Source organism: Rana temporaria, chromosome 2 (assembly GCF_905171775.1).
Source record: "Rana temporaria chromosome 2, aRanTem1.1, whole genome shotgun sequence".
In the NCBI taxonomy this organism is placed as follows: domain Eukaryota; kingdom Metazoa; phylum Chordata; class Amphibia; order Anura; family Ranidae; genus Rana; species Rana temporaria.
The window spans coordinates 14,369,381-14,441,469 of NC_053490.1; the positions used below are offsets into that span (position 1 = coordinate 14,369,381).

General features: G+C 45.5%; 2 protein-coding genes across 2 annotated transcripts; both read right to left on the reverse strand.

The window, feature by feature from the left end:
* Window positions 1–18,159: 18,159 nt before the first annotated feature.
* LOC120928179 (olfactory receptor 1G1-like) lies at window positions 18,160–19,074 on the reverse strand. Its single transcript, XM_040339289.1, has one exon. The coding sequence runs from the start codon at window positions 19,072–19,074 to the stop codon at window positions 18,160–18,162; it is 915 nt and encodes a 304-aa protein (XP_040195223.1).
* Window positions 19,075–42,063: 22,989 nt separating this feature from the next.
* On the reverse strand, window positions 42,064–43,303 carry LOC120928180 (olfactory receptor 1G1-like). The gene has a single exon (XM_040339290.1). The coding sequence runs from the start codon at window positions 43,301–43,303 to the stop codon at window positions 42,371–42,373; it is 933 nt and encodes a 310-aa protein (XP_040195224.1). The 3' UTR covers window positions 42,064–42,370.
* Between the last annotated feature and the right edge of the window lie 28,786 nt (window positions 43,304–72,089).

Below are 72,089 nucleotides of genomic sequence, written 5' to 3' on the forward strand. Positions count from 1 at the left end.
AACTAATTGGCCTCAAGCCGATGCATGCTCAGAGACAACTGGTGACCGCAGGGCCCCGAACCGATGTTTTTGAGATAGACTCCTTTCTCTGGAACTCCCACTATCCGGACCCCTCTCACCGACAGGTCCTAACTTCCGTCCCGAAGTTACCAATCCTCACCCGCAGAGACCAAACACCCGCTGCCACGACAACTCTCCATAGACTCCTGTGCAGTAAAACAAAGCAGACACGCACTACACAGAAGACAAACGCACACATACACAAAACATAAAGTAGAAACAAAAACATAAACATAGGGGAGGGTGGGCGGGGACTTCTCCTCTCCGTGTGGTCACGAGGGCGGGCTCCTCCCCCCTTTTATGACCTCCCATATCTCCCCCCACCTCTCTCAGCCAATCCTGCTGTTAATAACAAAACAGCTCTGCCAGACCCGGGAAAGATTCCTCCTCTCCTGCTGCCTGTACCATGCAGCATGATCCCAACCAAGTAAACACAGTTACAGTTAACCCTGTCATGCCCGCCCTTCACTCATTACACTTCGTTCCATAGCTACGGGCTTTTCTTGACCAGGGTATAACCGATACCTCCTTTTTACCCCCCAACCCCCTTCCATAACCAATACACCCCCTGATCACCCCACCTTTAGATATTAGTAACTGAGACCACACCAATGTGTTGGGGAAAATATATCGGCCGTAGCAGCCTTACTTTTATTATTTACAATTCTTACATTAACATAACATAACCGCTGAACTCTGTTGCCTCTTCCACTTCGTGTTGATCTCTGCAGGCCCTCTACCATATCTCTAACAACTAAGCATTGCCCTGCGGTCTCTAACTCAAACTAATTGGCCTCAAGCCGATGCATGCTCAGAGACAACTGGTGACCGCAGGGCCCCGAACCGATGTTTTTGAGATAGACTCCTTTCTCTGGAACTCCCACTATCCGGACCCCTCTCACCGACAGGTCCTAACTTCCGTCCCGAAGTTACCAATCCTCACCCGCAGAGACCAAACACCCGCCACCAGCGCACAAGGATAAAACCTTAACCTTGTGTGCTCCTCCACACTCTAAGGGCCCTCTCGATGCCGTCCTGTAGCCCCAAAAACCATAAATCGATCCCGATCGCATTAAGGTGCACCCCGTCCCCCCGCAGGAAACGCCATGTTTCCTCCTCCAACTCCAAGTGCCGCGCTACCAATCCCCCGTTCTTCGCCATGAACCTGCCCACATCACGGTTCACTTTTCTCCTGGCCCTGTTCACACCCTCTACCGACCTGGCAAGTCGCCATGAGGTCCGCGCAATCATGTCAGACCACACTATGACTGTGCCAGGAAAGGCCATCCGGAGCCGAAGGACATCGAATTTAATGTCCCTCGTCACGTCTAGCATGGACCTAACCCCCATGTCATTACCGCCAACATGCAGAACTAACACGTCAGGCGGACGGTCCAGACGTGCAAACCGGTGCACCTCCGGTACCACCCTGCCCCACATCATCCCTTGCACCCCTAGCCACCTAATACACGCCTCTGCCCGGGCAAAGCCTAATTGACGACCCTCCCGTCTAACCTCTGCCCGTTTTGCCCCCCAATGCACATAAGAATGGCCCAGGATCCATACCAGGGCCTGTACTGCATCTGAAAGAAATAAAAACAGGCATACCACCGTAACCACAGCAACCATAAACCAGAAAAACACACGCCCCCATAACCACTTACCATGCACACACATACCGCTCACAGACCTACCACCAGCTGAGGACGAACATAACTACGGAACCTGTTGGATTCCCACCGCCCTATGCGCTTAACCGCCTCCACAGGCAGCCCGGATCGGGCTGCCTCCGTAGCCGCCCCTATCCTAAAGGAATGGGAAGAGAAACAACTACCCTCCAAACCCAGTGCACACAAACCCTTCCGGAAAACCGCTATGAACTGAAATTTTGAAAGAGGGGACCCATCTGCGTGTACCAAAAAGGGGCCCCCCACCCCCGGGCGCCGGCCTAGGTATTCCCCCACGGCCCTAATCGGACACAACGGGGATCCCGGGAGCGCAAAGATCTGGATTTCTTTGCCCCTTCCAGCTTGGTCCGTTTTAGACCGTCTGAGCCATACCGAGACCCTGTCTTCCCTGAAGGCAACATCCTGACACCCCAGGCCACCCTGTACCTTCTTGGACGGACTAACAAGCTCGCTTATCCTGAACGCCCCAAAAAATGCTAACGAAAAAGCCGCCTTGAACAGGAATGTCTCGAACTCCGTGGAGCACACTGCCGGCAAGTGTGCCAGCAGGCCTCCCAGGACTTCAAATGACACCGGGCGCCTAGAGTCCTTGGTCTTGTTGGACCGCCTGTAACCTCTGAGCGCTTGTCGGACCCAGAAAACTTTAGTGAGGTCCTCGCCCCCCCGCAATTTAAACCAAAATGCCAACGCCGCCATCTTCTTGTTCAGTGCGGACACCGACACCCCCTCCTCCATGTTCCTGGATACGAAGTACAGCACCGCCCAACTCACCTCGCTGCCATCCGCGTCCCCCCCTACCGCTGCCAATAAAGCCTCCCATTCCTGCCATACCTTGTTGTACGCCTCCCACGTAGGCCCACTCACCGACCTCTTGATCCAACTGGAGATCACGCCAAAGCAATCCTCCACAGCCATTCTGGACACTCCACCCCATGTCGCTCTGCTTCCGGAGCCAACACTCGGAACCTGTCCCACTGAAAGCGAGACAAAGCGTCAGCAATGACGTTCTCCACGCCAGGCAGATGCACCGCATAAATGAACACATTCAGCTGCAGACATCTCAACACCAAATGCTGCAGCAAACGAACCACTGGGGGAGACGAAGCCGACACCCGGTTGATGACCTGAACCACCCCCAGGTTATCCCCGTGAAAGCGAACCTTCCGATCCCGGAAGGCCTCGCCCCACAGTTCCACCGCCAGAACCACTGGAAACAGTTCCAACAGAACCAGGTTCTTGGTAAGACCCGCTTCCACCCAGCACTGTGGCCACGGCCCGGCACTCCACCGCCCTTGAAAGAATGCACCAAAACCCGTGGACCCGGCCGCGTCTGTGTACAATTCCATGTCGAAATTGCTGACCGGACCAGCCATCCACAATGCCCTCCCATTGAACGATTCGAGGAATGAGTGCCATACCCTCAGATCTTCCCTATGCACCCTACCCAGGCTGACAAAGTGCCTGGGTGACTGCACCCCCGCCGTGCTAGCCGACAGCCGTCGACAAAAAACCCGTCCCATCGGCAGAATGCGGCATGCAAAGTTCAACTTGCCCAGCAAAGATTGCAGGGTCCGCAGTTGAATCTTACGCCGGCCCAGTACCTCCCTGATTTCCGACTTCAACGCCTCCAGCTTGTCCTCCGGCAGTCTGCATTCCATGGCCTCCGAATCCAATGTGATGCCCAGGAAAGTAATGACCGTGCGCGGCCCCTCTGTCTTTTCCGGAGCCAACGGAACCCCAAAGCAGTCCGCCATATGTTCCAGCGTAGCCAGAAGCACCGCACATGTCCTAGACGCAGCCGGTCCCACACACAGGAAGTCATCCAGATAGTGGATAACCGAGTTCACCCCTGACACGTCCCGCACCACCCACTCCAAGAACGAGCTGAACCGCTCAAACAGCGCGCACGAGATGGAGCACCCCATCGGCAGACACCGGTCTACGTAGAACTCGCCCTGCCAATGACACCCCAACAGCCTGAAGCTATCCGGGTGCACCGGCAACAGCCTGAAGGCCGACTCGATGTCGGACTTGGCCATCAGGGCCCCACGCCCATACCGTCTCACCCAGCTCACCGCGGCATCAAACGACGTATAGCTGACCGAGCATGCCCCGGGATCAATGGCGTCATTCACCGAACCCCCCTTTGGAAAGGAGAGATGGTGAATGAGCCTGAATTTGTTAGGCTCCTTTTTGGGGACCACCCCCAGTGGCGACACTACCAGGTCTTCCCACGGCGCCACCGAAAATGGACCCGCCATGCGTCCCAGCGATACCTCCTTCCGCAGTTTCTCCGAAACTACTTCAGGGTGTAGCAATGCTGATCTCAAATTCCGGGACACTGGAGGGACTTCCCCCAGGTTACACGGAATCTGGAAACCCACCGAAAACCCCAGCTCCAGAACCTGTGCCGCCTCCCTGTCAGGATACCTACCTAGAAATGGCCGCATCCTTTCCACCCTCACTGGCGTCGTCCCTCTTCGCAGCAAGCTCTCCGGCACGACCCTTGGACTGCTTAAAACACCTGGACAAGGCGTGGGATCCCCCACACCCGGAACATTCGTGCTTGAAGCGACAGGAATTTCCGAACCGACAGGTCCCGGAATTGAACTGCCAGCACACCCCTTTTGCCCTACCGGCCGGTTGACTCTGGGAAGACTGTCCACCGGCCCCCCCCTGAAAAAACTGACTTGGAGCCCGCGCCGCCGTCATCAATCTCAGCCAAAGACTCATATCTTTGTGGTTCCAGCGGAGGTCCGGACGCACCGCCATCCGTTGCCTGAACTCCTCATCATAGCGTAGCCAAGCCGTACCCCCATATACCCTATGCGCCTCTCCAATCGCATTCTGATAAACAAAGAGGTCGGAACAATATTCCGGCTTCTTTTCTCCCACTACGCACGCCAAAATCTCAAATGCCTGTAGCCAATTGGAAAATGTACGCGGGATAAGGCGATACCTACGCTTTTCCTCCTCATCCTTCTTGGACTCGTCCGGTTTGACCCTGTCCAGATTGAACTTCTGCAGGGGGAGAAGGGAAAAGATCTCCACATACTCACCCTTCACGATCTTCTCCCTGACTTCCGTCTTCAAATGAGCCCCCAACGGCCCCTCATAGCAAATGTACACCTCACATTTTGCCGCATCACCTATGCGAACCACATCCCGCTTCACCGCCCCATCCCCCGTTGCCGTAGCCTTATCGTGGACTGCCAGTGCCGTGGCGTCGGAAACCGGCGCCACCGGCAGGGGAGCACCCACCTGGACCACCTCTGGTTGCGCCACCACCGGCTGGGCCACCACAGGCGGGACCGCGACGGGCTGCACCACCAATTGCGGGGGGGTGGCGACCGCTGCCGCCAATCCCCCCCCCACAACCCCCCCAGCAGGGGGGGCCCAGGCCGCCGCCGGGCCGGGAATAGCCCCGCCAGCCTGTTCAAACCTTCCTACCAGCTCCTTAATACCTGCCAAAAAACCCGCAAAACCCCCCTCAACAGCCCCTGCCTGCGCACCCGACACAACACCAGTCACACCATCAACATTTCCTAACACACTGCCCCCATCAGTATTCAAAGGTAAAGTGGAAAATGACTTACCGGGCTGCCTAGGCAAGGACCCACCAGCCGACCGTCCAGTCTCCACCGCCGCCCCACTCCTCCTGGGGATCTCCTCCTCTTCCGACAGCTCCCCCTCGGAACGAGCCTCCCCGCTTTCCTCCTCCATCAGAGAGTGCCCACCCGGGGAAGGATCCCTGGCGGCCGAGGATCTGGCCTCCGAACGTCCCCTGCCAGACCCGCTCGCGGATTTCCTCGTCGACTTTCCCGGCCCCGGTGAACCATCTCCGACCCTGTCGCTGGTCTCCTCACTCCTCGTCCCTCCGGATGAAGTAGCCTCCGGCCTGACAAGGCCCTCGGCTGTACCACGCTGAGGCCTGGCTACCGCGTCCCTGGTTCTCCCCCGCTGAGGCACCGACCCCCCTGCGACCGCCGGGGGGGCGGGGCCCGCCTGCTCCGACTCCATACGCTGTGCGGGACGAGTGGCCACCCCAGGGCTAACTGACCGGCCTCCCGCAGAGCCCCGTCCGCGTTGGGGATTCCTCCTGGTTCCCCCCCCGGTGTTGGGACAGCTGCGCGCTTTGCGGGTGGGCCCGGAGGGGCCCGCGAGTGGGGACTCCCTGTCTGACGCTGGGCTCTAGAAGGGGGCTCCGGAGAGAAGCGCTCCGGCGGCCTAGATCGCCGAGCTCGCCCGGATTCCCTACCCCCCCCGCTCGTGGACGCAGCTGAAGCTGGCAGCAGAGACCCCAGTTGCTGTTCGAGCCAATCTGGGCCCCGAGTGGCAGCTTCCTCCCTTAGCTGCGCCATCAGCGTGTCTACCCTGGACATAACTAAGTGGTGCACTGTACCTCTCTAGGGGACTTCTCCTCTCCGTGTGGTCACGAGGGCGGGCTCCTCCCCCCTTTTATGACCTCCCATATCTCCCCCCACCTCTCTCAGCCAATCCTGCTGTTAATAACAAAACAGCTCTGCCAGACCCGGGAAAGATTCCTCCTCTCCTGCTGCCTGTACCATGCAGCATGATCCCAACCAAGTAAACACAGTTACAGTTAACCCTGTCATGCCCGCCCTTCACTCATTACACTTCGTTCCATAGCTACGGGCTTTTCTTGCCTATTGTTGTTTCGATCTTCCAATACATGGAGCTTGTATGTATGTGGCGCCTCCCCTCCTCCGTTAGTGGAAAAGGCCAATCCACCTGGCCAAGCCCTGTAAATTCATTACCTTGCCAAATCCTGGTGCTAAAGAGTTACTGTTGTCCCAATCTGTGGTGATTATGATAAGGGAACTTGGGCCCAGATTCACAAAAGGGATACGACGGCGTATCTCCTGATACGCCGTCGTATCTCTGTTTCTATCTATGCGACTGATTCATAGAACCAGTTACGCATAGATATCCCTAAGATCCGACAGGTGTAATTGTTTTACACTGTCGGATCTTAGGATGCAGTACCGCGGCCGCCGCTGGGGGGAAGTTCGCGTCGTAAACAAGCGTCGGGTATGCAAATTAGGAGTTACGGCGATCCACGACGGATTTTCGCGTTCGCTACGTCGCCGCTAGTCTAGTTTCCCGTCGCAAAGTTAGTCGTCGTTTTGGGTGCCCTAACTTTAGTCAGCAATCGTATTGCATAACACGTCGTTTGCATAACACGTCCGGGAATACGGAAGTACGCTACGCGCGTCGCCGTTCGAAAAAATGACGTCACGGAGCGCAAACCACGACGGGAATTGCGAAACTGAGCATGCGCAGTAGGTCCGGCGCGGGAGCGCACCTAATTTAAATGGCACACGCCCATTTGAATTGGCCCGCCTAGCGCCGGAGGCCGCCGGCGTAGTTTTCATCGCAAGTGCTTTGTGAATCAGGCACTTGCGATGAAAACTTGCGGCGGTGTAACGTATCTAGGATACGTTACGCCGCCGCGATTCTACGTGAATCTGGCCCTTGGAGCCCAGCGATATATAACCTGCATGTCTCGTTACTGCTTCTCTTTAGCTTTACCTGCTATCAGCCAGTTTTGCATTGATGTTCATCAAATATTTCATGACCGTCTCTGCAGGCCTGCAAGCTGTAGAATACAAACCATTTACATAAGCCTTTCTAGATTTCTGCTCTAAGCTAGACATGTGCGATTCCGTTCGTAACAAATGGATTTTCGTACAAATTTTTTAGTATTCGTACATTCGGATCAATTCGAAATTTTAGTAGCTGAAAGTACTAAAATACGAAAATTACGGAATTATAAATAAGCAAAATAACGAACAAGCGAAAATACAAACGTACGATTGGACAAACTTACTATAATACGAAACACCGAAACAGCAAAAGAACGAAAATGACATCTATAACGAACGATTTGCATTCCGTATTTTTAAATCCTTTGTCTGTTCGTAATTTTGTATATTCGTATTTTAATTCGTATGTTCGTATTTTCATTTGTGTGTTTTGTAAATTCGTTTCTTTGTCTGTTTGTAAATTTGTGTACTCAGATCGTTCTTTCGAATGGGCACTGGGCAGTGTAGTTAGTGAGTGATGTATCTTACTTAATATTTTAGCCAATCAGCTAAAGCCTCATACACACGGTCGGACTTCAAACAAACTTTTCTGTGGCTTTTTGTCCAAAGGGGGTTGGCCGGGCACACCCATAGCGTACACACAGCAGGACTTTTCTGCAAACTTTCCTAAAACTTTCCCAACATCACATGTTTTTTCTGCTCTTTTCTGCTCTTTACCGCCACCCTTTGGTCAACATCTGCTATTGTTGGTTGATTTTAACCACTTAAGCCCCGGACCTTTAGGCAGCTAAATGCCCAGGCCAGGTTTTGCGATTCGGCACTGCGTCGCTTTAACAGACAATTGCGCGGTCGTACGACGTGGCTCCCAAACAAAATTGGCATCCTTTTTTCCCCCCCACAAATAGAGCTTTCTTTTGGTGGTATTTGATCACCTCTGCGGTTTTTATTTTTTGCGCTATAAACAAAAATAGAGCGACAATTTTGAAAAAAATGCAATATTTTTTACTTTTTGCTATAATAAATATCCCCCAAAAACATATATATATATATATATATATAAAAAAAAAATCCTCAGTTTAGGCCGATATGTATTCTTCTACCTATTTTTGGTAAAAAAAAAATCGCAATAAGCGTTTATCGATTGGTTTGCGAAAAATTTATAGCGTTTACAAAATAGGGGATAGTTTTATTGCATTTTTATATATTTTTTTTTTTTACTACTAATGGCGGCGATCAGCGATTTTTTTCGTGACTGCGACATTATGGCGGACACTTCGGCCAATTTTGACACATTTTTGGGACCATTGTCATTTTCACAGCAAAAAATGCATTTAAATTGCATTGTTTATTGTGAAAATGACAGTTGCAGTTTGGGAGTTAACCACAGGGGGCGCTGTAGGATTTAGTGTTCACCTAGTGTGTGTTTACAACTGTAGGGGGGTGTGGCTGTAGGTCTGACGTCATCGATCGTGTCTCTCTATAAAAGGGATCACACGATCGATGCGCCGCCACAGTGAATAACGGGGAAGCTGTGTTTACATACGACTCTCCCCGTTCTTCAGCTCCTGGGAGCGATCTCGACGGAGCGGCTATAAACGAATAGCCGCGCCGTCGTCCCGGATCGCTCCCCGAGGGAATCCGACTGCCGCATGTAGCGGGGGGGGGGGGTCCTGATCAGACCCCCGACCCGCGGAAAGGCAGGGACGTACAGGTACGCCAATGTGCCTGTCCGTGCCATTCTGCCGACGTATATCTACATGCGGCGGTCAGGAAGCGGTTAATATTTTAGCCAATCAGCTAAAGCCTCATACACACGGTCGGACTTCAAACAAACTTTTCTGTGGATTTTAGTCCAAAGGGATTTGTCCGGTCACACCCATAGCATACACACAGCAGGACATTTCTGCAAACTTTCCTAAAACTTTCCCAACATCACGTGTTTTTTCTGCTCTTTTCTGCTCTTTACCGCCACCCTTTGGTCAACATCTGCTATTGTTGGTTGATTTTAACATTGGTTCTGGGCATGCGTATTTGCACTTCGGACAAAAGTCCGATGGATTTCTGGACACACGATAGGACTTTGCACCATAGGACTTTTGTTGCCGAAAAGTTTGTCCATTTGCAGAGCGAACTTTTGTCCGATGAAAACCAAAAAAGTTTGTCCGATGGAGCGCGCACACACGGTCTGTTTTTTTGTAAAACTTGCTCATTTTGAAGTTTGTTGGCAAAAAGTCCGACCGTGTGGACGGGGCTTGGCCGCGTGTTGAAAATGAAAACTAAAATACGAGATTGCGATTGACCGTGCCGCGATGTATTTACGAAAGTACAAAATTACGAATCCATTAAACAAAAATTATTATCTAACAAAATTACGAATTTCGAATCAACGAAAATAAATTAGACAGAATTACGAATCATTCGGTATCAACGAAAATAAAACTGTTACGAAAATACGAACGGGTCTGAATAGGAAAACTTGCGTCTTACGAAATTAGGAATCGTTACAAATCTATGGAACGAGACGAAACGAAACAAAAAAAATAAAAATGTTGTTGTGCACATGTCTACTCTAAGCTAACGCTACTTTGCGTTGCAATGCCTTTCTATCAGGGCTGATTTGGGCCAGTATATTTCGATTTATAAGAGCAGTCACTAAGATTATTCAGGATATAAGAAAAGCTGAGATATCTGCTTACTTATATTTTTATATTCCAGCACTTTAGGAGAATATCCTGATGAATCTACTGGCAATATTAATTTGGTAGTGTGCCTAAGCTACTAATTTCCTGCCCAGAATTTGTTTTTAACCACTTGAGACCCGCGCTATAGTCAAAAGACGTCCACAGCGCGGCTTTCAAGTGCCGAGTGGACGTCTTTAGACGTCCTTTTATGTGCATTACCCGCGCGCGCCACTGGGGGGCACGCAGCGGGTAAACACTGTCCCGGCGCATCGCCGAAGAGCCGATGCATGTACCTGGCGGCCGCGATGTTCGCCGGGTACACGCGATCGTCGGTAACACAGCAGGGACATGGAGCTCTGTGTGTAATGATGGGGTGTAAACAGAGAGCTCCACGTGCTGTCAGAGGAGAGGAGACCGATCTGTGTCCCTTGTAAATAGGGACACAGCATCGGTCACCTCCCCCAGTCACCCCCCTCCCCCCACACAGTTAGAACACACCCAGGATACACATTTAACCCCTCCCTCACCCCCTAGTGTTAACTCCTTCCCTGCCAGTCACATTTATACAGTAATTAGTGCATTTTTATAGCAGTGATCGCTGTATAAATGTGAATGGTCCCAAATTTGTGTCAAAAGTGTCCGATACGTCCGCCGTAATATCGCAGTCTCAATAAAAATCACAGATTGCCGCAATTACTAGTAAAAAAAAATAATAAAAAAAATCATAATTCTGTTCCCCATTTTGTAGGCGCTATAACTATTGCGCAAACCAGTCGCTTATTGCGATTTTTTTTTTTTTTTTACAAAAATACGTCGAAAAATACGTATCGGCCTTAACTGAGAAAAAAAATAGTTATTTTTTTAAAAAATTGGGATATTTATTATAGCAACAAGTAAAAAAAATATATATATTTTTTAAATTGTCGCTCTTTTTTTGTTTATAGCGCAAAAAATAAAAACCGCAGAGGTGATCAAATACCACCAAAATAAAGCTCTATTTGTGGGGAAAAAAGGACGCCAATTTTGTTTGGGAGCCACGTCGCACGACCGCGAAAATGTCAGTTAAAGCGACGCAGTGCCGGAAGCTGAAATTTCGTCTGGGCACGAAGGGGGTTTATGTGCCCAGTAAGCAAGTGGTTAAGATTGACAACGTTGTCACTTTTGATGAAGGGTGGAGGTATTATATGTGGTTCTGGATATATAATAATTGCATTTATCATAGTTTTGTAACTTTTCATTTTTTTATTATGAATTAATAATGAGAGTATATAGTCACACTAATTTGTATCTTAGGGAGTACCTACTTTTTCCAAGAGTTCTATTCTTGGGTATATTTCCTAACACGTGAAAGGGTCCCACTGCGGGACTGTAACAATGGGCCCCGAGACGGGAGTAAAGGGCACAGGGATCCGTGGGAATATCCCCAGGCCTGCAGGGAAGGATCCCAAATTTCGGAAGGAAATTTATCCAAATCATGCTTTTTTAAAGGGGGTGGGGAGGGGGCGTCATATTTTCTTGCACCAGGGTTCTGAAGGTTCTAGTTATGCTTCTGACTTGTACTGTCCTGGCATATAAAGGATCTCAAGAGATGAAATAGGCAGTCAGTACATCAGGATTAATCAATTTTCAAATATAAATATACACTATGGGGCAGATTCACAAAGGTTAGCGGATCTTTAGATCCGTGTAACCTATGTGTTTTAAGATCCGCCCTCGCAAGTTTGTGAGGAAAGTGTCAAATTCACAACACACTTACCTCCAAACTTGCGACGGCGGATCCTAACTCCCCCGGCGGAATTCTAATTCCGCGGCTGGGGGAGTGTACTATTTAAATCAGGCGCGCTCCCGCGCCGATTTAAATACGCATGCGCCGTCCGGGGAATTTCCCGGCGTGCATTGCTCCCACTGACGTCAATAGGACGTCAGTGGTTGCGACGTGAGCGGGACTTGCGACGCGCGTGTTCGTGAATCGGCGTACGCAAACGACGTAGGAAATTTCAAATTCGACGCGGGAACGACGGCCATACTTAACAATACTTACCCCTGCTTTTAGCAGGGTTAAGTATACGACGGGTACCGCGCTACGGAAACGACGTAAGAACACAGCGTCGGGTCCGCGTACGTTAGTGAATTTCGCGTATCTCGCTGATTTACATATTATTCAGTGTAAATCAGCGGGAACGCCCCCGGCACCATTTTTAAATCCAAAAAAAAATCCGACAGTGTAACACAGTGTGACACTGTCGGATCTCAGCCCTATCTATGCGTAACTGGTTCTATGAATCAGGCGCATAGATAGGACCAGTAAAAATCAGAGATACGTTGGTGTATCTGTAGATAATACACCGTCGTATCTCTTTGTGAATCTGGCCCTATACTGTCAAAAGTATTGGGACACCTGCCTTTACACGCACACAAAATTTAATGGAATCCCAGTCTTGGTCCGGAGGGTTTACTATTGAGTTGGCCCACCCTTTACAGCTATAACAGCTTCAACTCTGCTGAGAAGGCTGGGATATTGAAAACAATGGTACTGGACTTTATAGGCACTGAGATACAAGGTATTTAAAAAGATTAAGGGTGTTAAGACACATTATCACGGCGGCGAAGTGCTTGATAGCGCTAAACTGGAAGAAACCTATGCCCCCATCCCAAGAGGCCCTCTACGTTAGGGTCAAGGACGTAGAACTCATGGAAAAAATGACGGCTAGGATCCGGGACAAACTGGAGGATCATGACCTTGTCTGGGAGAGGTGGCATGTGAGGGAGGATCCGCCGTGAGCCGACGACAGACCACCGAGGTATACTACAACACCCACCCCTCTTGCCTGCTTCCCCCCCTCCTCTCTCCCTTTTTCTATCCTCTCCTTTTTCTTTTTCTCTTCTCCTTTTCTCTCCCTCTCCACTTGCCTCTCCCACTCACCCATCCCCCCCTTCCCGCCCCACCTCCTCTTTCCTTTCTCTCTTTTATTTGAATCCTGTTATTATACAAGCTACTGATAGTACAAATAACTATGAAACCACTGTGTAAGCACATTAAGCTGGAATTGTGTACCTCTTCTTTTCTCTTACACCAGATATGTTGCCATATTTTGTACTGTCCTTTTTTTCGAAAATAAAAAAACTGTTATTGGAAAAAAAAAAAAAGATTAAGGGCCAGATCCTCAAAGATCTGCCTATCTTTATGCAGGCGTATCGTACACTACGCCGCCGTAACTTATGTTCTTTTTTTTTAATCCACAAAGAATTCGCGCCGTAAGTTATGGCGGCGTAGTGTATCTTTGGCGGCGTAAGGGAGCGGAAATCAAATGGATGTGATGGGGGCGTGTTTTATGTAAATACGTTGTGACCCGACGTAAACAACGTTTTTTTTTGAACAGCGCATGCACCGTCCGTGGGGGTATCCCAGTGCGCATGCTCGAAAAATAAACCGGAACAAGCCAATGTTTACCACAGTGACGTCAATCTACGCAAATCCCTATTCGTGAACGACTTACGCAAACAACGTAAAAAATTCAAAAGGCGACGCGGGAACGACGGCCATACTTAACATTGGTACGCCTCATAATAGCAGGGGTAACTATACGCCGGAAAAAGCCGAACGCAAACGACGTAAAAAAATGCGCCGGCCGGACGTAAGTTCATGGATCGTCGTAACTAGCTAATTTGCATACTCAACGCGGAATTCGACGGAAACGCCACCTAGCGGCCGCCGAAAAAATGCACCCAAGATCCGACAGCGTACTAAGACTGTCGGATCGATCCCAGATGCCGTTGTATCTTGTTTTGTGGATACAAAACAAAGATAGAACGTGGGAACTTTGAAATTACGCAGCGTATCAATAGATACGCCGGCGTAATTTCTTTGTGGATCTGCCCCTAAATGTTTTATTAACAATTGATTACAGAAAACAACCAGACAAACAGTATTTATTAAAAGGCTTTGCAAAGTATAAAATTGCCTAATATACTATATCAGCACAAACCCATATACCAACAATAATTCATGAAAGGATCATAGTGATGTCCTTGTGAGACAACCAATCTAGTCCTGACCTCAACCAGATAGAACACCTTTGGGATTAATTAGAGCGGGAACAGAAAGCCAGGCCTTCTCATTCAACATCAGTGCCTGACCCAGGGTTGCCAACCGTCATTAAATTTACAAACAGTTTGTAAAATCCGTAATTTTTGCATCTGTCCATAAATGTCTATTACGGACATACAGACTACACGTCCATAATGGACATTTATGGACAGATGCAAAAATTACAGATTTTTCAAACTGTTTGTAAATTTACTGAAAGTTGGCAACCCTGACCCGACCTCACAAATGCTCTTCTGGAAGAATGGTCAAACATTCCCATAGACACTCTCCTAAACCTTGTGGACGGCCTTCCCAGAAGAGTCAAAGCTGTTATAGTTGCAAAGTCCAACTCAATATTAAACCCTACTGACTAAAGCCCCATACACACGGTCACACTTTTTGCCAACCAACTTCAAAATCTGCAAGTTTTCTAATTTGTCTGACCGTGTGTACGCTCCATCGGACCAACTTTTTCGGGTTTCATCCGACAAAAAGTTGAGTCTGCAAACGGACCAACTTTTCGGCAACAGAAGTCCGATGGTGCCTTGTCTGACTGTGTGTACAGCAAGCCAACCAACTTTTGTACAAAGTGCAAATGCGCATGCTCGGAACAAATGTTAAAATCAACCAACAATAGCAGAAGTAAACCAAAGGGTGGCGGTAAAGAGCAGAAAGACCATGTGATGTTGGGTAATTTTTAGAAAAGTTTGCAGAAAAGTCTGACCGTGTGTATGCTATGAGTGTGACCGGACAAATCAATTAAGACAAAAATCCAAGGGAAAGTTTGTTGGATGTGTGACCGTGTGTATGAGCCTTAAGACTGGGATGCCATTAAAGTTCATGTGTGTGTAAAGGCAGGTGTCCCAATACTTTTGACAATATAGTGTATATAGCATTGTTTGTAGATGCTATAACTTTCACACAAACCAATTAATATACACTTGTTGGGATTTATTTTTGTAGCAGTATAAATTTTGGCCTAAATGTATGAAGAAATTTGATATGTTTTATAACAGAAAGTAGAAACAAATAATTTTTCACAATTGTTGTTCTTTTTTTATTTAGGTAGCAAAAAATAAAAATCCCAGTGGTGATCAAATACCACCAGAAGAAAGCTCTATAAAATTATATCAATTTAATTTGGGTACAGTGTTGCATGTCCGAGCAATCGCTACTTAAACTAGCAAATAATTGCCTGGTCATGAAGTGGGTAAAATATTCCAGAGGTCAAGTAGTTAAGTAGGCAGGAAAGGTTTTGCCTGAGACTACGGGAGACATAAAAAAGGAACACAGTTAAAAAAAAAAAAAAATCTACTTAGGGCCCTTAAATTTCCTCTAATGCCGCGTACACACGCTCGGAATTTCTTTTCTTTTTTTTTTGCCTTTCAAATTTTATATTTTGATTTCTCAGAAATAAATACTAGTTAATTAAATTGTTTATTTGAGCTTCTTCTTGGGACGCAGGTTGTTTGTGTTTCCACACTTCTTCTTGCGACAGTTTACAGCACGAGGATGAAGCCTAGTATAGCCTTAGGGAAGGCTCAATGATACCACCACGAAGACGCAACACCAAATGCAAGGTGGACTCCTTATGGATATTGTAGTCATAGGACCGGATTCACGTAGAATCGCGTATCTTTGTGCGGGCGTAACATATCCTATTTACGTTACGCCTCCGCAACTTTTACAGGCAAGTGCCATATTCTCAAACCAAAGTTCTGGCAGCGTAGCGTAAATAGCCCGGCTTAAGCCCGCCTAATTCAAATGTGGTAGATGTGGGCGTGTGTTATTTAAATTTAATGTGACCCCAAGTAAATGACGCTTTTTATGAACGGCGCATGTGCCGTCCGTAAAAGTATCCCAGTGCGCATGCTCCAAATTAACACGCAAGAAGCCAATGCTTTCGACGTGAACGTAAATGACGCCCAGCCCTATTCGCGAACGACTTACGCAAACGACGTAAAATTTTTAAATTTTCGACGCGGGAACAATGTCCATACTTAACATTGGTACGCCGCATCTATGCCTCATATAGCAGGGGTAACTTTACGCCGGGAAAAGCCTAACGTAAACGGCGTATCTGTACTGCGTCGGCCGGGCGTACGTTCGTGAATTCGCGTATCTAGCTGATTTACATATTTCTAGGCGTAAATCAGCGTACACGCCCCTAGCGGCCAGCGTAAATATGCAGTTAAGATCCGACGGTGTAAGAGACTTACGCCGGTTGGATCTAATACAAATCTATGCGTAACTGATTCTAAGAATCAGGCGCATAGATACGACGGCTCGGACTCAGAGTTGTGACGGCGTATCTGGAGATACACCGGCGTAACTCGTACGAGAATCCAGGCCTGAGAGTGTACGTCCATCTTCAAGCTGTTTGCCAGCAAAGATCAGACACTGCTGGTCAGGAGGAATACCTTCCTTGTCCTGGATTTTGGCCTTAACATTTTCAATAGTGTCACTGGGTTCAACCTCTAGTGTGATCGTTTTCCCAGTAAGGGTTTTTACGAAGATCTGCATGTTGGGCCTTCTTGCTTTCCCGAGTAAAAGAGGAAAGGCCACGCTCGGAATTTATGACAACAAATGTTTGATGGGAGCTTATTGTCGGAAATTCCAACCGTGTTTAGGCCCCATCAGACATTTTCTGTCGAAATTTCCAACAACAAAAATTTGAGAGCTGGTTCTCAAATTTTCCGATATCAAAATCCTTTTTTGTAAATTCTGAGCGTTTGTAGACAATTCCAACGCACAAACTTCCACGCATGCTCTGAATCAAGTACGAGATGGAAGTGATCAGTCTGGTAAAACTAGAGTTCGTAATAGAGATAGCACACTCATCAACTGAAGAGCAGTAACGGACTGAAAAGCACGAAGCTGAAAAACACGAATCGTCTCTCACCAAACTTCTACTAAGACGAGATTAGCAGAAGGAGCCCAAAGGGTGGCGCACTTGGTATGGAACTTCCTTTTTATTGTGCCATCGTACGTGCTGTACGTGACCGCATTCTTGATGTTCGCAATTTCCGACAACATTTGTGTATGCAACACGTGTGTATGCAAGTTTGAGCCAACATCTGTCTGAAAATGATTTACGGTTTTGTTATCGGAATGTCCGATCGTCTGTACGCAGCATTAGTATCGCAAAACATGAGCAGGGCTATTAAATAAACTATGAAATACATTGCATTGCATTGCATGAAGTCCGCGAAATATGTAGGGTCCATGCGATTTCCTTTTCCAGTTGCATCTGCATTTTCAACTAGACATGTGCATTCGTTTTCGTTAGAATGCATTTTCGTCCGAAAATCAGTTTTTTTCGTTATCGTTTTAACAAACGATAATGAAAGTGCAAGAAACGAAAAACGAAAGATCCGACATAAAAAATGCTTTATTTTCGTTTTTGTTGCGGTAAAAATTTGATATAGAGAGATTCGACATTATAGGTAAAAGATTCGACATCATAGAGAAAAGATTTGACATTATAGAGAAAAGATTCGACACTATAGAAATAATAGATCGACATTACAGAGAATAGATTTCGATTTATGAGAAAATAGATTTGACATTATAGAGAATAGATTCGTAATTATTACTAGTCATACAACATTAGAATTCTTGTAGGCGGAATATTCGAACGGAAATGTACGATTCGACGTAAAGATTCGACGTTCCGTCGAATATTCTTTTGACCATTCGACAGAAACCGAGTATTATTTGATTTTCGGACGAAAGATATTCCCCAACGAAAAACGAAATAAATCAAAACGATTTTCGGGAGTAACTAAATAAATTTATTTTCCAAACGAAAACGAAAAAACAAAACAAAATATTCCAGTCTGCACATGTCTATTTTCAACTGACTGATGCGTTGTTATCCACTGAATCCAATCAACAAACTGGTTGTCCACTTTCTTTTAAATTATCGTATTGTATTTTTTGGATCTTTTTGTATTTATGAATAAAATATTTTTGTATATTTTGTAACAAAGAATTTGTGCTTTCTCATTACAATCAATCTGTTAAAATACGCACCGTAAATTATCCCCTCTCCTTTCCTATTGGAAAAAACGTTATCATTGCACGAAGAGTTTCTTCAGAGCCTGTTTGACACCTTGGTTCCTTAGGCTGTATATGAAAGGATTCAGCATAGGTGTGATGATGGTGTAAGCCATGCTAACAATGCGATCATACTGGGAGGAGTAGTCTGAGGGGCGGAAGTAAATGAAAATGTCAGTACCATAGAACAGACAAATGACCATAAGATGAGAAGAACAGGAGGAAAAGGCTTTGCTCCGGCTGCTCCTAGTTTCCATTTTCATTATAGCCCATCCAATGAGCACATAGGAGATGAGTATGAAAAGTAACGGAATAATGACAACCGTAGAACCTTCAGTGAATATTAGGAGCTCAGCTAGTGAAGTACTGGAGCAGGACAGTTTGATGAGGGGGGTCACGTCACAGAAGAAGTGGTGGATCAGTCTGTCCTCACAGTACGTTAAATGTGATAGATTATAAGTGTGCAATAATGAATGTAGAGAAGCTGCCACCCAGCTGGTACTAACCAGAATGACCATTACCTTATCATTCATTAACAGTATGTAGTTTAAGGGAATACAAATAGCCAAATATCGATCAAATGCCATGGCTGACAGAAGAAAAATCTCAGTGGTGCCAAGAAACACGAAGAAGTACATCTGTAGGAAACAGCCAAGGAAGGAGATGGAAGTTGCTCCATGAAGAATGCAGGAGAGAAGCTTGGGAACCGTCACTGTGGAGAAAGTGATGTCCACTACTGACAGGTTCCCTAAGAAAAAGTACATTGGCGTGTGCAACTGCTGAGAAAGTTTAATAGAACTTAGTAAAAGAAAGTTAGCAGCCCAGGTCAGTGTGTATATAGCTAGAATGGCGGAGAAGAGGACAGCATGGTTGTATTGAAAGTCTGAGAAGCCAAGGAGGATAAAACCGGAGGTTAGATTGACTTTTTCCATTGAAACGTATCTAGGAGTCAATAAGGCCAAGGGAAAGAAAAATAGAGACCGCCAAACTACTACAAGAAACATGGATGTCTACTTTACTGCAGGACATCCGACCTCCACATAGGCAGCTTCCTACATTGTGCTATTGCTCACAATAATTAACAGAAACCCAAAGTACCTTCAATATACTACAACGTAACATTTATACATGTGATGTCCAAGCTTCAGGGGAATTCCAGTTGTCCAACCTAACACCATAGCTGAAATAGAGTAGTGAAGGAAAAGAGGTAGCCGCGCTAAATTAAACCAAAAAGAAAATATATAATATAAATATGAATATGAGTGAGTGATAATAAACTTACTAATAAGAACAATCAAGAGTTAAATATCACCATAAAACAATATTGATATTGTAAAATCTGGAAATCAATTAGAGCCGGTTCACACTGGGGCGACTCGTCAGGCGGCTGAGCCGCCTGACGAGTCGCGTCCCATTCGATGCAATGGAACCGTTCTAATAGGAGCGACGCAAGTCGCTCCGACTTAGAAAAAGGTTCCTGCACGACTTCAGGGGCGACCTGCATTGACTTCTATACAGAAGTCGTTTTGCTGGTCGCTTCTGAAGTCGTCTTGCAGAGTCGCCCCCGAAGTCGTGCCGCGGGAGTGTGAACCGGCTCTTAAGATATCAAAATATAGAAAAAACATCCAATAGGCAGTGCAAATAAGCTTGAAAGTATATAGTCCATATTTCACACAGGTAAACTAGAAGAATAATAAGTGTGTATTCCACCACTACCACCAGTTGTGCACCGAAACACCAGATAAAATGCACACTTACCAAAAGACAAGCTAAATGAGCTTGGGGCTTAACCCAGCCTGGGCCTTTTTCCAGAGGATTCCTAGGGCAGCTCCAAGATGGTCACAATTTGGAGAGGGAGATGTAGAGCAAATGGCTGAGTAGGCTCAATCATGCAGTGGTCATAGGTAATGCTCGGATGTCACCCAAAAAATCAAAGAGAGCTTTCCATAGTGTAAATCGGATAGAAAGGCATTTATTTGAGTATTAAAAAACACACTTACAATACGAAAAAAATAAAAACAGCAGAAACAGCCGGCCGGCTTGCGAATGCCTGTTTGCTCAGAAACACAAACAACGCAATGACGTCAGCACGTCCAGTCCACCCGATGCACGTTTCGTCAGATAATTACATTGTCCTGGGGCAAATAGAGTAGTGCATTCCTCATCTGGCTTTGGGAATCTAATAGATCTAAATAAATGTAACCTAGAAGGCAATACAAATGTGCAAATAACCAGTACCAGAAAGGTGGGGAGGAGAACAGTGAAGATCAAAGAACCTAAGAAGAACAAAGTTGGAGGTTAGATGGACTTTTTTCTTTAAAATGAGCTACAACCTAATACCTCATTTCATTTATATACAGTTTCCTGATAATAGGATGCTAGGAAGTATTTTAAATAACTGTTAACATTTTTAAACAATTGAGAAGCAGTTTCTATAGAAGACCATTCCACATTTTTGCTGCTTAATATTTTATGCATTTTCCAGCCACAAGGGGAGCCAGTGGGCTTGTGCTACCTAAACCGTAGAGTGCAAAATCTGGTGCAGCTCTACAGAGAAACCAATCAGCTTCCAGGTTTTAGTGTCAAAGCTTAATTGAACAACCTGAAATTAAAAGTTGATTGGGGGACTGAGGGGGCTGCTGCACACAGAGGTTTTTTTTTAATCTTAATGCATATGCATTAAGAAAAAAAAAACCCTTCTGATTTTATAACGACTTTAAGCTTCAGAAATAAAACTAGAAGCTGGTTTCTTTGCAGAGCTACACCAGATTTTGCACTCACTCTCATTGTGTGCTCTGTATATACAAAGCTATAGAAGACATTTATTAAATTGACCTTTTTCTCATTCTTGGTAACCGATTCAGTGCTGTGTTTTAGAGACTCTAAAGCAGTGGTTCTCAACCTTTCTAGTGCCGTAACCCCTTGATAAAATTTCCCAAGTTGTGGGGACCCCTAACAGTAGAATTTTTGTAGCGTGGCTTTTCAGCACCTAAGGCCAGACAAGTCATTTGCGCCCCTAACCCACGGACATTTAGGGATCCCCAAGTCCCTTACACTCGTACAGGATTAAAACCCTTCTGGTACATTTTAGGATGTACCGCTCTCTCTATGTTCTTCTTTCTTTCACTTTTATCTATCTATCTTAATTTCTTGTCCCCCCATCCCTCTCTCTAGTCATCTTTCCTGTTCTCTTATTCTTTCTCTCCATTTTTTTCTTTGTTCCTCCCCCTCTTTTCCTCTCCCTTCCATGTATTCTCTACTTTTTTTCCTTTTCTTACTCCTTGGGGGGCGGGGGGGGGGTTCTGATCAGCCAGGTTAGATGCTCTTGATCAAGATCATCTGCTGATCTGAGAACTGTAATGGGGACTTTAAATGGCAACTATAATCACAGGTAGTGTTTCTCAATGTGTCTCTCCAGCTCTGTGGTGTCTCGCAGCAGTGACACCTATGCCGAAATCAGGAGATAGGGTCTCCTCCAGCCCTTCCCACTTCACATTTCTCACAGTCAGCTGACCTCTAGTCTCTGCCCCACAGCCATGCTGTGAACTTAAAGTGGAGGTTTACCCAAAAAATAAATTTTTAACATTACATTCAGCCGAGTTGTCCTAATGACAATCGGCTGTTTGATTTTTTTCCCGTACAGACCAACTTTCACCGCCGCTTCCGGGTATGTCTTGTGCGGAACTGGGCATTCCTATCTGATTGACAGGCTTCCCGACCGTCGCATACAGCGCGTCACGAGTTGCCGAAAGAAGCCGAACGTCGGTGCGCAGGCGCCGTATAGAGCCGCACCGACGTTCGGCTTCGTTCGGCAACCCGTGACGGGCTGTATGCGACGGTCGGAAGTCTGTCAATCAGATAGGAACGCCCAGTCCTGAAGAAGACATACCCGGAAGCGGCGGTGAAAGTCAGTATGTACGGAAAAAAAAAAACAGCTGGAGCTGGGCGGCCACAAGCTCCAGGGACAGCCCTGCTGGATGGCTGTGAAAAGGCTGAGAGTGCTGCAGGCTTCAGGAACAGTCCAGGATTTGGTGACCCCTGGCAAATTGTCATTAGACCCCCAGGTTGAGAACCACTTCTCTAGAAGGTCAGACTTTATTATTTCGTTAAATTGTCTTACTCAATTTAAAACGGAACTTTTTAAAGGACTTGTGTTTCAGTCTAGTTAGTCCTGAGATACTCACATCCCGCCAGGCCAGACAACAAAGCTGATGATCTCACTTTCTTCTATTACAGCCAAAGCAATGGACATCTCCAGGCCCACAGACCATGAATGGACAAAGAGGCAGCAGCAGACTGATCAGGCCGTTGTTCTGTTCGCTACTTCTGAGACCAAGCTCCTTATCAGTATATGTGCTTGGAACAGAGTCTGATTGGTTCAGTGTTGTTCCTACCCACTTCTGCTAGTCCAGCTGCTGCTGGAGTTAAGCCCGTTCACACATTATACAGTTTTCTTGTACAATTTTCTTTTTGATTTACCAAAACCATATAATATGAGGTCAAACCTAAACACTTTAAATTTCAATGCAATCAGGCAGGCCCTTACACTACAAAGTTGTAGGTAAATCTAAAGGAAATTGAACAAGAAAATTGTAAAATTTGGCCAGCTATGAACTGCAATAAATGTTTTTTGTCTGACATTCTTTTTTTTTTCTATCAGCACCTTATTGCATTTTTACGTTTCAAACAATAGAATTGCCTAGTTTGACCTTTTTGTTCCAAAATATCCTTGTATTTATCATTACGTATTTCTTTTTCTGTATTACTGTTGTAGCGCCTGGTTACTTCTAAGTACCGGTGCTAAGTTACATTTAGAGGGGGTCAGAGAGTTAATTAGCTCTGACCCAGCTGATTTGTTCAAATTTGGGTCTCTGTGTCAGCTTGGCTGGCTGTGGGCTCATTCTGTCGCTTCTGGGGTGCTGTTCCCACCCCAGGACGCAGTGGAGTCGAGGTTTGGGTGCTCTTCCCCGGCAGCCTATCAAGAGGGGTTTTCCTCACTGTGCATGCTGAGGGAGGGTATTTATGAGACAGACGCCATTGGTCTGGGTTCTTCTTCGAGTGCGGCACCCACCTTCAGGGTGACTGCATCACATCGCCCCGGCGAAATGGCCTTCCAGGCCAGGGTGTGCGTGCCACGCGCAGTTCCTGGTTCCGGGACCACGTTGGTCCGGAACATTTAAAGCTGTGGCTGGGCCCCAGTAATCGACTGGGTCCCCAATCCTGAGAAGATGCCAAGCGTGTTCCCAGTGAGAGGAAGCAGTTCGGTGAGGAGTCCATCTGAGGAGAGCCAAGAGAGGCTGGCGATCCAATCCGGTCTCGACAAACCACCAGGGATCAAGGTAACCGGGTACTGAGAGGTTGGACGTTGGTCAGCTATCAGTCGGTAACCTGCAAATAACCTGAAGGAGATCCAGGCCAAAGTCTTTTAAGGAGAGTTATCTCCTCTATTTCAATCCTAAGGAGGGTCTGTGGCAGAGACTTGTCTCTCTAAGTTCTGAGTGATACTCTGGCTGCCAGGTCAGTGAGAGAGGCCTGTCCAGGTACGCTATACCCACTCTGGCTGGAGTGGCAAAGAAGATAAGTGTCGTTGGAAGCAGGACTGTTTCACTACTATTACACCTGAATCTGCTATTTCTCCTTCTGCTTCACCTCTTCTCTTCACCACAAGTTTTATTGTTTTTACCCGGCTGGGTAATAAAGAGCACAGAAAAAGACACCTGTCATGGACATTCCATTACTGCTATATGCACCATTCACCCTAGGATGGCGAAGGAGCCATGAAGTAATATGCCACCCAAAACAAACCAGCAGCTCCTTCGGGGGTAGTGCTACACTGTGCTTTTTTTTTTTATCTTTAGAACCACATCTTTCATTTTTTATATTTTTAGTCTATGGTTTGTTGCCCATAGAAATTTGTATGTTTTTATTAATATGTTTTTAACAATATCTCCCCCTATCTATGAGCAGCCTTCAACATAAGGAAACATAGGTTTTGGATAAGGTAGGAAGGTTTTGTTACCATTTTTCACATTTTAGAGAAGACAATCACTTAAACCTTCTGCTCTCTAGCTCCCTCGTCACCTCCTTCCTTGCTCGCCTTCAGGACTTTTCCAAAGCCTTTCACATCCTATGGAACTCCCTATCTCAATCTGTCCGACTATTTCGGATTACGAAGTGAACGCCAACCAGCGGTTTCCTCGGCAAAAAAAAACAAAACAGCAAGCTTCTTGCTGGTTTTTGCCGAGAAACTCGGCCGTGTGTACGAACACACGGCCGAGTTTCTCGGCAAAAACCAGCAAGAAGCTTGCTGTTTTGTTTTTTTTTGCCCAGGAAACCGGTCGTGTGTACACTTTTTCGATGAGGAAACCGACGAGGATCTCGTCGGGCCAAAAAGAAAGCATGTCTTCTTTTTCCCCCGACGGGAATGGGAAAATTTGGCTCGCCGAGATCCTCGGCGGCTTCACAAGGAACTCGACGAGCAAAATTATGTGTTTTGCCCATCGAGTTTCTCGGCCGTGTGTACGAGGCCTTACTCTGTTTGCTTTCAAACGATCCCTGAAAACCCTTCTCTTCGACAAAGCCTATTCTGCCCCTATCTAACAACTCTACTTTTATTTTCTCAATCTGTTCATCCCTCATAGCCATTACCCTTTGTGTCACTTGACCCTCCCTCTTAGATTGTAAGCTCTTATAAGTAGTGCCCTCTGATTCCCAATGTATTACATTTCATTGTAAGGGCTCATACACACTGTAACTCAAAGAAGCTCAAAGAAGCGGCTCCTACAGGCTTTTGAGCTTTTTTGAGCTCTCATTTTGTTCTCCATGTCGGCAAATGTGTCCATGCACACTATGGGGCAGATCCTCAAAGAAATTACGCCGGCGGATCTGTTGATACGCCGCGTAATTTCAAATTTTGCGCGTCGTATCTTTGTTTTGGTATCCACCAAACAAGATACAACGGCATCTGTGTTAGATCCGACAGGCGTACGCCTTAGTACGCTGTCGGATCTAAGATGCAATTTTCCGGCGGCCGCTGGGTGGCGTTCACATCGTAATCCGCGTCGAGCATGCAAATTAGCTTTTTCCGACGATCCACGAACGTACGAGTGGCCGTCGCATTCTTTTACGTCGTTTTCGTTCGTCTTTTTCCGGCGTATAGTTAAAGCTGCTATCTGGTGGCGTACTCAATGTTAAGTATGGCCGTCGTTCCCGCGTATAATTTTGAAAATTTTACGTCGTTTGCGTAAGTCGTCTGTGAATGGGGCTGGACGCCATTTACGTTCACGACGAAAACAATGACGTCCTTGCGACGTCATTTGGAGCAATGCACCCTGGGAGTTTTGACGGACGGGGAATGCGCAGTTCGTTCGCCGCGGGGACGCGCTTCATTTAAATGAAACACGCCCCCTACTTGCCGCATTTGAATTCCGCGCCCTTACGTCGCGAGAAATACACTACGCTGCCGTAACTTACGGCGCAAATCCTTTCTGGATTTAAACCAAAGCCAGGTAAGTTACGGCGGGGTATCGTATCTCAGATACTCTGCGCCGGTGCAGATCTTTGAGGAGGAGTTTACAGGCATATGCTCTTACAGGCAGTAAAAAAAACTCCACTAAACCTTTTTGAGAGGAGCTTTTGAGCAGAAAAGACTTCTAAGTGCAAAACGTGCAAAAAAGCATGAAAAACCTCAAAAAAGCGTGAAAAACATCAAAAAAGCTTTGAAAAAAAAGAAGAAATTAGCTATGGGGAGGGTTTGTAAAAAAACACTTACGTCTCATACACACGATCAGATTTTCCACGGAAAAAGCATAGGACTTTTGTCCGAAGGGCATTGGCCATGAACTTGTCTTGCATACAAACGGCAAAGAATTGTCGGCTAACAAACACGAAACACGGTGGTTTTTCAGCTCTTTAGCGCCACCCTTTGGGCAACTTCTGCCAATGTTGTGTTATGGTGGGCATTGCTTCTGAGAATGCGTGTCTGTACTTTGGACTTCTGTACACTCGATCGGATGATCCGACAGCACACATTTGTTGTCGGAAATTTTGAAAGCATGCTATTCCACATTTGTTGTCGGAAAATCCGACAACAGTTGTTCGATGGAGCGTACAAACGGTCGGATTTTCCGACAAAAGCCTTCCATCACACAATTCCCGTCGGAAAATCCAATCATGTGTACGGGCCTTTATGCTCAAAAAAGCTCAAAGAAGCTCAATAAAAAAAAGGTGCAAAAGAGCACAAAATAGCACAAGCTTCTTCAAGCTTTTAGGTAGAGAAATAAAAGCTAAAATGCCTGTAAAAGCAGCTTTTTTTTTTTTAAGCTGCAGTGTGCATGAGCCCTAATGCCCTGTACACACGATCGGATATCTAATCCGATGGATTTTTTCGTCGGATATTCGATGAAGCTGACATTTATCAGTCTTACCTACACACCATCAGTCAAAAATCAGACCATGTCCACAGGGCCGCTGATAGGGGGGACCGGGGCCGCTGATAGGGGGGGGCCACCAGTCCTCCTGTAGGGGGCCCCAGGCACAGAGGGGGGCCCAAACACCAGAGAGAAGGACGGGCAATTACAGGATGCCCTGTGTGGCTCTCTGCAACAGCTAAAAACTTCACTTCCCCCCGCCAACTTCCAGCTGCTGTAGGGAGAGACACAGACACAACTGTCGGCTAACAAATTGTAGCCCTGTATTGTTTTAATCCCTTGTAAAAAAAAGAAAAAGTGCAAAAAAATTATTTGTAAAAATTGTAAAATAAAATAATTTTAAAAAACATTTCAACTTTTTAAAATTATAAAATGTTTTTGTTCAAAAATGTAAAAAAACTATTTAAAGAAGGGCCAATTCACACAGCTTCTCTGTTATCTTTGTGTCCACTAAGAATGATTTTAGTATATTTATTGTGAAAATGTTGTTTTGATATATTTAAGGGGGCCCTGTCAGGTAGGCTGTACAGGGCCCGTGATTTCTAACAGCAGCCCTGGGGGGGGGGGGACCATCCAGCCCTCCTGTAGGGGGTCCTGGCACACAGAGGGGCCCAGACAGCAGGAGGGTTGGTGGAGAACAATGCCCTCCGTGTCTCTCACCCAGGTTTCTCTCCCTCTCCCTCCCGCCGGCTTTTAGCTGCTGGGTGAGAGACATGGAGGGATAATGAACCTGGCCAGCCGCCGCTGAGCTCCTTCCCCTGCCCCGAGAGGGGGTTGTGCTAGGAGGAGGGATTAGTGGGAATGTGTACTAGGAGAGGGATCGAAGAAAGAAGATTTGTGCTGGGAGGGAAGATGCAGGTGATTGTGTACCAGGAGCCGATGAGGGAATTTGGGGCTAATAGGAGGGGTTGGGGAACTTGTACAGGCAGGGGAGATTTGTACAAAGAGGGGGAATTGGTGTGGCATTTGTGTGCATTAATAATGATTTTCATGTATTTTTTTGTAAAAATATTTTATAGAATACCGTCAGGTACGTGTGTGGGTGGGGGGGGGGGGCGTCGGGTAGGCTGTACGGGGCCCCATGATTCCTAACAGTGGCCCTGCATGTCCAACACGGTGACGTAAAACACTGCGACGTGCTGAGAAAAATTAAGTTCAATGCTTCTGAGCATGCGTCGACTTGATTCTGAGCATGCGTGGATTTTTGACCGATGGACTTCCACACAGACAATCGTTTTTTTCTATCAGTTTTTTATCTATAGGAATATTTTAAAACATGTTCTATTTTTTTCCACCGATGGAAAACAAACTGATGGGGCCCACACACGATCGGTTTGTCCGATGAAAACGGTCCATCGGTCCATTTTCATCAGACAAACCGATCGTGTGTACAGGGCTTAACTGTACTGTCTGCGCTCATGTTGTAAATCGCTGTGCAAACTGTTGGTACTATATAAATACTTTATTATAATAATAATAATAACAATCACTGACTATAACAAGCATGGCACTTTCTCACAGACTCAGCTGAACATCACTATATCTTGGGCTTCCACATTCCATAAATACATGTTTGCCATAAAAATTGTCCAGTAATAATTTTATACATTTTTTACCCCTTTGACATAGCGGTAGTGTTATTTTCAGGGGCGGTTTGTCCATAGAGGGCGCTGGAGCGCAGCCCCCTCTGGCTCTCGCACCGCCACTGAGTCTAATAACATAGATTCATGCATTGCATGAATTGATGTTATTTTTTTCCGCTGCCAGACCTTGAGCGCCGGCCACCTGAATAACGGCAGCTGGTTGGCTGTACGGAAGTGCCTATCAGAGCCAGCGGCTTTCCGAGTACAGCACTCAGTATCCGGAAGCTTATCCAGGGAACATACAGGGATGCGTTCCTTGGATAAGACTGACAGACGTCTCAGCCAATCAGGTTGACGGTTCTGGCTACCGGTAACCTGATTGGGTGAAGCGTTCATCGAGGGCGGGAGAAGACATCGAGGGACGTGGATGGCTGACTCCAGTAAAGGTAAGTGCCGGGCGGGGGGGAGGAAGGGGCATTTTACAGGGCACAGCGGCGACGAAGGGCACAGTGAAATCAATGGGCACAGTGGCGACAATAGGCACAGCGGCATGAATGGGCACAGTGGCGACAATTAAAGGGCACAGTGACATCAATGGGCACAGTGGGGACAATGGGCACAGTGGCGACAATTAAAGGGCACAGTGGCAACAATTGATGGCACAGTGGCTGTGTTTGATTGCATGGCACAGTGGCTGCGTTTGATGGCATGGCACAGTGGCTGCGTTTGATGGCATGGCACAGTGGCTGCGTTTGATGGCATGGCACAGTGACTGCGTTTTATGGCATGGCACAGTGACTGCGTTTGATGGCATAGCACAGTGACTGCGTTTGATGGCATGGCACAGTGGTGACAATTGATGGCACAGTGGCTGCGTTTGATGGCATGGCACAGTGGCTGCATTTGATGGTATGGCACAGTGGTGCAAATTGATGACACAGTGGCTGCGTTTGATGGCATGGCACAGTGGCTGCGTTTGATGGCATGGCACAGTGGTGCGAATTGATGGCACAGTGGCTGCGTTTGATGGCATGGAACAGTGGTGACAATTGATGGCACAGTGGCTGCATTTGATGGCATGGAACAGTGGTGACAATTGATGGCACAGTGGCTGCGTTTGATGGCATGGCACAGTGACTGCATTTGATGGCATGGCACAGTGGTGACAATTGATGGCACAGTGGCTGCGTTTGATGGCATGGCACAGTGACTGCATTTGATGGCATGGCACAGTGGTGACAATTGATGGCACAGTGGCTGCAATTTTTTTTTTCGTTTGCGCCCCCCCAAAAAATCTTGAGCACCAGCCGCCACTGGTTATTTTGCTAGTCAGTTTGCTCTTTTAGCCTATGTATTATGGTAAGGAGCTGAGCTTCTACCTCATTGGTGGCCTCCACCATCCTCCGGTAATGGATTAGTCAGCTTTTAAACCCATATTCATATATCATTGTCTTTTTTTCTTCCTTTTGAAAAGAAGAAAATACATTTATTAGTCATATGGAGCTCTTCATATATAACGTATTTCTTTCTTACTTCAGGGAGCTGGGTGACACCAGGGAATGTTGTATTTCATAATTAAATATATTTTTGGAATTCTCTTGTGTTTTTGCTCCAGTGTTTAACAAGCAGGACTGTTCTAAACACTGATAATAATATTGATGTAATTATCCCAAAATACATCACAATTTTTATTTCTTTTTAATGACATTATTTCTAATACGACAATCTATAAAAAAATTAATATTTTTTTTTATCAAGATTAAGAAGCATCTGAAATTTTGCAAAAATCTGAATCAGCCAATGATTCTAATTTAAAGTTTGTGTAAAGTGCATTTAAAATGCATAAAGTACATTTACAGTGTTTCTCTCAAAATAAGCGCGGGTCTTATATTAATTTTGGCAACAAAAGACACAGTAGGGCTTATTTTCGGGGTAGGTCTTACAATGTAATGTACAGTCTTCTCTCCCCCACCATCTCCCTGCCTGTCAGGAATCCCCAGTGTGAACCGAGTTAAAATGCTTGTAAAATCCTACAATTTACTATATTACAGTATTATATAAATGTACATTGTGTGTGTTTCTGTAATAGAAATGTGCCAAATACCTTCATTATAGCGCCGCTCTGCGCTTCTGTGACCCGCTGGAGCTCTCTTCCCTGCAATTATATTACAGAAACACACACATTGTACATTATATAATACTGTAATATAGTAAATTGTGGATTATAGGATTTTACAAGCATTTTAAACTAGGTCTTATTTTAGGGGTAGGGCTTATATTGCAACCCCCCTGGAAAATAACGCTAGGTCTTATTTTCGGGAAAGGTCTTATTTTCGGAGAAACACAGTATTAGCAAAAGTTAAACAACCCTGTCAGGTTTTTATAGCTGTCTACGTCCTTGTTGGGAAGCTTAAGGTCCGGTATTAAGCTACTACCTAATAAAGGGGTTGTAAAGGAATTTTTTTTTTTCATTATAAGCATCCTTTACCTGCAGACATTCCTCTTTTCACTTCCTCATTGTTCGTTTTTGCTCAGAAGTTGCTCTATTTCTTCTCTGTTCTGTTCACTTCCTGCTTGTCTGATTGTTACTGACCACCGTGACGGGAGGGTTTACTGCGGTGGTCAGTGACGTGCTCACCCCCTCCTGGGAACTACATCTGTGCGGCAGGACACTCTCTACGCGTTAGAAACTTCAAGGAGGTGTGAATTACTGGGCGTGGCGCAATGCATACTGGGAAATGTAGTTCTTACATGAACGAGCGCCGCAAACCAGGAAGTGAATGAGAGAACAGAAACTAGAACGCCGGAGGTGATATAGATGAAGGAAGTTAATAGGTATTTACTCGTTTTTTAACAGAATCATTACACTATTCTAAAATAAAATGGGGGGAACTAATGCGCAAAACCAACCTAGCTAGGGCACACAAAACTAAACTTAATAAATGAAATATCAATTAATGTATCTAATAGGCAGCAGCCACGACTAATAGTGCTCACACACTGATAACAGATTCAAAATAGGGAGGTGTAATGGCGCTTGCAATAAATAAAGTGAAATAAAGCTAAATAATAATAATCACAAACGTAAAATCATTAACAATTTATTAAGAAAAGAAACAGGTAACACTCACAAACAGAGCTGTATCAACAGCATGTGTAGTACAGATTGCCTCCGCTCTGCGGCCGCGAGCAGATGATGTCACCAGCAACCCTCCTACTTCCTCACGCGTATCGTGACACCACACGTCACTTAGTCATAGGATCCATATTGGACATTATTCACTATTTATATCACATATTATTGCACAATGCACTTTTAGTGGATGGAGCACTTTATGGATTTTTTGCTTATTCACATATAATTATCATTTATTTATATATGTTTTATGAAGAAATTATTGCTACTATTATATGATTTTTTTCAGGATTATTTTATTGTTTTCACCTTATCAACACTGTGCTTTTATTGGCACGTCTGTTTACCTGAATAGGTAATTTTTATTATTATTTCACTACCATCACCCTCCACATTATTCATTGATGTTGGGCGGTTTATTGATTGCATCTGGAGTGGAACACATTTAGACACACAGGAATTGGCGCATTTACTCTCTAGAAATTGTTATTTGTTCGTATTTTTATTCTTGGAAAATATTTTCTTTCTATCAACAGGAATTATTATTATGATTATTTAGCTTTATTTCACTTTATTTATTGCAAGCGCCATTACACTATTCTGTCTGTCTACCTTGCAGACATTCATTTTAGGCAAAAAAACTCCACACTTGCGGCGGCGTAACGTATTGTATATACGTTACACCCCCGTAAGTTTTCATCGCAAGTGCCTGATTCACCAAGCACTTGCGTGAAAACTTACGCCGGCGGCCTCTGGCGTAAGCCCGCGTAATTCAAAGGGGTGTGTGCCATTTAAATTAGGCGCGCTCACGCACCGGACCTACCGCGCATGCTCCATTTTAAAATGCTTGCTTTGCGCGAAGTGACGTAATTTTTTTCGAACGGCGACGTGCGTAGCGTACTTTCGTATTCCCGGACGTCTTACGCAAGAAAAAAAAAATTGAAATTCGATCCGGGAACGACGGCCATACTTTAACATGGGCTGTGTAAAGTTAGGGCAGGTAAAACGACGACTAACTTTGCGACGGGAAACTAGACTAGCAACGACGTAACGAACGCGAAAAACCGCTGTGGATCGCTGTAAAACCTCATTTGCATACCCGACGCTGGAATACGACGCAAACTCCACCCAGCGGCGGCTGAGGTACTGCATCCTAAGATCCGACGGTGTAAGACAATTACACCTGTCGGATCTCAGGGCTATCTATGCGTAACTGATTCTATGAATCAGTCGCATAGATACTCTGAGAGATACAACGGCGTTTCAGAGAAACGCCGTCTTATCTCTTCTGTGAATCTGGCCCATTATGTATATTGTTTTAGCAAAGAATAAAATGGCGGTCATTGCAATATTTTATGTCACACGGTATTTGCACAGCGGTCTTTCTAACGCAATTTATTTGGAAAAAATACACTTCACTGAATTAAAAAAAAGAAATAAAAAGTAAAGTTAGCCCAATTTTTTTTGTACAGGGTGGGCCATTTATATGGATACACCTTAATAAAATGGGAATGGTTGGTGATATTAACTTCCTGTTTGTGGCACATTGGTATATGTGAGGGGGGAAACTTTTCAAGATGGGTGGTGACCATGGCGGCCATTTTGTAGTCGGCCATTTTGAATCCAATTTTTGTTTTTTTCAATAGGAAGAGGGTCATGTGACACATCAAACTTATTCGGAATTTCACAAGAAAAACAATGGTGTGCTTGGTTTTAACGTAACTTTATTCTTTCATGAGTTATTTACAAGTTTCTGACCACTTATAAAATGTGTTCAATGTGCTCTCCAGTGACATGCGGTGAGTGCTACGCTGTGGGCTCTTGCTGAATGAAGCTAGGACAGCCACTGATGTTTCTTCATTAGTGACAGATTTCATGTGTTCACATTTTGGCAAATCCAACACTAAACCAGTTTGACGAAACTCAGCAAGCAGTTTGCTAACTGTAGCATGGGAGATGGGTGGTCTCGTAGGCTGTCTTGCATTGAAATCTGCTGCAATGACCCGGTTACTGCGTTTACCAGACATCAACACAATTTCTATCCGCTCCGCACGTGTTAACCTCGGCGACATGTCAATGGCTGTAAACAAAGAGAAACTTGTAAATAACTCATAAAAGAATAAAATTACGTTAAAACCAAGCACAACTTTGTTTTTCTTGTGAAATTCCGAATAAGTTTGATGTGTCACATGACCCTCTTCCTATTGAAAAAACAAAAGTTGGATTCAAAATGGCCGACTTCAAAATGGCCGCCATGGTCACCACCCATCTTGAAAAGTTTCCCCCCTCACATATACTAATGTGCCACAAACAGGAAGTCAATATCACCAACCATTCCCATTTTATTAAGGTGCATCCATATAAATGGCCCACCCTGTATTTGGATTGTATTTTTGGATGACAACTGTACTGACTAAACGAAAATCGTACGATCTGGCATCGTACAAGGAAAATTTTCGTGCTTGTCCAATTGAATAATATTGGATGAACTGTCGTCATCTGCTCTCGAAAGTAGTGTACACACGATCCGAAAATTGTACGATTCTTCCTCGGACGATCTTCGGATCGTGTGTACTGGCCAAAACTGTTGGTGCACTGACTGCCCCAAAATACTCACCAGCAGTAGGGATGAGCTTCGTATTCAAGTCGAACTCATGTTCGACTCGAACATCGTATGTTCGATCGTTCGTCGAAATACGAACAAAACGGGTCGTTCGCGCCAAATTCGAGTTACGTTTCACAGACCACAATTCACTGCGGCATCGCTGGCTGATGATTGGCCAAGCATGCAATATGACCTGCATGCTTGGCCAATCACAGCTTGCAAAAAACGGAGAGCCATAATTGGCCAAAGCCAGGGTGGCTTTGGCCAATTATGGCTCAGGGGGTTTAGTACACGCCCCACACTAAAAAAGGCCGCCTGCCTGTGTTGCAGGGGTTAAGAGAGGACAGAGAGAGAGAGGGCCAGATCCACGTAGCGGATTGTAATTTTCGGCAGGCGTAGCGTATCGTAGTAACGCTACGCCGCCGCAACTTTGAGAGGTAAGTGCTGTATTCACAAAGCACTTGCCTCTAAAGTTACGGCGGCGTAGCGTAAATCTGCCGGCGTAAGGGCGCGGAATTCAAATGGTAAAGATGTGGGCGTGTTTTATGTTAATTTTACTTGACCTGACGTAAATGAAGTTTTTTCTGAACGGCGCATGCGCCGTCCGTGGGGGTATCCAAGTGCGCATGCTCAAAATTAACCCGCAACAAGCCAATGCTTGGCTTTTCCCCTGTTCTTTTGCTGTTACCCTGTGAAGTGATGTATTTGCTGTTTGTTTGAATAAAAGACAACCTTTTTGGTCATTGGAGTGCGGCCATCCAATCCTTTCTTTGTATCCTATGCATGGTTAGTGCATTGCCAGCACCCACGGTATCCTGAGTCAGTCTGCTTTCATTTAGTTGACCCACCTGGAGCGGTGATTTTCTTCGCCAGATCCACGTAGCGGATCATAATTTTCAGCAGGCGTAGCGTATCGTAGTAACGATACGCCGCCGCAACTTTGAAAGGTAAGTGCTGTATTCACAAAGCACTTGCCTCTAAAGTTACGGCGGCGTATCGTAAATCTGCCGGCGTAAGGGCGCGGAATTCAAATGTTAAAGATGTGGGCGTGTTTTATGTCCGAAGCTCCGCGACCGCTGCTGCGGGACTCGCGGACCCGATCGCCGCTGGAGTCCCGTGATCGGTCCCCGGAGCTGAAGAACGGGGAGAGTTGTGTGTAAACACAGCTTCCCCGTTCTTCACTGTGGTGCTGTCATCGATCGTGTGTTCCCTTATATAGGGAATCACAATCAATGACATCACACCTACAGCCACACCCCCCTACAGTTAGAAACACTAATGAGGTCACACATAACCCCATCAGCGCCCCCTAGTGGTTAACTCCCAAACTGCAATTGTCATTTTCACAGTAAACATTTTAAATGCATGTTTTGCTGTGAAAATGACAATGGTCCCAAAAATGTGTCAAAATTGTCCGAAGTGTCCGCCATAATGTCGCAGTCACGAAAAAAAACACTGATCGCCGACATTAGTAGTAAAAAAAAAAAAATTACTAAAAATGCAATAAAACTATCCCCTATTTTGTAAACACTATGGCCCAGATTCACAAAGGACTTACGACGGCGTATCTCCATGTACGCCGTCGTAAGTCTGAATGTGCGCCGTCGTATCTATGCGCCTGATTCTTAGAATCATTTGCACTTGAATTCGGCCAAGATACGAGCGGCGTAAATCTCCTACGCCGTCGTATCTTGGGGTGCATATTTACGCTGGCCGCTAGGGGCGCTTCCGTATATTTGTGTATGTAAATTTTTATGGCACAAAACAGCACAAACATAGCACTAAAGAAACACACTTGAGTTTTTATTTGTCCTGATTGTAATGGGGCAAAGTGGATAGGGTTTGATAAAAAAAAAAAACTGTTATAACTTAAAAACCATAACAGCACAAATACATTATTTTTTTAACAATCAGGTTTTCTTTATTGAAAGGATCAATTGCTTAACAAAGAAATAACGGCTGAATCAGCCAACTGACATAACAATACAGGTGACAAGCATTTAAATTTGACAGTAATCATCAACAAAAGGTAACATAAGATACAATATAAACATAGAAAAGGTACCAAGCATAGACTTGATATTAAGGATGAGCCGAACTCCCCCCTGTTCGGTTCGCACCAGGACTTGCGAACACACCAAACGTTCGTGTGAACTTTAGAACCATATTAAAGTCTATGGGACTCGAACGTTTGAAATCTAAAGTGCTATTTTTAAAGGCTAATATGAAAGTTATTGTCCTAAAAAGTGTTTGGGGACCTGGGTCCTGTCCCAGGAAACATGTATCAATGCAAAAAAAGTTTTAAAAACGGCTGTTTTTTCAGGAGCAGTGATTTTAATAATGCTAAAAGTGAAACAATAAAAGTGTAATATTACTTTAAATTTCATACCTAGGGGGGTGTAAAGTCAGCATGTGAAATAGCGCATGTTTCCCGTACATAGAACTGTCTCTGCACAAAGTGTAATTTCTGAAAGAAAAAAAGACATTTAAAACGGACTTGCGGCTATAATGAATTGTCGGCTCTGGCAATTCAGAGCGAATTCATTCATAAAAAATAGCGTGGGGGTCCCCCCAAATTCAATTACCAGGCCCTTCAGGTCTGGAATGGATATTATGGGGAACCCCGCCGTCAATTTAAAAAAAAAATGAAGTGGGGTTCCCCCCAAATATCCATTCCAGACTCTTCAGGTCTGGTGTGGATTTTAAGGGGAACTCCACCCCAAATAAAAAAAAAATGGCGTGGAGTTCCCCCAAAAATCCACACCAGACCCTTTATCCGAGCACGTTAACCTGGCCGGCCGCAGAAAAGAGGGGGGGACAGAGTGGGCCCCCCCCTCTCCTGAACCATACCAGGCCACATGCCCTCAACATGGGGAGGATGTCCCCATGTTGATGAGGACAAGGGCCTCATCCCCACAACCCTTGCCTGGTGGTTGTGGGGGTCTGCGAGCGGGGGGCTTATCAGAATCTGGAAGACTCCTTTAACAAAGGGGACCCCCAGATCCTGGCCCCCCCTATGTGAATTGGTAATGGGGTACATTGTACCCCTACCATTTCACGAAGGAAGTGTAAATAGTTGGAAAAAACACACACACACACACCGTAGAAAAAGTCCTTTATTAATAAAAAAAAAAAAAAAAAAATCCAGTGGTGGTAATCCACTCTCGGTCCCGGCTTCCTGCTCCAACGTTGTCTGTATCCAGCGACGGGTGCGGGTGATCTCCGGTCCAGCGATGAGAAGATCCATCCATCCAGAGCGCAGCATCGCCAACCTCCTCTCTCTGCTGGACACAGCCCAGCGAATGACATGGGTGAAGCTTTGACATTTCTTATATAGGGGAGGCGGGCCACCTGTCACGTGACCCTGCACCCTCTGACGCACCCTCTGCTACGTCACTGGGAAAGCCGGTCTTCCCCCTTGCGTCAGAGGGGGCGGGGTCACGTGACGGGTGGCCCGCCTCCCCTATATAAGAAATGTCAAAACTTCACCCGCATCATTCGCTGGGCTGTGTCCAGCGGAGAGAGGAGGTCGGCGATGCTGCGCTCTGGATGGATGGATCTTCTCATCGCTGGACCGGAGATCACCCCCCGTCGCTGGATACAGGCAACGTTGGAGCAGGAAGCCGGGACCGAGAACAGATTACCACTGCTGGATTTTTTTATTTTTTTTTTATTAATAAAGGACTTTTTTCTACGGTGTGTGTGTGTGTGTGTTTTTTCCAACTATTTACACTTCCTTCGTGAAATGGTAGGGGTACAATGTACCCCATTACCAATTCACATAGGGGGACAGGATCTGGGGGTCCCCTTTGTTAAAGGGGTCTTCCAGATTCTGATAAGCCTCCCGCCCGCAGACCCCCACAACCACCGGGCAAGGGTTGTGGGGATGAGGCCCTTGTCCCCATCAACATGGGGACATCCTCCCCATGTTGAGGGCATGTGGCCTGGTACGGTTCAGGAGAGGGGGGGGCCGCACTCTGTCCCCCCCTCTTTTCTGCGGCCGGCCAGGTTAACATGCTTAGATAAAGGGTCTGGTGTGGATTTTTGGGGGAACTCCACGCCATTTTTTTTTTATTTGGGGTGGAGTTCCCCTTAAAATCCACACCAGACCTGAAGGGTCTGGAATGGATATTTGGGGGGAACCCCACGTCATTTTTTTTTTAAATTGACGGCGGGGTTCCCCTTAATATCCATTCCAGACCTGAAGGGCCTGGTAATTGAATTTGGGGGGACCCCCACGCTTTTTTTTTTTTTTTTATGAATGAATTCGCTCTGAATTGCCAGAGCCGACAATTCATTATAGCCGCAAGTCAGTTTTAAATGTCTTTTTTTCTTTCAGAAATTACACTTTGTGCAGAAACAGTTCTATCTACGGGAAACATGCGCTATTTCACATGCTAACTTTACACCCCCCCCCCCAGGTTCGAAATTTAAAGGAATATTTCACTTTTATTGTTTCACTTTTAGCATTATAAAAATCACTGCTCCCGAAAAAACAGCCATTTTTAAAACTTTTTTTTGCATTGATACATGTCCCCTGGGACAGGACCCAGGTTCCCAAACACTTTTTAGGCCAATAACTTGCATATTAGCCTTTACAATTAGCACTTTAGATTTCTCCCATAGACTTTAACAGGGTGTTCCTCGGCTTTTCGAATTTGCCGCGAACACCCAAATTGTTCGTTGTTCGGCGAACAGGCAATGTTCGAGTCGAACATGAGTTTGACTCGAACTCGAAGCTCATCCCTACTTGATATCAGTACTAACTAAGCACTAACAGTGGGGTAGTGGGTGTGGAGGGGGGGAGAAGTAAGATCCAGGCCCGAAAGGCAGTGAAACAAGACGCAAAACAGGGCACCCCCACTTATGACGATGTTCACAGCTGCCACTACTTATCAAATTTCCAGGGGCATTCACAGCTGATGTACGCCAATTTGTAAAGTGGCAATGCAGCGTCAATCATAGCTAACCAGGAGGACACAGTAGGTGGGTCAGGAGAGGACCACTTGCAAATAATCACCTTTTTTTGCATAAAACAGTAAATAGGCGATAAGCAGTTTATTATGATGAGACCTTTGATCATCGTCAGGAATCCCCAGAAGGGCCAGCTCTGGTAACAAGGGAATCGGCAAATCTAATTTGGCATTAATCAGATCAAACACCTGCCTCCAAAAGGCCTGTATCCTGGGGCAATCCAAAAGTACCTAACTGACCTAGGCAACGTGGGGTTCCTTGTCTGGATACATTTTGTGGAGCCTAACTGATGTGTAATATACCCTATGTAACAGTTGTATTTGTACTAACTTGTCTCCTGACGAGATAACCAGCTTGGGGCATTGCTCCAGAGAATCCTCCCAATCCTCCCTATCTAGGGAAGGTATATGTGCCTTCCAGCAGTCCCAGAGTTTCTCTATCTTAGGTGAATCAGTCCTAAACAGGGTCTCATATAGTACAGAAAGTGGCTTCTGAAGATCTTCCTGTGCTAGAACGGTCTCAACAGGGTCTAGTTGGAGTAAGGGCCTAAAAGGGAACTGAGCCCTGGCAGCATGTTGGAGCTGGAGGTACCTAAGGAACATCCATCCCGCTAAATGAAATGCACGGCAAAGCTGTGCATATGTTAACAGCGTTCCATCCGGGATTATGTCACGTAATGTTTTAATATCAAACCTGGCCCAGACTGGGGGTAAGGAATCAATTTAAAGTGGGCCAGATACCACCTAGTCTCCTCATATAAATGCCTAGCAGCCACCCAAATGCAAAGCTTAGTTTTATTAGGGATCGGCACAGTCTTGTATGCCCTGTCTCCCCTGTAAGCTAAGTTCCGCAGATCCATCAGCGAGCCCAGAAAGGCTGCATCTAGGGATGCGCTAATCACAGGCAGTGAAACATTTCCCCATCTCTGTATCAGCGTATCGGGACAATGTCTCGCTGCCTGCGATTAGCGCCAATGTTGGTGCCCTTCCCCGGCATTAATCCAATCTGGTCCACATAAACCAGATCAGAAATTACGGTACTCTGGATAAATGCAAGACAAGGATTTTAGCATGGACCTTAGCGTCCACATTCAACAGGGAATTAGGCCTGTATGAGGCACATTCCAAAGGATCCTTGCCAGGCTTAGGCACCAACACAATAACAGCCTCCGCCATGGAATCGGTGGTGTTTATATTGGTCCATCAGTGCACCAACACCTTTGCAGCCATTGTGCTATATGCTGGGTGCTTGGTGTGCTCTTGTACCTTTAAAGGAGGGGTGGCTTCCCTTCAGTTCACCTGCCCCTGTCTATCCATTAAAATGCATGTGCCTCCACTGTGGGGACGCTCATTGTTTAGTGTTAGGACCACAGATATTACAGGGTGCCTTGGCGCGGCTCTGTGGCTCACGCATGCGTTTGCAAATGCGTGCGGACTGAACCCCTGTTTTTAACGCATACTGTAGACAGGTTAATTGGTTTTCTGCAAGCTGGTCGGTAAGTAGGCTTGGTTTTTCCCTGGGCATTCCCCAGGTTTTTGTTGTTAATCGGGGAGGGCACCCTGCTCAGGAAAGTCAGAAAGGAGGGACGTCAGTTTGGGGGCCAACAAGTCAACGTGCTGGGAGTAAAACTCCATAGGGAGACCATCTACTCTCAGGGTCTTATAACCCTGCAACCCCATGATAGCAGCCGGAACCTTTTCCAGGGTGATGTCTACCTCTAAATTATTCCTGGATTCCTCCGCTTACTGACGGCCCTCCTTTCTGACTTTCCTGAGCAGGGTGCCCTCCCCGATTCCATGGCGGAGGCTGTTATTGTGTTGGTGCCTAAGCCCGGCTATCATAGGGAAGGTGATGCCCCCCCAAGAAGTCCTGGAGGCCTGAAGGAGAATAGCGAGCCCTTGAGGAGTACACATAGAATTGGGAAAACCTAGCGTTAATCCCCTCTGGGGATGTGATCATGTGCTCGCCCTCATCTTGAATACCAGTGATGTGGGTAGAAGGTGATTGCCCCCTGGCCAGCTATGCCAACAGCCGGCCATTCTTATCGCCATGTTTAAACACCCTCTGGGCAGTGTAGCATGGATTTCTTAGTCTGATCAATGTGGCACAGAGAGTGTTCTCAGAGCACCAAGCATAATAGGTGGTCTCAGTGGGGGAGCGTACATATTCCCTCTCTCGCCTCTCAGCCTCCGCCTCCAGTTCCTTTAAGGACTTTGCCGCCTCTCTCTGCACCAAAGAAATCCGGGAAATGTATTCTCCCCTTCCTTTTGGAAAATTGTCAAACATGCTCATACACACACTCCTAAACCTTGTGGACAGTCTTCCCAGAAGAGTTGAAGCTGTCATAGCTCCAAAGTGTGGGCCAACTCAATATTGCACCCTACGGACAAAGACTGGGATGCCATTAGAGTTCATGTGCGTGTAAAGGCAGGTGTCCCAATACTTTTGCCAATCTTGGGCTGGATTCACAAAGAGTTACGCCGGCGTATCAGTAGATACACCAACGTAACTCGGAATCTAAGCCCGTCGTAAGTTTAAGTGTATGCTCAAACTGAGATACACTTAAACCTAGCTAAGATACGACGGCCTGCGCCAACGTATTTAAGGGTGCAATTTTTCCGCTGGCCGCTAGGTGCCGCTTCCGTTGATTTCGGCGTAGAATATGTAAATGACTAGATACGCCGATTCACGAATGTACGCTTCCCCGTTGCAGTAACGATATGCCGTTTCCGTAAGAGGTACGCCGCGTAAAGATAAAGCTGCCCCCTAGGTGGCGTAGCCAATGTTAAGTATGGCCGTCGTTCCCGCGTCGAAATTTGAAAATTTTACGTCGTTTGCGTAAGTCGTCCGTGAATGGGGCTGGACGTAATTTACGTTCACGTCGAAACCAATACGTCCTTGCGGCGCACTTTGGAGCAATGCACACTGGGATCTGTACACAGACAGCACATGCACGGTTCGTAAAAAACGTCAATCACGTCGGGTCACCAATCATTTACATAAAACACGCCCCCTTATCCTCATTTGAATTAGGCGCGCTTATGCTGGCCCCATTTACGCTACGCCGCTGTAACTTAGGAGGCAAGTGCTTTGTGAATACAGCACTTGCCTCTCTGACTTACGGCGGCATAGCGTAAATACGATACGCTACGCCGCCTTAAAGATGCGCCAATCTACGTGAATCCAGCCCATAGTGTATGGGTGGGCAGAAAAGCTTTAGTCTGGTCAGTTCAAAATCTTACAGTTCAGTATATTGCGATCAGTTCAAAATCAATAAAATTAAACAAACTTCAGAATGGACAGTAACCTCAATTCATATAACACACCACTATGGGGACATTTTTTGTGTGACAAATAACTGTCACACAAAAAGTGACAGCTATTTACAGTCCAAGGATTTTCCAATTTGAAAATTACAGTCACATGACTGAAAAATGGCCCTTTGAATGGAGTCTAGTGTGTTCACAAGTTCATCAGAACTGGGCAGAGGACTTTATTTGTTCAGCTGTCAAAAAATAATTTAATTATGACCTTTTTCAGACTGTTTTTCACATCTTGGTTCCTTAGGCTGTAAATAAAAGAATTTAGCATAGGTGTAATGATGGTGTAAGCTATGCTAACAATACGATCATACTGGGAGGAGTGGTCTGATGTAGGACGGAAGTAAATGAAAATGATGGGACCATAGAAGAGGGAAATAACCATGAGATGAGAAGAACAGGAGGAAAAGGCTTTGCTGCGGCTGCTGCTGGTCTTCATTTTTACCGCAGCCCGTCCAATGAGCACATAGGAGATGAAAATTAAAAGGAATGGAATGTTACCAGCCAAAGGAGCTTCGGTGTATATTAGGAGCTCAGCTAGTGTAGTACTGGAGCAGGACAGCTTGATGAGGGGTATCAAATCACAGACGAAGTGGGGGATCAGTCTGTTCTCACAGTACTTTAAATGTGAGACAATATAAGTGTACAATAATGAATGTAGAGAAGCTGCAATCCAACAGATACTAGTCAGCGTGACCATAACCTTATCACTCATTAATGAAATGTAGCGTAAGGGGTTACATATAGCCAGATATCGATCAAATGCCATGACTGACAGAAGAAAACTCTCAGTGGTGCCCATTAATATGAGGAAGAACAGCTGCAGGAAACAGCCAAGGAAGGAGATGGAGGATCTTCCATGAAGAATGCAGGAAAGAAGCTTGGGAACCGTCACTGTAGAGAAAATGATGTCCACCGCAGACAGGTTCCCTAAGAAAAAGTACATTGGTGTGTGCAACTGCGGAGAAAGTTTAATAGAACTTAGTAAAAGTAAGTTAGAAGTCCATGTGAGGGTGTATATGACCAGAATGGCGGAGAAGAAGGCAGCGTGATTGTAGTGGAAGTCTGAGAAGCCCAGAAGGACAAAGCCAGAGGTTAGATTTACTGTTTCCATTATCAAGGAGTCAGCAAGGTCAGGTGAAAGAACGATACCAGAAAACCACAGCAGAACACTAGATGTCACCTTGATTGTAGAGCTATAGAAATGGAACCCAATCTTCAATGCATTATCTAGAAATGAATACAGGTCGGTTCATAACATTTTCTTTACATTTCCTCATGATGATGTAAAGTAGATAAAGTCTCTTTTTCCTTTTGTTCATGTATAGTATATTTAGCAATTTCTGTTAAATCATTCCTGACAATGAACATTGAAGAACAGTTTACTTACATGACAGTTTTTAGTTTTAGAAATTCATCAAAATCTTTCCTGAAAAAATCCAAATCCAGCCATAGACAGTTCGAATCTTGGCCGGTTCAGCAGGGACTGGCGGAGATTCAAACCATATATGGGCAGGGTGATTGTACCCAAGCCGATCCAGTGATTAACTTGGGTACAACCAGCATGTTAGATTTTTAGGATGCGCCAATCGGCCGCGGCTCTAGCCAGTAATAATCACTGTGTTCTCCTGGCAGGGACAGCTCCCTGCAGCCCCCCCCCCGGATGGGAGAACACTATACATTATAACACATTATAATGTAAACACCGAACACATTATAGCTCCAGGGGAGCGACTCCCTATTCAACACTGGCTCAACATTGAGTGATTTTGTTTTCCTGCAACTCGTGGTTTTGCTCAGTGTTCCCCAAAAACTTTAACATTGGAGTCAAAACAGGGCTAGTAAATGTCTTGGGTGTCATGGACATGCAATAATATCTGGCAGCTTACCTTCTTCTCATGTCTCCATCAGAGGCCTGACTCTCTTCTGGCTGCCTTTTTATCACCTCTCCTTCCTGTATGGCCCCACCCCAGGCCATCCCAGGAAGTCTATATTAACTGTTGCACTGCAGGTCTGCTTTGCTGTTCAACCGTGTTGTTAGCTTAAGTTCCTGTCTGCAGTGTGCTACGTTTACCTTCCTGTGTACCGTTTTTGGCTTGTCCCTGACTTCTCCTGTTTGCCTGTGACCCTGACCTTTTGCCTGTCCCTCGGTTACCCTTGTCTGCCTGTTGCCCTGACCTTGGCTTACCCATCACTATAACTTGTCCTGGTTGCTGCTTCCCCTCTCTCCCTGCGGAGCGTGACCTAGGGGATCCCAGGGGTCGCGACTTGGATCCAGCTGCGGCGAAGGCCATCCTCACCACTAGAGGCTCTGGTGAACACAAAGCTGGGTCTTAGACTCCGCGCTCTGGGGAATCTTGGGTTCACGCTTCCTCTCTGATTGCATCAGTCAGCTATAGGGTTTACTACCCTGTGGTGCATCCCTGACCCCAACGGGGTGCACTTGTCACCTGGCTACAGGTGACCTGACATTGGGTCAATAGGTGCTTAATTATTAAAGGAATATCGATTGGGGTCAGTTAATCTCCCACACCCTCCCACACCCAATTCCCAACACCATAATTGGCTGTCTACCTCCTACAACAGTAGTCGTAACTCCCACCTTCTCATCCCAATTCCCCTGATTCCACAAGTCAGCCCCCCTCTTTCATGTGCCCTCTGGAATGCCCAGTCAGTCTTCAAAAAAATAGCTTCTGTCAATGACCTTTTCTTCTTTGAATGCCTTAATTTGCTATTACTGAAACCTGGCTCCAGGAATTCGACACTACCTCTCCAGCTTCCCTGTCCCACAGTGGCCTCCTCTGGACTCACAGTGGACGAAAAGGAGGTGGTGTCGGACTTCTCCTCTCCCCACAATGCACCTTCCAGGTACTTCCAACACTTCCCTCTCTTTCCCCCTGCTCTTTTGAAATGCACTGCATTGGTCTTTTCTTTCCAGCTTGTCTGAGGGTCGCAGTCATTTATCGGCCTCCTGGACCAGTGTCACACTTTCTGGATGACTTCTCTACATGGCTAACCTATTTTCTCTCGTATGAAGTGCCTGCCATCATCCTAGGTGACTTTAACATTCCAATCAATGTTAATACTGCAACCACTTCTCAACTACTCTACCTAACCTCCTCTTTTACCCTAAAACAATGGACACAAACCACCACTCACTCCAACGGCAACACTCTTGACCTCGTATTCTCTTATCGCTGCACTCCCTGCAACCCTTCCTCTCTCTGATCACAACCTTATCCGTTTCACACTCTTTTTGTCTCCTACATCCCACGCTGCCAACCCACAAACCACTACCCACAGAAACCTTCACAATCTCAACCCTTCCCTTCTTCACTCTGCTACTGATGGCCTTTACGACAAAATCGCACCCTTGTCCTGCCCAGACCTAATCACTTTCATCTATAACAACACGCTATAATCCTCCCTAGACGTACTTGCTCCTCTTTCTACACGAAGAACCAGGTCTCATCTTCCACAACCCTGGCAAGCAGACAACACCAGAAATCTTGAGAGACGCAGCCGCGCTCTTGAGCGAGCATGGCTTAAATCTAATTCCCTGCAAGACTTTACCCTCTACAAAATCTGCCCTTCTCAAATACAACTTCTGCCTCCACATTGCTAAACAAACCTACTACAATATTCTCATCAAAACCCTGTCATCCAAAGCTCACCAACTCTGTTCTACCTTTAATTCCTTACTTCACCCTCCACTGCCCTCACCCACCAACTTGCTTACCACTCAACAAATTGCCAACCATTTTAAAAGAAAAATCGACACAATTTGCAAGGAGATATGCAGAATTCAACTTCCTCCCCTAACCAACACATCAGATCCAACACCACACTCAATACTCTCCTCCTTCTGCCCAGTTACCACCGATGAAGTTAATACCTCCTCTCCATGGCCCACCTCACTACCTGTCCCCTGGACCCTGTCCCCTCACAATTACTGCCATCACCTTCCCACTCCACCCTAAACTCCCTACCCCACATCTTTAACCTCTCCCTCTCCTCCGGCACCTTTCCTTCCCCGCTCAAACATGCACTGGTTACCCCCATATTTAAAAAATCCTCACTAGACCCCACCTGTTTGAATAACTTAAGACCCATCTCCCTGCTTCTGTTTGCCTTCAAGCTCATCGAATCCTTTGTTGCTGTTCCTGGCTTAAAGTCTTCCCCAGTTCCCATTCCCATTCCTGGACACACTTCAAGGAATGTGTTTCTGGTTGTGTAATTAGTAATCGGTAGCTTACCGAGAGTGTGTGGGATATTGCTCCCTTACCACTACAACGTTTCTCAAACGTAGTGAGGGGTCTACTGAACCGCTCTGGTTCCGGGAGGGTCCTGAGGAAGTGGGTAATCTGTAATGCGTTCCAAAATTTAAGTCTAAATCTATTCTCTTGTTCCATCAGTTCCCCTAATGTCAGCCATACCCCATTATGAATAAAGCTGAATGCATAAATACTTCCCATGTTAACTAAATGCCGAAAGGCATTCTCTTCCCATCCTGGATGAAAAAGAGGGTTACCTAGTGTTGGGTATAGGGGGGAGGTCGTGGGAGCTATGGGAAAGTGGGAAACAATGCTGAACAAAGCCTCACCGTATTACCCACCACAGGATGCTCCCTCACCTTCCTGGGCAGTGCAGTACAACACCACGGTGCTCAACTTAAAGGGACCCGTGATTGGGCTTGTTCAATTTGAACCCATAATTTAGTATCTATGGGGTAGATTCAGATAGGTTAGCGGATCTTTAGATCCGCGTAACCTATCTGATTTACGATCCACCGGCGCAAGTTTCTGAGGCAAGTACTTAATTCAGAAAGCACTTACCTCAAAACTTGCGGCGGCGTCTCGTAAATCCCCCGGCGGAATTCAAATTCCGCGGCTAGGGGGCATCTACGATTTAAATCAGGCGCGTTCCCGCGCCGATCCAACAGCGCATGCGCCGTCCGCGATTTTTCCCAGCGTGCATTGCTCCAAATGACGTCGCTAGGACGTCATTGGTTTTGGCGTGAACATTAATTCCGTCCATCCGTATTCACGAACGACTTACGCAAACGACGTAAAAATTCAAAACTCGGCACGGGAACGAGGGCCATACTTAACATAGGATACCCCTCACATAGCAGGGGTAACTATACTCCGGAAAAAGCCGAACGCAAGCGACGTAAAAAAAATGCGCCGGGCGGTTGTTCATTTCTGAATCGGCGGAAACCCTCATTTGCATATTCGTCGCGTGTAAAAAACGAAACGCCACCTAGCGGCCAGCGGGAGATTACAGCCTAAGATCTGACAGTGTAAGTCACTTACACTTGGCGGATCTTAGGGAGATCTATGCGTAACTGATTCTATGAATCAGCCGCATAGATCCGACCGGCCGAACTCAGAGATACGACGGTGTATCTCTATCTGAATCTGGCCCACTGTGTCTGTTCCAATCAATCACTCTGTTCAACTGTACTGCTTGGTAGTATTTCCTAATATCCGGCACTGCCAGACCTCCTTGTCCCTTTGTAAGCATTAATTGCTTCCGTTGTATCCTGGGGTGTTTATGTGCCCATATGAACTCAAATATTAACCTCTGACTCTGTTTAAAATAACTTAAAGGGTCACTAAAGGGAAAAAAATGTTTTGCTGAAATGACTGTTTATTGGGTATAGAGACATAAAAGTTAACTAATTCCTTTTTAAAAATGATTAAAAATTGAATTTAATCTATCATATAATGTGCCTCTAGTTTCACTTTAGGTTTTGAAGGTACATACATGAAGTTCCGGGTGAGAGGTGAGTCGGGAAGACTCACAGAACAAAAACAAACAAATCCAGGGCAGTGTTTTGTTTTTAAAATGAATCTGATTGGTTCTGAGGAGTTTTAGACACACAGTAATGACAGCTTAGACCACCGTGAGAAAGCTCCCAGTATGATGGTTATAAGGAAACAGGCAACCAGGAAGTGTGGAGATCACAGCAGAATTACAGCTACTTCAAAGCAAAAACGACGTGAACGTAAATTACGCCCAGCCCCATTCATGGACGACTTACGCAAACGACGTAAAAATTTCAAAATTTGGCGCGGTTCTGACGTCCATACTTAACATTGGCTGCGCCATCTTTTTGGTGGAATATCTTTCGGCCTGAAAAGGCCTTACGTAAATGGCGTATCTTTACTGCGACAGGCAAGCGTACGTTCGTGAATAGGTGTATCTCGCTGATTTACGCATTCTAGGCATAAATCAGCGTACACGCCCCTAGCGGCCAGCGTAAATAGACAGCTAAGATACGACGGCGCCGGCGGTCGTATTTTAGCTAGATTTAAGTGTATCTCAATTTGAGAATACACTTAAATATACGACGGCGCAGATTCAGAGTTACGACGGCGTATCTACTGATACGCCGGCGTAACTCTACCTGAATCTGGCTAATTGTGTATAATAATAATAATAATCTTTCAAGGTTTCTGTAGAGCTTCACACCAGTCCCTAGTCCTGAAGGTGAGTGGTTAGCAGAGAGATGGTGTTACCCTGGGTTAGATGGCCAGAAAGAGTGGCCTTGAGTTTCTCCCTCAGCTGTGTGTTGTAAGTGGCCTTCCACCCTCCCCTTTCCAGGAAGGATACAATTAAGTGTTCATTTCCTTTCTTAGCATCCCCTCCAAAACTCTTTTGGAGAGCCAGTGAGTACACTTTATTTTTAAGGAGTTGTAAAGGCAGAAGGTTTTTTTTTTATCTTCAAACCCTCTTGGAGAACCAATTAGTGTACTCACTTCAAACTCTGTTGGAAAAAGAGTGAGTATACCAACCTCAGACTCTGTTGAAAAGCCAGTGAGCATTAGACATGTGCACAACAAAAATGTTCGTATTTTTTTGTTCCGTTTCGTCTTGTTCCATAGATTCGTAAAGATTTGTAATTTCGTAAGACTCAAGTTTTCCTATTCAGATCCGTTCGTATTTCGTAAGACGCAAGATTTCCTATTCGGACCCGTTCGTATTTTCGTAACAGTTTTATTTTCGTTTATACTGAATGATTCGTAATTCTGTCTAATTTATTTTCGTTGATTCGAAATTCGTAATTTTGTTAGATAATAATTTTCGTTTAATGGATTCGTAATTTTGTACTTTCTTAAATACATAGCAACATGCGGCTAATCCATATTAAGATATACTTCCTCTTAAGCCCCGTACACACGGTCAGACTTTTTGCCAACAAACGTCAAAATGAGCGTTTTCCAAAAAATCCGATTGTGTGTGCGCTCTATCGGACAAACTTTTTCGGTTTCAAAAGTCTGGTCAACTCCCTTCAGACAAAAATCCACGGAAAAGTTTGTTTGAAGTCCGAGCGTGTGTACGAGGCTTTACACTGTACAATGTGACTCAACACAAAAGAGATAAGTTGATTGGCTAAGATATTAAGGGCCAGATTCACATAGAACTGTGGCGGCGTAACGTATCGTATTTTTCATCGCAAGTGCCTGATTCACAAAGCACTTGCGATGAAAACTACGCCGGCGCAAGGCGGGCCAATTCAAATGGGCGTGTGCCATTTGAATTAGGCGGGCTCCCGCGCCGGACCTACTATGCATGCTCCGTTTCGCAAATCCCGTCGTGCTTTGCGCGCCGTGACGTCATTTTTTCGAACGGCGACGCGCGTAGCGTACTTCCGTATTCCCGGACGTGTTACGCAAACGACGTTCATTTTTAAATTTCGACGCGGGAACGACGGCCATACTTTAGACAGCAATACGTTTGCTGACTAAAGTTAGGGCACCTAAAACGACGACTAACTTTGCGACGGGAAACTAGACTAGCGGCGACGCAGCGAACGCGCAAATCCATCGGGGATCCGCCGTTACTGCTAATTTGCATACCAGACGCTGGTTTACGACGCGAACTCCACCCAGCGGCGGCCGCGGTATTGCATCCTAAGATCAGACACTGTAAAACAATTACACCTGTCGGATCTTATGGATATCTATGCGTAACTGATTCTATGAATCAGTCGCATAGATAGAAGAAACGCCGTCGTATCTCTTTGGTGAATCTGGCCCTAAGTAATTACTCACTAACTACTCTGCCCAGTGCCCATTCAAAAGAACGATACAAGTACACAAATTTACGAACAGACAAAAAAAAGGGATTTACAAAACACACAAATGAAAATACGAACATACGAATGAAAATACGAACAGACAAAGGATTTAAAATACGGAATGCAAATCGTTCGTTATAGATGTCATTTTCGTTCTTTTGCTTTTTCGGTGTTTCGTATTTTAGTAAGATTGTCCAATCATACGTTCGTATTTTCGCTTGTTCGTTATTTTGCTTATTCGTAATTCCGTAATTTTCGTATTTTGGTTCTTTCAGCTTTTCGGATGTTCGAATTGATACGAATGTACGAAAACTAACAAATTTGTACGAAAATCCATTCGTTACGAACGGGAACGCACATGTCTAGTGAGCATGCCCACCACAAACTTTGTAGGAGAACCTGTGAGTATACCTACCTCAAACTCTGTTGGAGAACCGGTAAGTACACCCATCTCAAACTCTGTTGGAGAGCCAATGAGTACGCCCACCTCAAACTAACTTAGAGAGCCACTGAGTAAACCCATAGCCATAGGAACTAATTGCAATGAATCAGTGTCCCCAAACCAAAGAGTGAACTGCCACTCAACCCAAAATGAAGGAACCTACAAGTTCTGATGTCTAGAAGAGTGCTGTGGACTTTTCAGAACTGTGGTTGTAGTGCAACCAGTGTTAAGCATTAATGGGTGATTTTTTTTTTATTTTTTTTTTAGCTCTATTCTGAAATAAAACCAACCAGCCTTTAATTTTGACTTTCTTCTAGCTCTTAACAGCTTAAGGACCGCCTCCTGCACATATACGTCGGCAGAATGGCACGGCTGGGCACATGTACGTACAGGTACGTCCTGTACTAGTACCCAGCCGTGGGTCGCAGCTTCCCCGTTCTTCACTGTGGTGGCTGCATCGATTGTGTGATCCCTTTTATAGGGAGACACGATCGATGACGTCACACCTACAGCCACACCCCCCTACAGTTGTAAACACACACTAGGTGAAACGAAACTCCTTCAGCGCCCCCTGTGGTTAACTCCCAAACTGCAACTGTCATTTTCACAATAAACAATGCAATTTAAATGCATTTTTTGCTGTGAAAATGACAATGGTCCCAAAAATGTGTCAAAATTGTTCGAAGTGCCCGCCATAATGTCGCAGTCACGAAAAAAATCGCTGATCGCCGCCATAAGTAGAATTTTTTTTTTATAAAAATGCAATAAAACTATACCCTATTTTGTAAACGCTATAAATTTTGCGCAAACCAACCGATAAACGATTATTGCGAATTTTTTTACCAAAAATAGGTAGAAGAATACGTATCGGCCTAAACTGAGGAAAAAAAATGTTTTTTTTTTTTATATATTTTTGGGGGATATTTATTATAGCAAAAAGTAAAAAATATTGAATTTTTTTCAAAATTGTCGCTCTATTTTTGTTTATAGCGCAAAAAATAAAAACCGCAGATGTGATCAAATACCACCAAAAGAAAGCTCTATTTGTGGGAAAAAAGGACGCCAATTTTGTTTGGGAGCCACATCGCACGACCGCGCAATTGTCTGTTAAAACGACGCAGTGCCAAATTGTAAAAACCCCTTGGGTCATTTAGCAGCATATTGGTCCGGTCCTTAAGTGGTTAAAGAATATCTAAACTCAAAAAACAAAAATATTTTACTATATTAATATATTATATATTAATTATTGCAACTTACCCATCCTTAGATGTGGTGGCTGCATTTAATTTATTTTTCAATCAATAAAATAGACCATCCTTTATTAATTATTGTGGTACTTTAGACAAAGCCCCAGACAAAGGGATATATTTTCGGATGGCCTAAAATGAATAAATTAGTAGGACACTAGGTCGAGGTCTCCTCTGATTGTTAACGAGTAGACCCCTTTCCCTTGTTCACTTGTTACTATCAGCATAGGTTCACACTGCTGCGAATTCAAAATAGCGGTAAAATGCGCGATTTTACCGCAATTTCGCGGCCGCGATTTTGCCGCGATTTCGGCCGCAATTTAATGTAAATCGCAGCCCGAAATCGCAAAAAGTAGTACAGGAACTACTTTTTAAAATCGCAGATGCGGCGTCGCACTGATTAGGACAGTGCCATTGCCGACAATTGCCGCCGATTTGAGATGCGATTTGACATGTCAAATCGCATCTCAAATCGTTCCAAATCGTACCCAGTGTGAACCATGGCTCAACCTGTTTTTTTTTTTTCTCTCTGAGGAACACCGCCTTTAAACACTATGCAAATGTTTTTTTATACCTGTATATGTAAATTCCCTAGTGATTCTTTAAATTAAAAAATAAATAAATAAATATATACGGTATATGATTTTCTAAAAAAAATTAAATATTTGTATTAATTAAATTCACAAAATAGAAAAACCAAAGGTCTATATGGGTAAAACATTTAAATACTCCAATTTGATAAAATACAGCTTGGAGAGGTAAATATCAGGAGACTCGTCACAATGGGGGGTATTTATAAAAACCTTAGAGCTATTCTTGTACATTCATTCTGTGCGAATGTCAAAAGTTACTAGGCTAGTTTCTTTTCTTGTCTAAGGTATTATAATTAGTAATAATTATTGACATTTCTTGAATGATCCGCCCTAGCACTAGAAACTTATAAATGATTATTTTGCTAAAAAATTTCTTAGCCGGGAAAAATAAAACGAATGCAGCCACCTTGTAAGGTAAGCTGCAATATACTGTATGACGTTTATGTTCCTAGGATTAGATATTCTTTAAAAAATAGAAAAAAAATGAGGGTAAATGGCTGTTTTAACTTAGAATTATGTAGGAATTGTGGGCCAGATTCACGTAGAATCGTGGCGGTGTAACGTATCGTAGATACGTTACACCGCCGCAAGTTTTCATCGCAAGTGCCTGATTCACAAAGCACTTGCGATGAAAACTACGCTGGCAGCCTCCGGCGCAAGGCGGGCCAATTCAAATGGGCGTGTGCCATTTAAATTAGGCGCGCTCCTGCGCCGGACCTACTGCGCATGCTCAGTTTCGCAATTCCCGTCGTGCTTTGCGCGCCGTGACGTCATTTTTTCGAACGGCGACGCGCGTAGCGTACTTCCGTATTCCCGGACGTGTTACGCAAATGACATTAAATTTTAAATTTCGACGCGGGAACGATGGCCATACTTTATACAGCAATACGATTGCTGTGTAAAGTTAGGGCATCCAAAACGACGACTAACTTTGCGACGGGAAACTAGACTAGCGGCGACGTAGCGAACGCGAAAATCCATCGGGAATCGCCGTAACTCCTAATTTGCATACCCGACGCTGGTTTACGACGCGAACTCCCCCAGCGGCGGCCGCGGTACTGCATCCTAAGATCCGACAGTGTAAAACAATTACACATGTCGGATCTTAGGGATATCTATGCGTAACTGATTCTATGAATCCGTCGCATAGATACTCTGAGAGATACGACGGCGTATCTCTTTGGTGAATCTGGCCCTGTGTTTCTTTTGTGTGAATTAATTCCTTTTTTTTTAATTTGCCTTTTTTTTTTCTAGCAAATAAAAATAAAATATATATTTTCTTATATTTAATACATTATCGTAGCGTGTAATTCATTTTAGGCCACCCAGATTATATCCCTTTGTTTAGGGCTTTATAGATATCATTTAGATTCAGAGCAGATGGTTGGCTTAACATATGGTATTTTCTTTTAATATAATTGCAACATTTTAGATTCTGTAGAAATGATCTTTTTTTTTTTTTATTTAATTTTGGATTACCGTAAATACTCGAGTATAGATACAATACTCTGTAAATACTCTGTATAGAACAGAGACAGAACAGAGGGTGAGCGTTGTCACCTTACCCACTTCGCAGACGTGCTATAGACAACATTTTGATTGGGAGCCACGTCGCACGACCGCGCAGTTGTCATTCAAAGCGTGACAGTGCTGAAAATTGGCCTGGGCAGGAAGGAGGTGAAAATGTCGGGTATTGAAGTGGTTAAAGTGGATGTAAACGGGGCATTTTTTTTTTTTTTTTTAATGTCACGATGTAGAGTATAAGATTTCCTATCATCTGTGCCCAGTCTTGCCACACAGAGTTAATCCAGCTCTGAGCAATCCTCTTTTATTATTCAGTGAAAATTAACAGACTTCCAGATAAAAACCTGTCTAAATAAAAAGTCCTTTTCTCCCTCCTTGCTTTGAGTGACAGGTTATTTACATATCTAGCTCGGACATGTTTATCATATGTTATGTTATGTTTATCATAATATGAGGTGATCCACAGTATAAAAAGTGAGAAATCCACCCCTCTCCCACATAACACATCCTGGTAATATACAATGAACCATGGATCAACTCATATTATGATAAACATAACATAACATATGATAAACATGTCCAAGCTAGATATGTAAATAACCTGTCACTCAAAGCAAGGAGAGAGGAAAGGACTTTTTATTTAGACAGGTTTGTATCTGGAAGTCTGTTAATGTTCACTGAAAAGTAAAAGAGGATTGCTCAGAGATGAATTAACTCGGTGTGGCAAGACTGGGCACAGATGATAGGAAATCTTATTCTCTACATTGTGACATCAAACAAATAAATAATAAGGCAGCAATGGGGGTCTATCTATGAAATATTTAGCTCCATCTAGTGACCAAAATGTAGTATAGCTTTCTGAGATACCTCAATAAGAAAATATTCCACATTTGGAACTGATGATCATAGGAATTCATCTATTACAGAAATTACAGTCAAAGTTTGTGCAGCCTGCCTATGACATCGGTCCAATAAATGTTTTATAAATAGACCCCCTAAGGCTCTATTCACACCTAGGCGTTTTTACGCCCGACGCTGTTGCAGCCTGAAATACGCTGGAGGGGTGATTTAACATTGTCGGCTATGGAGATGGTTCACATCTCCACGCCGAACGCCGAAACGCCGTAAGCCTGAAGCTCAAAACAAGTCCCGGACCCTTTTTTTCAGGCGCCTTCGGCGTTCGGCATAGCCGACAATGTAATCACCCCTCCGGCGTATTTTAGGCTAAAAAACGCCACGTGTTTGTCGCGGAAAATCGCGGTACAATACGCCGCGTTCAGGTGTGAATGCAGCCTAAGTGTGTTATTGGCAGGATCACTAGGTCAAAAAAAAAGCAAAAAAAAAAACATGGAAGTCACCCACCACTTCTAAGGACCAATAAGCTATAATAATATAATACATTTTTATTTTTGGGTTTATATTTCCAACAACGCATGGGCTCCTTTGACTGTGTGTCTTTTTAAAAATATCTATTAAAAATATGTATTGATTTTTAGGTATCACCAGGAGGTCTATTTATTAAAAGAATTGCTGTTCGAATGCCCGAGCATTCACACAACTGTCACAAATAATCTCTCTAATGTGTCTAATATGCGTATATTTCCTATAGTCATCAGCTCCATCTACTGCCCATATTTACCTGAAATACCACAATCATTAAAATACAGCATTATGACCACTAGATGGAGCTGGTGATCATAGGCAATATACTATACATAGGGCTAGATTCAGGTAGGGCGACGTAAATTTGTGCGGGCGTAGCGTATGTTATTTACGCTATGCCGCCGCAATTTAGAGAGGCAAGTGCAGTATTCACAAAGCATTTGCTCCCTAAGTTGCGGCGGCGTAGCGTAAATCTGCCGGCGTAAGCCCGCCGAATTCAAATTGTCAAGAGGTGGGCGTGTTTTATGTAAATAAAACATGACCCCACGTAAATGACGTTTCTCACGAACGGCGCATGCGCCGGCCGTGAACGTATCCCAGTGCGCATGCTCCTAAACATGTCGCAAATAGTCAAAATGCTTTTGACGTGAACGTAATTTACGCAAAGCCCTGTTCGCGAACGACTTACGCAAACAACGTAAAATTTTCAAAATTCGACTCGGAAACGACGTCCATACTCATATAGCAGGAGTAACGTTACGCCGGAAAAAGCCGAACGCAAACGATGTAAAAAAAAATCCGCCGGGCGCACTTACGTTTCTGAATCGGCGTATCCAGCTCATTTGCATATTCTACGCTGAAATCGACGGAAGCGCCACCTAGCGGCCAGCGTAAAAATGCACCCTAAGGGCCAGATTCACAGAGCAGATACGCCTGATAGGCCGTCGTATCTGTTGTTCTATCTATGCGACTGATTCATAGAATCAGTTACACATAGATATCCATAAGATCCGACAGGTGTAATTGTTTTACACTGTCGGATCTTAAGATGCAGTACCGCGGCCGCCGCTGGGGGGAGTTTGCGTCGTAAACCAGCGTCGGGTATGCAAATTAGGAGTTACGGCGATTTCCGACGTTTTTTTGCGTTCGCTACGTCGCCGCTAGTCTAGTTTCCCGTCACAAAGTTAGTCGATTTTTTTGGTGCCTTAACTTTACACAGCAAACGTATTGCTGTATAAAGTATGGCCGTCGTTCCCGCGTCGAAATTTAAAAAATAACGTCGTTTGCGTAAGCTGTCCGGGAATACAGAATTACGCTACACGCGTCGCCGTTCGAAAAAATGACGTCACAATGCGCGCAAAACATGGCGGGAGTTCGGAAACGGAGCATGCGCGGTAGGTCCGGCGCGGGAGCGCGCCTAATTTAAATGGCCGCCGGCGTAGGTTTTTATCGCAAGTGCTTGGTGAATCAGGCACTTGCGATGAAAAATTGCGGCGGTGTAACGTGTCTACGATACGTTACGCCGCCGCTGCCCTACGTGAATCTGGCCCTAAGATACGACGGTGTAAGAGACTTACGCCAGTCGGATCTTAGCCTAACTTTGGCGTATCTTGCTTTCTGAATACAGAAAGAAGATACACCGGCGCAGCTTTGAATTTATGCGGCGTATCTATTGATACGCCGCATAAATTCAAAGCTGCGCCGGCGTAAATTCCCTCTGAATCTAGCCCATACTGTATTAGATACATTATGGGGATTATTTGTGAGGACGGTGTACTCAGCAATTATTCTTTTTTATTTTATTTTTATAAATATGTTTTACTTTTTTTCTAGACTTGTGCTGACACAACTATGGGTGGCACCCCCTGAAGTCTTATTTTCTGAACTGTATAGTAAAGTCTATGGGCCAGATTCACAGAGATCTGCGGCGGTGTAACGTATCGTCTTTAAGTTACACCGCCGCAAGTTTTCAGCGCAAGTGCCTGATTCACCAAGCACTTGCGTGTAAACTTACGGTGGTGTAACGTAAAGCCGTCCGGCGCAAGCCCGCCTAATTCAAATGGGGTGTGTAACATTTAAATTAGGCGCGTTCCCGCGCCGAACGTTCTGCGCATGCTCCGTTTAGAAATTTCCCCGCCGTGCTTTGCGCAAAATGACGTCGCCCCAACGTAATGTTTTGAATGGCGACGTGCGAAACGTACTTTCGTATTCCCGGACGACTTACGCAAATAAAAATATAAAATTTGAAATTAGACGCGGGAACGACGGGCATACTTTAACATGGGCTGTCTATTGTTACACCACCTCAATAGCAGCCGTAACTTTGCGACGCGAAAAGCCGACTAGCGGCGACGTAACGAACGCGCGTACCTTCGTGGATCGCCGTAAAAGCTAATTTGCATACCCGACGCTGGAAAACGATGCGAACTCCACCCAGCGGCGGCCGAAGTATTGCATCCTAAGATCCAAAGGCGTACGAAGCCGTACGACTGTCGGATCTTAGCCACATGCCGTCGTATCTTGTTTGTGAATTACAAATTAAGATACGACGCGGCAAATTTGAAAGTACGCCGGAGTATCAGCAGATACTCTGGCGTACTTAGGGCCAGATTCACGTAGAATCGCGGCGGCGTAACGTATCGTAGATACGTTACACCGCCGCAAGTTTTCATCGCAAGTGCCTGATTCACAAAGCACTTGCGATGAAAACTACGCCCGTGGCCTCCGGCGCAAGGCGGGCCAATTCAAATGGGCGTGTGCCATTTAAATTAGGCGCGCTCCCGCGCCGGACCTACTGCGCATGCTCCGTTTCGCAAATCCCGTCGCGCTTTGCGCGAGGTGACGTCATTTTTTTCGAACGGCGACGCGCGTAGCGTACTTCCGTATTCCCGGACGTGTTACGCAAACGACGTTCATTTTTAAATTTCGACGCGGGAACGACGGCCATACTTTAGACAGCAATACGTTTGCTGACTAAAGTTAGGGGCCCATATTCTCAGTGAAGTTACGATGGAGTAAGTCAGATACTCCATCGTAACGCCCTTTTTTGGCCCGTGTATCTATGCGACTGATTCTTAGAATCATTTTCGCATAGATACACTTAAGATCCGCCATCTGTAAGTCACTTACACTGGCGGATCTTAAATGCAATGACGCCGGCCGCCGCTAGATGGCATTTACGTGAAGGAGTCATTTGCGTATGCAAATGATCCTTCTACGCCGATTCCCGAACGAGTTTGCGTCGCGTAACCGTCGCTAATGTCGTTTGCGTAAGAGGAAACTTACTCCTGCTATATGAGGGGTAAGTTTCCGCAAGTCTCGCGTAGGCCATGTTACGGATGGCGTCGGGTCCCCGTCGCGTTTTTTCGTCGGGTACGTCGTTTACGTAAGTCGTTCTTGAATACGACTTTACGTCAATGACGCACACGTCGGCGTCATTGACGTTTTCCGCCGAGAACTGGAGCATGCGCACTGGGCTTTTTGAAGCCCGGCGCATGCCCAGTTCTTTCGCATCGCTTCATTTGAATAGAAGACGCCCCCTTGGAGATCCGCCAGGCTACGCCGGGACACTTACACTCCGCTGTCCCAACTTATGGAGCAAGTGTTTAAGGAATACAACACCTGCTCCAGTAAGTTGGGACAGCGGAGTGTAAGTGCCTTAAGCGCAGCAGGCGGATATTTAGAGAGAATATGGGCGAGGGCACCTAAAACGACGACTAACTTTGCGACGGGAAACTAGACTAGCGGCGACGTAGCGAACGCGAAAATCCGTCGTGGATCCGCCGTAACTCCTAATTTGCATACCCGACGCTGGTTTACGACGCAAACTCCCCCCAGCGGCGGCCGCGGTACTGCATCCTAAGATCCGACAGTGTAAAACAATTTCACCTGTCGGATTTAGGGATATCTATGCGTAACTGATTCTATGAATCAGTCGCATAGATACTCTGAGAGATACGACGTCGTATCCCCTTTGTGGATCTGGCCCCATCTGATTTATGACCAGAATGGATTTTGCATGTCACTTACCATTCCCTGAGTAAAGACAGCGATGTAGCAGACACACAGCGGGCGATCTCCTTATATAATGTACAGCGTCCTTTGTTTCAGAGAGCTGGGTGTCACCGGGGGGGGGGGGTGTCACCGGGGAAATTATTAATAAATTATATTTGCAGAATTCTCTGCTGATTTTGCCACCATGGGGGATTGTTCTGAACACTAAAAATAATACTGATCTCATTATTCTATCCCGTTTTCTGCCTTTGATAGGATTTACAGTGGGGATGGAAAGTTTGGGCACCCCAGGTAAAAATTTGTATTAATGTGCATAACGAAGCCAAGGAAAGATGGAAAATCTCCAAAAGGCATCAAATTACAGATTAGACATTCTTATAATATGTCATAAAAAGTTAGATTTTATTTCCATCATTTACACTTTCAAAATTACAGAAAACAAAAAAAATGGCGTCTGCAAAAGTTTGGGCACCCTGCAGAGTTAGGCGCAGATCCACAAAAGCATTATGCCGGCGTATCTCTTGATACGCCGGCGTAATTTTTAATTTCCCACGTCGTATCTTTCTTTTGTATCCACAAGATACGACGGCATCTGGGATCGATCCGACAGGCGTACGTCTTAGTACGCCGTCGGATCTTAGATGCAATATTTCGGCGGCCGCTAGGTGGCGTTTCCGTCGATTTCCGCGTCGAGTATGTAAATTAGGTATTTACGGCGATCCACGAACGTACGTCCGGCCGGCGCTTTTTTTTTTACGTCGTTTTCCTTCGGCTTTTTCCGGCGTATAGTTAAAGCTGCTGTTATGAGGCGTACTCAATGTTAAGTATGGCCGTCGTTCCCGCGTACAATTTTGACATTTTTACGTCGTTTGCGCAAGTCGTTCGCGAATAGGGATTTGCGTAGAATGACGTCACCGTCGGAAGCATTGGCTTTTTCCGGGTTAAATTCGAGCATGCGCACTGGGATACCCCCACGGACGGCGCATGCGCAGTTAAAAAAAACGTTGTTTACGTCGGGTCACGACGTATTAACATAAAACACACCCCCATTACATCCATTTGAATTCCGCGCCCTTACGCCGCCAAAGATGCACTACGCCGCCGTAACTTACGGTGCAAATTCTTTGTGGATTCGAAATAAAAAAAATAAGTTGCGGCGGCGTAGTGTATCTTAGATACGCTGCGCCCGGCGGAAGATTACGCACAGGTACGTGGATCTGCCCCTTAATATCTTGTACTGCCCCCTTTGGCAAGTATCACAGCTTGTAAACACTTTTTGTAGCCAGCCAAGAGTCTTTCAATTCTTGTTTGAGGTATCTTTGCCCATTCTTCCTTACAAAAATCTTCTAGTTCTTTGAGATCTCTGGGCTGTCTGTCACGCACTGCTCTTTTAAGGTCTATCCATAGATTTTCAATTATGTTGAGGTCAGGAGATTGTGAAAGCCATGGCAAAACCTTCAGTTTACGCCTCTTGATGTAATCCCCCGTGGATTTTGAGGTGTGTTTAGGATCATTATCCATTTGTAGAAGCCATCCTCTCTTTATCTTCAGCTTTTTCACAGATGGCATCAAGTTACCATCCAAAATTTGCTGAAATGTTATTGAATCCATTTTTCCTTCTACTCGTGAAATGTTCCCTGTGCCACTGGCTGCAATACAACCCCGAAGCATGATTGATCCATCCCCATGCTTCACAGTTGGACAGAGGTTCTTTTCATTAAATTCTGTGCCCTTTCTTCTCCAAACGTACCTTTGCTTATTCCGGGACAAAAAGTTCTATTTTAACCTCATCGGTCCACAGAACTTGTTTCCAAAATGCATCAGGCTTGTCTATATGTTCATTTGCAAAGTTCAAACGCTGATTTTTGTGGTGAGGACGTAGAAGAGGTTTTCTTCTGATGACTCTTCCATGATGACCATGGGCCAGATTCACAAAGGTTAGCGGATCTTTAGATCCGTGTAACCTATGTGTTTTAAGATCCGCCCTCGCAAGTTTGTGAGGAAAGTGTCAAATTCACAACACACTTACCTCCAAACTTGCGACGGCGGATCCTAACTCCCCCGGCGGAATTCTAATTCCGCGGCTGGGGGAGTGTACTATTTAAATCAGGCGCGCTCCCGCGCCGATTTAAATACGCATGCGCCGTCCGGGGAATTTCCCGGCGTGCATTGCTCCCACTGACGTCAATAGGACGTCAGTGGTTGCGACGTGAGCGGGACTTGCGACGCGCGTGTTCGTGAATCGGCGCACGCAAACGACGTAGGAAATTTCAAATTCGACGCGGGAACGACGGCCATACTTAACAATACTTACCCCTGCTTTTAGCAGGGGTAAGTATACGACGGGTACCGCGCTACGGAAACGACGTAAGAACACAGCGTCGGGTCCGCTTACGTTCGTGAATTTCGCGTATCTCGCTGATTTACATATTATTCAGTGTAAATCAGCGGGAACGCCATTTTTAAATCCAAAAAAAGATCCGACAGTGTAACACAGTGTGACACTGTCGGATCTCAGCCCTATCTATGCGTAACTGGTTCTATGAATCAGGCGCATAGATAGGACCAGTAAAAATCAGAGATACGATGGTGTATCTGTAGATACACCGTCGTATCTCTTTGTGAATCTGGCCCCATATTTGTACAAGTATCTCTTTATAGTGGAATAGTGTACCACAACTCCAGTGTCTGCCAGATCTTTCTGGAGGGATCGTGCCGTCAAACGTGGGTTTTGAATTGCTTTTCTCACAATCCTGCGAGCTGTTCTGTCTGATATTTTTCTTGGTCTTCCAGATCTTGCTTTAACTTCCACTGTTCCTGATGACTGCCATTTCCTAATTACATTCTGAAGAACAGAGGATATTGACATCTGAAAACGCTTTGCTATCTTCTTATAGCTTCTCCAGCTTTGTGAGCGACAACTATTTTCACTTTCAGTTTTCTAGACAACTGCTTAGAAGAAGCCATGGTGCTGATTGTTGGGGGAGGGTCAGATGAGTCTGGGCATTTAAAACCTTTGAGATTGACATCACCTGGTCTTCCCAGACGATGATTGAGAACAATCCATGACACTGGCAGGTCTCAGCTTTGCAAAGGGGGCAGTGCATGCTATAAATTCTGCAGGGTGCCCAAACTTTTGCAGACGCCATTTTTTTGTTTTCTGTAATTTTTGAAAGTGTAAATGATGGAAATAAAATCTAACTTTTTTTTGACATATTATAAGAATGTCTAATCTGTAATTTGATGCCTTTTGGAGATTTTTCCATCTTTCCTTGGCTTTGTTATGCACATTAATACAAATTTTTACCTGGGGTGCCCAAACTTTCCATCCCCACGGTATGTTATCTTATGCAGGATTACTAAGAATTAATATACCGTTCATAGACTAAGGCAGTGGTCTCCAAACTGCGGCCCGGGGGCCGAATGTGGCCCTTTGCTTGCCATTGAGGCATTATTGTCTTAGCAACAGTGGGGCATAGTTTCTGAAACCTGCCACTGACACAGACAATGGGGCACTATTCTTCCCACCAACACCAATGATGGGGCAACTATTTCTCCCATTAATCCAACAACAGGGGGAGGGCTTCCTATTGATATCAATGATGAGGGTAACTATTCACCCCACTGACACCAATGATGGGGCACTATTCCTCCCACTGACACCAATGATGGGGCAGCTATTCCTCCCACTGATACCAATGATGGGGCACTATTCCTCCCACTAATACCAATGATGGGGCAGCTATTCCTCACACTGATACCAATGATGGGGCAACTATTCCTCCCACTGATACCAATGATGGGGCACTATTTCTCCCACTGACACCAATGATGGGGCAACTATTCCTCCCACTAATACCAATGATGGGGCACTATTCCTCCCACCAATTCCAATGGCTTCTCTCTAGGCTGCAGGCGGCTGCTTTTTCGGTTCCTCTGTGTCTCCTCCCTCTTCCTTCTGATGGCCAATCTGATTGGATCTCCTTTCGGCCAATCAGGTGACGGGTCTCATGACCCGCTTCCTAAATGCCCAGGAGAATCAGCGTTACAATAGCAAATATTCATCAGAGTTCTATCCACAAAAAAAAAACAGATTGGAATACATGAGTCCGGTGCCCAGGGGGCTGGATGCATGGATAGAGGGGGCGGCGCCCGTGCGCCCTTAACCACTTAAGGACGGCCTAACGCCGATATACGTCGGCAGAATGGCACGGCTGGGCACAGGCACGTACAGGTACGTCGCCTTTAAGAGCCCAGCCGTGGGATGCACCGCCGCGCGCAAGTGACCCGGTCCGAAGCTCCGTGGCTGTGCCAGCGGGACGCGCGGACCTGATCGCCGTCGGTGTCCCGCGATCGGTCACACCTTCCCCGTTCTTCACTGTGGCAATGACAGTGATCGTCAGTTCCCTGATATAGGCAAAGACGATCACTGACGTCACACGTCCAGTCCCTTCACCCTACAGTTAGAAACACAAATGAGGTCACACATAACCCCTTCAGCGCCCCCTAGTGATTAACTCCTAAACTGCAATTGTAATTTTCACAGTAAGCAGTGCATTTTTATAGCACTTTTTGCTGTGAAAATTACAATGGTCCCAAAAATGTGTCAAAATTGTCTGATGTGTCCGCCATAATGTCGCAGTCACTAAAAAAATCGCTGATCGCCGCCATAAGTAGTAATAAAAAAATAAAAAATAAAAATGCAATAAAACTATCCCCTATTTTGTAAACACTATACATTTTGGGCAAACCAATCGATAAACGCTTATTGTGATTTTTTTTTAGAAGAATACGTATCGGCCTAAACTGAGGAAAAAAAATGTTTTTTATATCTTTTTGGGGGATATTTATTATAGCAAAAATGTTAAAATATTGAATTTTTTTCAAAATTGTCGCTCTATTTTTGTTTATAGCGCAAAAAATCAAAACCGCAGAGGTGATCAAATACCACCAAAAGAAAGCTCTATTTGTGGGTAAAAAAGGACGTCAATTTTGTTTGGGAGCCACACCGCGCAATTGTCAGTTAAAGCGAAGCAAGGCCGAATCGCAAAAAGGGGCAAGGTCCTTTAGCTGCATAATGGTCCGGGTCTTAAGTGGTTAAAGTGGTTGTATACCCTAATTTGTAATTTTTACCTACAGGTAAGCCTATAATAATTATACGGCTTAGGAGTTATTCCCTTTGCATGCAACCGCTGATGTCAGCGGCGCATGCGCACTGAATGCCCGGCTAAAGGTCCAGCAGAAGCTGCTGCATCCTGCCGGAAAGAATACTCCCACGTGCAATGTGCACGAGTGACGTCATCATGGCTCCAGACACTCACAGCCGCGAACCCGGAAGAAACGCAAGGAAAGATGTCAGCTCCCTAGGCGTGGACTGGGCTGCGATACGAGGGCTTTGATCTAAGGTACGTTTTTTTTATAATGAGCAAGTATGTGGTGCATACTAGCTCATTATGCATGTGCCTTGCAGGGTTTTTTTTTTCTTTTTTTTTAATATGCAGGTAGACAACCGCTTTAATGGATGGGCCGCCACTGGCTTCTACTATGGAGGCTCTCAAAAATATATAGGACTGCAGATAATGCTGAGGTGCCATGAAGTAGCTCTACAGCTTACGCATGTAGACAGGAAAATGTGGTTGGTAGCAGGCTGGTTGGTAAGTTCAGCTGGGGATTTTTCTTGGTAGTTCTCCCCTGCAGCAGCTGAAACAGAGAGTAGCAATTATATCATGGGAAGAAGGCTGCTCCATCCCTGATACCCTAGACAAAATATATATCTCGCATGGGACTTTGTTGCAGCAATAGAAATCACACAATTACAAATTGGTGTATAAAATGTAAAAAAAAAAAAAAACTTTTATTGAACAACAAGTTTTAAATTGGCTGGTCTAGACACTTCACGTCCTGATCTTATACCATTCCTACAATATACATATACTGCAGGGATACGTGAAATTATTCAAATAAACTGCAAATCCACCAAGTCGACCCAACGCGTTTCAACTTATATAAAGTCTTCATCAGGGATAAGGAAGAGGAAGCTATACTACATACATCAAAAAATCTAAAGAAAATGCATAATTTTGACCAGATTGTACATGATTTTATTATTTTCATATAACATAGATACCGTGTTTTCCCCAAAGATAAGACCTACCCCGAAAATAAGACCTAGCGTTATTTTCCAGGAAGGCTGCAATATAAGCCCTACCCCGAAAATAAGCCCTACTTCAAAATTCTATTACAGTATTATATAATGTGTGTGTTTCTGTAATATAATTGCGGGAAAGAGAGCACCGGCGGGTCACAGAAGCGCAGATCGGCGATATAATGAAGGTATTTGGCACAATTATATTACAGAAACACACACATGGTACATTATATACCGTATTTATCTGCGTATACCGCGCGCAGGCGTATAACGCGCACCCCAAACTTAGAAGGGAAGTTTAAGGAAAAAAAATTACATTTTCTTAGTGTCTGTCTGCTGTCTTGCCCGGTGTCCATCGGCGGCCTTGTCCGGCGTCTGTCTGTGGCCCATCCAGCCTTGTGGGTGTCCATCTGCGGCTTTGGAGGTGTCCATCTGCTGTCTTGACGGATTTCCTGTGTCCTGCGGTCGGAGTCGAGTGTGGCTGAGCCTACCCGAGTGCGCAGTACGCTCGGCTCGGTCTTTTGACGGCTTCTCTCGCATGGCTGCAGGCGGAGCCGAGCGTGGCTGAGCCTAGCCGAATGCGCAGTACACTCGGCTCGGCTCGGTCATTGTTGGCGGCGCTCAGAGAAATCAGGGATCGGCGTATAACGCGCATCCATGATTTTCCCCTGATTGTAAGGGGAAAAAAGTGCGTGTTATACGCCGATAAATACAGTAATACTGTAATAGAGTGGCTTATAGGATTTTACAAGCATTTTAACTCAGTTCACACTGGGGATTCCTGACAGGCAGGGAGGGAGAGGGGGAGAGAAGACAGCACATTACATGGTAAGACCTACCCCGAAAATAAGCCCTACTGTGTCTTTTGTTGACAAAATTTATATAAGACCCGGGCTTATTTTCTGGAAACACGGTATGAACGTGGCCCAACCCAAACCTCAAGTTCCACAGAAGACCAATGGCTGTCAAGGAGCAACAGAGGCGGCTTGCTTGCGTTCACTGAATTGAATGAAAGCATAGGGACACTCTTTAGCTGATCCATAATATTTTTAGAAAGGCATTATAATTTATAGATTCGTATTTGTATTTAAAAACGATATTTCCTTTCAAAGGATCAGCTAAAGAGGGCCAGATCCACGTACCTCGGCGCTTCTTACCGTCCGGCGTAGTGTATCTCAGATACACTACGCCGCCGTAACTTACAGCGTTTTTCCCGTATCCACAAAGAATTTGCGCCGTAAGTTACGGCGACGTAGTGTAACTGTGTCGGCGTAAGGGCACGCAATTTAAATGGATGAGATGGGGGCGTTTTTTATGTTAATACGTCTTGACCCGACGTAAATTACGTTTTTTCTGAACGGCGCATGCGCCGTCCGTGGGGGTATCCCAGTGCGCATGCTCCAAATTAACCCGCAACAAGCCAATGCTTTCGACGTGGACGTCATTCCACGCAATGCCCTATTCGCGAACGTTTTACGCAAACGACATACACGACGGAAAATTTGACGCTGGCCTGACGTCCATACTTAACATTGGCTGCGCCTCATATAGCAGAGGTAATGTTACGCCGAAAAAAACCTTATGGAAACGACGTAAAAAAATGGGCCGGCCGGACGTACGTTTGTGGATTCGCGGATCTAGCTAATTTGCATACTCGACGCGGAAATCGACGGAAGCGCCACCTAGCGGCCAGAGTGAATATGCACCTTAGATCCGACGGTGTACTAAGACGTACGCCAGTGGGATCTAGCCCAGCTTCAGGCGTATCTTGTTTTGTGGATACAAAACAAAGATACGCCGGAGCAACCTAGCAGTTACGCGGCGTATCAATAGATACGCCAGCGTAACTGCTTCGTAAATCTGGCCCAGAGTGTTTTAGAATTCGAAAAGTTTTTGAAATCAAATAGTTTTCCAGTTTCAAAAGAGAATAAAATAGAATAGAAAACAAAGGAATAGAATATAATAAAGTAAAAGAGAACAAAATAGAATACAAAATAACAAAATAGACTAGAATATTATAGAAACAAATAGAATATTATAAAATAATATACAGTCAATCTAAAAAGTCTACACGCCCCTGTTAAAATGTCTGGTTTCTGTGATGTAAAAAAAATGTGACTAAGATAAATCATGTCACCTGCCGGGCCCGACATTCCCTTCCCGGACACTCCAAGGCAATGAACCGTTGGCTTTGTTTTGTTGTTTAACTTGGATGGGGTATGGGAAATATGGGATGCCCAGTAGAATAATAGCAAAGTTGTGATGAAGATGGGCCCCTGACTCAAATTCAGGGAACAGCTATTTTGCCTGCTGGGCCAAATTACAAGAGCAAGAAATTAGACACTGCTTGCTTCGAATCCCCGTGCAAAGAGAAAGGGGCGGTTACCTTTATTGGCCTTTATAGACAACATGACATCATTCACATGAGCACATTTGATTGGTTCAGTTTATACATGGTGGTTTCTCCTTGCAAGTCCATTTTTGGCACAAACAGTCCTCGTGTCATACAGGGTCCTTACACTCAAGTTCACAGGGGCTTTCTTCACTCAGAGACATATTTGGTTCCTCAGTGAAGGAAGGAGGAGGAGGGGTGACATCTGTTTGGTATTATTAGTTCCCTTTGTCTCCATTTCAAGCTGAGATACCGTATTTTCCGGCGTATAAGACGACTCGGCGTATAAGACGACCCCCTAATTTTCCAGGAAAAATGTTGGTTTTGGGATATACTCACTGTATAAGACTACCCCCTTTTTTTCCAAGCCCCACTGTGCCATTACATGCCCCCACTGTGCCATTGCATGCCCCCACTGTGCCATTACATGCCCCCACTGTGCCATTACATGCCCCCACTGTGCCATTACATGCCCCCACTGTGCCATTACATGCCCCCACTTTGCCATTACATGCCCCCACTGTGCCATTACTTGCCCCCACAGTGCCATCACATTACATGCCCCCACAGTGCCATCACATTACATGCCCCCACAGTGCCATCACATTACATGCCCCCACAGTGCCATCACATTACATGCCCCCACAGTGCCATCACATTAAATGCCCCCACAGTGCCATCACATTAAATGCCCCCACAGTGCCATCACATTACTTTCCCCCACAGTGCCAACACATTACTTTGCCCCACAGTGCCAACACATTACTTTCCCCCACAGTGCCAACACATTACTTTCCCCCACAGTGCCATCACATTGCATGTCCCCACAGTGCCATCACATTACATGCCCCCACTTTCCCCCCCACTGTGCCATCACTCACGTTTTGCAGGCCGGGGACTCCGTCTGCTGCGAGCGTCCATGATTTCAAAGCCGCGCGCTGTCTTCTCAGCGCGTCCTGTGATTGGCAGAACACAAATTTTCCCAGTAGCGCCTCTGTTCTATGTTCCGCCAATCACGGATGCCTTCTCATCTCGTCCGAGGATGAGAAGGCATCCGTGATAGGCGGAAAACAGATACAGAGGCGCTGCTGGGAAGATTTCTGTTCCGCCTATCACAGGGCAGCGAGGACGCGCTGAGAAGACGGCGCGCAGCTTTGAAATGATGACGATCGCAGCTGCACGGAGACCGTACCCGGCGTATAAGACGACCCCCGACTTTGGATGCATTTTTTTGCATCCAAAAAGTCGTCTTATACGCCGGAAAATACGGTATACTGTGGGCTAGATTCAGCAAGCAGATACGGTGGCGTATCTCCAGATACGCTGCCGTAATTTCAAATCTGTGCTGTCGTATCTTTACGCCGATTCTCAAAGGCAGATACGTTAAAAAAATAGGTTTCCTCCGCCGACGTAACTTTTACGCTGGCCGCTAGGGGCGCTTCCGTTGTTTTCGGCATAGAATATGCAAATGACCTAGATACGCTGATTCACAAACGTACGTACGCCCGGCGCAATTTCCGTTTTTTTTTTTTCAGTATGGACGTCGTTTCCGCTTCGAATTTTGAATTTTTTACGTTGCTTGCGTAAGTCGTTCGCGAATAGGGCTGGACGTAATTTACGTTCACGTCAAAACCAATACGTCGTTGCGGCGTACTTGGGAGCAATGCACACTGGGACATGTACACGGACGGCGCATGCGCCGTTCGTAAAAAACGTCAATCACGTCAGGTCATCATACATTAACATAAAACACGCCCCCTCAACCACATTTAAATTACGCGCGCTAACGCCGGCCCCATTTACGCTACGCCGCCGTAACTTAGAAGGCAAGTGCTTTGTGAATACAGCACTTGCCTCTCTAACTTACGGCGGCGTAGCGTAAATACGATACGCTGCGCCGCCGTAACTATGCGCGCCCCTACCTGAATCTAGCCCTGTATCTTTAAAACATTATAATCTGTTTCTTCATTTAAAGGATAATACTGTCGTATATATTTTCGCACATACATATGTATACATATCTTATATAGATCAAGAAATAAAAGAAAAGAAAACAAATAGAAGAATATAATGAAAGAAAGGCAACATTTGAGTGGTTCTAATAAAAAGTAGCATATCACAAAATATTAATTTTAGTAACTTCCATCACAGTTGCTAGGGACAACTATGTACACTCTTTGTACACTTCTCCAGACTCCTCCAGCACAACTCTTGATCTCCCAGGAGCAGCTAGCACATGGTTAGGCCTAACACTAAATCAGCCAGACCTAAGTAACTTTCCCTTTGAAGGCAGGGACCGCGGGCCCCCATGGTGTAGTAGAAAGTAGAAAGTATTTTGTACTAGCTGTCCTATTGGGCAGACTACTCCTCCCAGTCAGTCCTCTTCAGGCCCTGCCAGCCCTCCTGACTGCACTGCCCGTGACATTGCAATCTTCCCTACTGGCTCCACACCCAGCTCTGACTGTTTCCTCTCTGGCATGCCTCTCCAGACCTCCTGACTGCACATGTCACTCAATAGCCCTCCTTGCTGCAACCAGTGATTCCCTCCTAAAAACTTGCCTGGCAGTACTAGCTCCTGCTGTCCTCTCTTGCTCCTCCTGTGCCTCCTGTTCCAAGCTTCCATGATTTCCTGGAGGGCTCTGTAATGCATCCGAGCCCAGGCCAAAGGTCACACCCCCCCAGACTGGGGAGCTCTATCAAAGGCCCCAACAGCCTAGTACTCCATCCTCAGTTCTTCCACTCAACAACTCCTCCCCTGCTGGGCTGACCCTGGGTATTTCAAGGAGATCTGCCCCCTGCCAATCCTAGTTGGGAATTGGTCAGGGCTCCCTGAGACACCCCATACAGCTCCACCTCTCTTCCCCTCCTCCTCTTCTTGAACCCTCTTGAAGACAGGTGTCAAACACAAGGCCCCCAGGCCAAATCCGGCCCTCCAGGCCATTTCATGTGGCCCTCGCACCTCTCCTGCAGCTGCAGGAGAGATCCAGCCCTACTCCGGTCCTCCTCCAGATCCTTACTTTCTGCTTTTAAGCAATACATCCAGCTTCTTCCCAGCAGCAGCATAAGGAAATGGGGTGCACTGTGATGTAAGGGAGAGTGGGGGACTCAACTTCTGATGGTGAATGAATGAATGAATGAATGAAAAACTTATAAAGCGCGGCGCATGCGAACTGAATCGCTTCTGGGCGCTAGTTGTTCGTGTCTCATGACATCAAAAGAGCAGAGTTTTTTATCCGTCTTCTGAAAGTCAGGTGGTTTTCCTCCAACCGAATGCTGGTTGGTAAAGCGTTCCATAGTCTAGGACCCTGAAAAGCAAACCGTCTTTCTCCTTTGGACTTGTATTTGGTTTTTGGTACCCTGACCAGATTTTGGTCGGTGGATCGCAGAACGCGATTCGAATTGTGAGGTTCTATCTTGTCGCAAAGATATTGCGGAGCCTTCCATGGATGCACTTATGTGTAAGGCAGAGTGCTTTAAATGCAATTCTGTCTTTTACTGGCAGCCAGTGAAGGGTTCTCAACGAAGGTGAGATTGATTCCCATTTTTTTTTCCCAGTCACCAGTCTGGCGGCCGTATTCTGAACGACTTGCAGACGGGAGATTTGGTATTTCGGGAGTCCGAGGTACAGGGCGTTAGCATAGTCCAGTCTGGAATTCACAATTGTTCCCACCACGACTGCTACGTCTTCTTTGGGGATAAATGGAATAAGTCTGTGTAGTAGGCGCAACAGATGGTGCGCTCCGCTGACTACTGACCCTATTTGTGCGTCCATTGTCATGAAGGTGTCGAAGATGACCCCGAGACTTTTGACTTTGGAGCTAGGGGTGATGATTTGGCCCAGAATGGGCGGGGGTGTCCAGGTTGTTGCCAGTTGACTCTTTCGGCTGGCGTGAAACATAAGGAGTTCTGTTTTTGAACTGTTGAGTTTAAGATAACTCTTAGGCCGGGTACACACGGACAAACATGTATGGTGAAAGCGGTCCGTCGGACCGTTTTCACCATACATGTCTGCCAGAGGGCTTCTGTACGATGGTTGTACACACCATCGTACAGAAGTCCGCGCGTAAACAA

Coding starts and splice junctions, on each gene's coding strand:
- LOC120928179 (XM_040339289.1), bottom strand. CDS start 19,074: ATGGAAAAAGTCAATCTAACCTCCGGTTTTATCCTCCTTGGCTTCTCA.
- LOC120928180 (XM_040339290.1), bottom strand. CDS start 43,303: ATGGAAACAGTAAATCTAACCTCTGGCTTTGTCCTTCTGGGCTTCTCA.